Source organism: Apium graveolens, chromosome 1 (assembly GCF_009905375.1).
Source record: "Apium graveolens cultivar Ventura chromosome 1, ASM990537v1, whole genome shotgun sequence".
Lineage (NCBI taxonomy): Eukaryota > Viridiplantae > Streptophyta > Magnoliopsida > Apiales > Apiaceae > Apium > Apium graveolens.
This window is the reverse complement of record NC_133647.1, coordinates 198,352,390-198,413,314: the sequence shown is the minus strand read 5'-3', so window position 1 is coordinate 198,413,314 and position 60,925 is coordinate 198,352,390. Positions and strand designations below refer to the sequence as shown.

Genomic DNA, 60,925 nt, shown 5'->3' with positions numbered 1-60,925 from the left:
TGTTACCTAACCTAGTACCCAATTCTAGCATCACATAATTGCTGAAATTAAAGTACCTATCAGAAACTAGCATATAGAGCATATTAACCGGAGATGAAGTTATTGCATCAAAATTACTTATTTTCCCAGAGAAAACCTTAATAAAGTCATCACCAAGAAAACTCCATTCTTTCCTAAGGCTTTTTCTTCGAATACTACCCAAACTAGCAGAATTAAAGGAATAGCCTATGGAATCTAACATGCTAGATACATCACTATCAGTGTGTGGGGTCATGGCATTGTTCTCAGGTAGTTTGAAACAAGACTGTATATCATCACAGTTAATACAATAATTCTTACCTTTGAGAGAGAAAGTAATGGTCATATCAGTGGGATTGAACTCTGCAGTTGTCCAAATCTCCTCAACTACCTCACAGTAAATGGTTGGGGCTTCCAGCATTGCATAGCTTAGTTTGCAGTTTTTGATAAAGTCCATCATCTTGTGATAGTCTGAGTGGACTTCATTCTTTTCCACCAAAGCTACGAAATTGTTTTTCTCATAGACAAATCCAGACTGGGACATTATCTTTACTACTGGTGCCATTATTGTGGGTAGAAGTTGCAGAGAAAAGTTGAGAGTTTTGGGAGAGAAAGAGAGTAAAAGCTTTTGAAAAATGGCAAGAAAGTGTAAAGTGAAAATAAGAATTCAAAGGGCTTTTATACTTTCTCAAATTAAAACATAAAGAAAATGATTAAACAATGTTTTTACGTAAATTATAGTCGTTTTAAGAAAAACTGTATGTATTCTTAGAATTGCCTTTGATACAAATACATACAACTGTATATATATCTGTATCAACGGTTAAGAAAATAGAATCAACGGCTGTGATCCACTTGAAGTGACTGATGTGACACTTCAATGGATAAGATAAATTGTCATCCGTTGAAGAGTAACACAGATTTACCCGTTGAGGGATAAAATTTCCAGAAATGTATTTGTCTATCGACGGATAATGGACATCCGTTGATAGAATAATTTTGACTTTCAACGGATAGGGAATATCCATTGATAGGATAATCTTTACTTAAAAGTCAATTTTGTTCTTGCAACAAATCTATTTCAGGCTGCATCACAAATTGCAATTTAGACAAGAATTTTAAGAAAAATTAAGCATACCTAGCTCACTTACCAACCTTGTGAATGTTGATTCATCAAGTGGCTTGGTAAAGATGTCTACAATTTGTTGTTCACTTGGAACAAAATATAGTTCCACTGTACCATTCATGACATGCTCCCTTATGCATTGGTACTTGATATCAATGTGCTTGGTCCTTGAGTGCTGCACTGGATTCTCAGTTATGGCTATGGCACTTGTGTTGTCACAAAAGATAGGAATTATATCAACATGAAGTCCATAATCAAGGAGCTGATTCCTCATCCATAACACTTGAGAGCAGCAACTTTTTGCAGCAATATATTCAGCCTCAACTGTAGAAGTAGAGACTGAATTTCGCTTCTTGTTGAACCATTATACAAGCTTGTTTCCTAGAAATTGGCAGGTGCCTGTTGTACTTTTCTTGTCTATCTTACAACCTGCATAGTCTGCATCTGAATAGCCAATTAGATCAAAGCCAGACTCTCTAGGGTACCAAATACCTAAATTTGGTGTACCCTTGAGATATCTGAAAATTCTCTTAATAGCAATAAGGTGGGACTCCCTAGGATCAGCTTGAAATATAGCACAAAGACATGTAGCAAATATTATATCTAGTCTACTTGCAGTTAAATATAAAAGTGAGTCTACCATGCCTCTATAACTTGTAATGTCAACAGACTTTTCAGTCTTATTTAATTCAAGTTTAGTGGTAGTGGCCATGGGAGTTTTTGCAGAAGAACAGTCCATTAAATCAAACTTCTTAAAGTTCCTCAATATATTTAGTTTGACTAATGAAGATTCCACTATTAACTTGTTTGACTTGCAAACCAAGAAAATAGGTTAGTTTTCCCATCATGCTCATTTCATATTTACTTTGCATAAGTTTTGAAATTTTTTTACACAAATTATCATTAGTAGAGCCAAATATGATATCATCTACATATATTTGAACAAGTATACTAGAGCCATTAACATTTCTGAAGAAAAGAGTTTTATCAACAGTACCTCTAGTGAAGTGATTCTCCAAAAGGAATTTTGACAAAGTTTCATACCAGGCTCTAGGTGCTTACTTCAGTCCATAGAGTGCTTTCAATAGATAGTAGACATGATTTGGGAATTTTGGGTCTTCAAATCCAGGAGGTTGACTCACATAGACTTTTTCTCCAATTCTCCATTTAAAAAGGCACTCTTGACATCCATCTAATAGACTTTGAAATTGGCATGGACTGCATAGGCTAGAAAAATTCTAATGGCCTCAAGTCTTGCTACAGGAGCAAAGGTCTCATCAAAATCTATTCCTTCTTGTTGTGAATACCCCTTAGCAACCAATCTAGCTTTATTCCTTATAACAATGCCATTTTCATCCATCTTATTTCTGAATACCCATTTTGTATCAATAGAACTTTTGTTCATTGGTTTGGGCACCAGCTTCCAAACTTTGTTTCTCTCAAATTGGTTTAGCTCTTCCTGCATAGCTAATATCCAATCTGGATTCAATAGAGCTTCTTCCACTCTCTTAGGCTCCTCCTGTGATAGAAAACTGCTGTATAGACATTCATCTAGAGTAGCCCTTCTAGTTTGCACTTTAGATGTTGCATCACCAATGATCAATTCAAAGGGATGACTCTTGGTCCATTTCCTTTGAGGTGGAAGATTAGCTCTAGATGAGGTGGCCTCAGTGTTTTCATGATGTGAGATAGAGTGTTGATTGGTTGAAACTCCCCCTGGGTTGTTGGTCCTTTGCAGGGAACTTGGAATTCTATCAACTGATGATGTAATATGATTATCCGTTGATGAACCCTGATCAACGGATACTCCATTATGTACTTCAACGGATGATGCATTTTGCCTTTCAGCGAATGCTGAGTTATGATTTTCAATTGATCAAGCATTTTGTGCATTATCCAAAGACAAATTCTGAATCCTTTTTGAAGTGTCTTCTCCACCATCCTCATCTTCACTGTCATCACAATATATCTCAATGTTGTCAAATTTAAGTCCTTCATGGTGTCCCTCATCTATTAGTCCAACAATCTTTTTTATCATCAAACACAACATGCAGAGATTCCATAACAATGTTGGTTCTTAGATTATAGACCCTATATGATTTTCCAGTTGAATAACCAACAAATATTCCTTCATCAGCCTTTGCATCAAACTTCCCTTTGTGGTCAGGTTGATTCCTTAGAATAAAGCATTTACATCCAAAGACATGAAGAAAGTTTAGAGTTTGTTTTCTTCTCTTGAACAACTGATAAGGAGTCATGCCTTTAGCTTGATTGACCAAAGAAATATTCTGAGTGTAGCAAGCACAATTAACAGCTTCAGCCCAGAAATATGTTGGTAGCTTTGATTCTTCAAGCATTGTTCTAGCAGCTTCAATTAGTGATCTGTTCTTCCTTTCCACCACACCATGCTGTTGTGGAGTCCTTGGAGCTGAGAACTCATGCATGATCCCATATTCTTCACAGAACAACCTCATGGTGGTATTTCTGAACTCAGTTCCATTGTCACTCCTGATATTCCTTACTTTGAAATCTGGATGATTGTTGACTTGCTTGATATGATTGATAATGATTTCACTAGCTTCATCCTTTGATCCAAGAAAGTAGGTCCATGAGAACTTTGAGAAATCATCTACAATCACTAGGCAATATCTTTTCCTTGAGATTGACAATACATTGACTGGTCCAAAGAGATCCATGTGTAGCAGTTGTAATGGTTCATCAATTGCTGATTCAAGCTTCTTACTGAATGATGCTCTCTTTTGCTTCCCTTTCTGACAAGCATCACACAGTCCATCCCTTGAGAATTCCACTACAGGCATTCCTCTGACTAAGTCCTTTTTGACTAGATCATTCATTGTCTTAAAATTCAAATGGGACAGCTTCTTGTGCCATAGCCAACTTTCATCTGGACTTGCTTTGCTGAAAAGACAAGTAATTGATTCTACATCTATAGAGTTGAAGTCATCCAAGTACACATTTCCTTTTCTAACTCCAGTTAGAACCACTTTGTTGTCCTTCTTGATGGTGACAACACAGGCTTCAGAATTGAAGGAAACAGTATTCCCTCTGTCACATAGTTGACTGATGCTCAATAGATTGTGTTTGAGACCATCAACTAATGCAACTTCATCAATGATGACATTTTCCTTTGAAATTAATCCATATCCCATAGTGAACCCTTTGTTGTCATCTCCAAAGGTTATGCTAGGGCCGGCTCTCTCCTTAAACTCTGTGAGCAGGGTGAAATCTCTTGTCATGTGCCTTGAACAACCACTGTCCAAGTACCATAGATTCCTTCTTTTTTCCCTGGTTGCTTGATGAACTAGTTTCATTTTCATCAGAATTAGCCATCAGGGCTAGGTTGACATACTCCATATCATCATCTTCATTGGCTCCATCAGCTGCCCAGTCATTTTCCTGAGTCAGAAAAGCCCTTTCCTTTTGTTTGAGCAAATCGAAATATTTCTTTTTGTAATCCACTTGCTCGGACTTCTTCTTTTCAGAAGTTGGCTTTCTGCACTCACTTGCAAAGTGTCCACTTATGCCACAGTTATAACATTTGAACTTAGATTTGTCCACCATGTTCTTGTTTGGCTTAGTGAATCTAGTATTTTTCTTGAATTTCATCTTTGCAAACCTTTTGGACAGCAAAGCCAGATGTTCATCAACATCATCAGAGTCATCTTGACTGGAATTGTCTTCAACCTCAGCTACTTGCTCCTTTCCCTTGCTTGATTCTGATTTGCTTGTGCCAATTTTGAGACTTGGCATTGTCTTTTCTTCATTCCTGGCTTCAGTTCTCTCATTGTCAGCTACAAGTGCAACTGATCCACTTTTTCTCTTTCCCTTTTCCAATAGCTCATCTTGCTCCATCTCAAGTTCATAGGTCTTCAAAATTCCATATAATCTTTCAAGTGTGAAGTCCTTATAATCTTGAGAATTCCTTAGTGAAACAGTCATAGGCTTCCATTCCTTTGGTAGAGACCTCAGAAATTTTAAGTTGGAATCCTTCACTTGGTACACTCTTCCATACAGCTTCAATCCATTCAACAATTTATGAAATCTATTGAAGGTATCATTCAATGATTCTCCTTCTTCAGAATGAAAATATTCTTATTGTTGAATGAGAAGCTGCATCTTGTTTTCTCTAACTTGTTCAGTAACTTCACAGATAAGTTGCACAGTATCCCAAATTTCCTTAGCAGTTTGACTGTTGATGACATTATCAAACATATCTTTGTCTACGCCATTAAACAGAATGTTCATAGCCTTTTTGTCCTTGTGAACCTCTTCAATATCTTCATTAGTCCATTCTGCTTTTGGCTTGGGAATTGACTGTCCAACAGCAACTGTGGCAGTGGCATCTGTGGCCACCTTGTGAGGGATGTAAGGACCATTCTCAATGCAGTTGATGTAGCTTTCATCTTGAGAGAGAAGATGTAGATGCATCTTCACTTTCCAGTGATGATAATTATCTCTTTCCAGGATTGGAATCTTCACTCCAATATCCTTCTTACTCATGATGTTAGTAGAATAGATCTTTAAACTCTTTGTATGTTAAGAGCTTGCTCTGATACCAATTGTTATTCCCAAGGGACTAACAATGAGATTTACAGAAGGGGGGTTGAATGTAAATCTCAAAACTTTTTCAAGTTTTGAGCAGTTTCAAATGCTATGTGTTTTGATGACTAAGTGTGTGTGAATTGCTTTGAGCTGGTGCAGACAGATATATATTCAAACACAAATGTAAAGAACACAACAGACTTAAAAACTTTTTAGGTGGATTTGTTGTTCCACCAGAGATGTGTTATTTCATAAAATCTGTGATTCAAAGAATTAATCACAGCTGCGTCCTAGTACAAACTAGATGATTTTCTCTCAATGTTTTTCTAAACAGCTCTGGAAAATTCACACTTAATTACTAGCTACAACTTGGTTTATATATCACCAAGTTTTACAAGTGAGGACAAAGATACAATTATATATAAAAAAATAATCCTTCACATGTTTCTCCTTCATTTCCATATCCAATGCAATCAGAGATAATTTGTCAATCTTTGAATACTTCCTTGTTTGCACCAGAATGGAAATGCTGCTTTTTCTTAATTCCTCCAAGAGACTACCGCATTCCAATCTGTCTCTGTCAACCCATGTGCCTCAGTCAACTTATGAATTGTTACTGTCAACTGCTATGGAATTAAACATTCGTTGAAGCTTTTATCCGTTGAAACTTCAGAGACATCCGTTGATGCTTTAGCAGTTGAAGCTTTATCCGTTGATGCATTCATCCGTTGATGGATGTTATCCGTTGAAGCTTTAGAGACATCCGTTGAAGCTTTGTTCCTCATCCGTTGAAGACCTTTAATTTATCAGTTGATACTACTTCATTTACACAAAATTACAAGGTATGAAATATTTACAATTAGCCCTCCTATTTGCATATCCACTAGTAGTCAACCTGACTTATAATTTCCTACAAATTCTGAGAATTACAACTCAATTACAGAGACTGAAATGTGCTACAATACTAAACTTATTTCTAAGTAAAGTTACTCCATCAACGGATAGCCAAAGTGATCTTATCCGTTGAGGCTACAAACACTAGATTTCCACTTAAGTATTTTGTTTAACTTATCATCAAACTAATGCACATATATTCCTAACAATCTCCCCCTATTTATGTCTATAAGAATTGTAGGCATAAATTCAGGGTTAACTTGACGATAACAAAATACTTAACAATTATATGAGTTGAAACTAAGTAGAAATACAGAAGTGCTGCAAAAATGTATGTACTGAGACAGAATTGAAGATTTACAGTGTTTCCAAGGGTGCTCCTTTAGCCTGAGCAAATCATCTTCTTTTCCTTTGTTCCCTTGTTTTCTTTCCTAGCCTCCTGTCATTTTCCTCAACTTGGAGTTGGAGTTGTCTATAGAATTCAGTTTCATCTTCATCACTGATATCCAACTTAGATTGCATATCCTTGAGAGTTTCATTGCTGGCAATCTTAAGTTGGTCTTCAAGTCTGAAAAATCTCCTGACTCCTTTATTGTCCCTGAACTCCATCAACCAATGAGGTGATTTATGAATTGTGATTCCATGCTCTGGGATGAATAATGTTCTAGGCAAAGAATTTGGCTCCCTCCAAGTCTTCATTATGCTGGCAATCTTGTTGAGAATCTCAGTCTTGGCAGTTCTGGTGAAACCAGTGTCCCTTTTTATAGCTGAGTAGACTCTAATCAAGGTAGAATAACCCTCATTCAGAATTCTATGAAGTGGCCAAGTCCTTTCATTTCCACCTTTATACTTGAACACTAGCCTTTCCGGTAGCTGTCTGTAGGCATCTATTCCCCTCACTTCCTCCAGCTCATCCAGGTAGAGTTCAATATATGTGCATTCTTTTATGTCACAAATGTGAACATAATCATCCTTTGAGGTTTGAGGCTTAGGCTTAGGTTTATGTTTCTGAGTGAATTTCACTGAGGTTGAGGGAGGTGTTGATTTGGATTTTCTTTTCAGTTTCTTTGATGGTGGAAGAGTAGTTAAGAAGGTAGGCAATTTGATGGTGTCCCAATCAATGGGTTTCTCTTTAGGGATGATTGGTTCACCATGGATATTTATGTTGGGGTCAGCAATAACAGGTTCAGGGATAGAAGGTAGTGGTTTAGATTTTGATTGGGTTGCCTCAGTGTTATCTTCACTCCTTCTTTGTTCCTTGACATTTCTTCTGTTTCCCTTCCGCCATTCCCTTCTTTCCTCACTTCTTTCCTCCACACTTTCACACGGCAGATTCCCAATATCCTCATTTACGTTTTCAGTCTTGTCTTCACTCTTGTCTTCAATTTCTTTCTTCTCTCCTTCAAGTTGATTTGACTTTAGCTGTTTTTCAGCCTTTGCATGAGCTCTTTTGTCAGCTGCCTGCTTTTTAGCTTCTTTCTTTAACCTCATGATCTCTTCCTTCTTGGCTATTGAGAATTTGGGATGTTCTTGAATCACACAGATTCTCTTTCCCTCTCTATAGATAACAGCCATATTCATTCTTTCCACTGAATCCTTGGTCTCTTTGTACTTTATGATGTTACCCCCCAAAATTTTGTCTTCATTTGGCTTTGGAAGAGGAAATCCACTTCTTTTAGTTTAGCAAAATTTAAAGGGTTCTTTGTAGAGTCCTTGTTGAATCTAGTGGTTGGATTGAGTACCATGGGTTTTAGGTTCCTTGAAGAAGTTTCTCCAACCTTATTCCTCCTTACTGGCTTTTGCTCCATAATGATTGGCTCAACTTTTGTGCTATGTTTCACAGATAAAGATTTTATAGTTGTAGAGCCAAACACTTGTTGTATCCTTTCATATCATCTGTCAACTGCTGCATATTCAAATCATTAATTTCTAGTTATTAAAATTAAATTCAAACCACTAGAAATCATTCTCTTGTTCTTGTGTAACTATCTAGCGGATCAAAATCCCTAGAATTTAATCTCAAATTACTTCTAGCATTTGATCCTTTTTATTGCAAAAATAGAAAAAGTTCATGTCGAATTTATTCTAAATTTGTGATAATCTATTTGAGATTAATCCCTTGTAATCGATACCGTTGTTGTAACACCTTTCAAGTTTAATAATAGTTTTATTTAACTTGAATTTTGTTTCACTTTTTTATTCCGCATTAAATTCGATTAAACGGTATAGTTTGTATTCAACCCCCTTCTACAAACATATTGGGACCTAACAATTGGTATCCGAACCTTCTGATTAACGAACAAATCAAGATCCTAGACTTTTGTGATTTTTCAACTCCTTGAATTTTTATTTATTCAAAAATTCATAATGACTTCACAAAAAGTTGGAACCGTTAAAATTCCACTATTTGATAAAGAAAATTATATTATGTGGAAGAAGATGCTCTTGTTTTTACAAGTTGCAAATCCCAAATATCTGAACTTGTTAAAGAAGGGTCCAAAAATTCCGATGGTTATTGAACCGGAGGTTATAGAAGATGATGTTGTAATTACCAAAGCTAGAACCTATGCAAAAGAGCCCGGGGATTTTACTCTTGCTGAAAAGGAAGAAGTCTCCTTGGATGTCAGCCTTCAATTAATTTTAGTTGATTCCCTTGATCCCTTGATGAACAGACGTGTGATGAACTGTAAAAATTCCAAACACATATGGGAAACTATTGTGGTGATTAATGAAGGCACAAAGGAAATTAGGGAGAACAAGTTAGAGATCCTAACCTCTAAGTATGAACATTTTAAATCCAATCCAGGTGAAGAAATTACTGAAGTGTTTGAGAGGTACAATGCATTGATCAACAACCTGAACATAAATGGAAAATATTATTCATTCAGGGAGGTCAACAAAAAGTTCCTTTTAACTCTGTCAACTCATCCTGGACATAGAATCACTGCCATAAGAGAAGCGAGAGATCTGAGTGAGATTTCTTTGGAAAGGCTCTATACAAGCTATTTTTGACCTGTCGATAAGTCATTATAGAGTTCTTGAGTGACTTCTCTATACGATTTAATTTGTGACTTGTAGATTTCTTAACTTAGAATATTTTTCTCAAAACAGATTTATTCAACTTTAAGTTTCTTCACACTTTCTCTGAGGAATGATCTTCATGATCGTCTTCCAGAGTTTATTCTTAGGCTTGTGACTATTTATAGAAAAATACTCAAGTCTATTCTATTTACATTTTTACAAAATCAAGTAATACAATACAAAAATGCAAACTTAGATTATCATACAACTTACTTAGCGCTGTCAATTTGACTTAGTCTTGTTATAGTACATGCATGTCTTGTACAACATACTTCAAAAAAATGCATGTTATTAGATATATTTATAGCTTTGTTATCAAAGTATTATGCTTATTCTACCCGCATAAGCTTTTATGCCAAAAGTACTTTTAAGAAAAGCCGCTTTTTAATTTACCGTTTTTGAATTTTATCAAATAATCCAATAACTATTTTTCAACAAAAAAACTTGATATTTATAGCAACAATATCAAATGTACCCTAAGTCCAGATTCTTCAAGCTCTTGTTGTTGTTTAATATTAGTTCTCAATTCTCGGAATTCCTGATTTAATCCAGTTAGATAACATATTTAAAATGGATTATAATTCAAATTTTACATAATCAGAACTCAAATAATCTTAGTCATCTATACTATTTATATTATATTATAATAGACGAAACATTACAAGTTTGGTAGTCGGTCGGTACTTATTGAAATTACTTAATCACCCATACTTAATTATTTTAGTTCTAATTGTTTGATCGGTTAGTTCTAATTCTAATTGATATAAAAGTGAACTTTATCTACTGCTTACCAATTTAAATTATATTTATATCAAACTCTATATCATTATAATTGATATTAAAGTCAATACATTCTACTAAATTAATATTAAACTAAGTATAATTCCTATCCTATTAATCTAAAGTAAAAACCAAATTTTAATGAAAAAATAAGTATTTTCTTTTAAACACACATATAATTATCAATAATATTTTTTAAGGTCGCAACATAATTAAGGCATTATATTTTTACCCTCGATAAAATAATAAACTCGGTATAGTAATAAATTTTTCCTAGTACTGAGACTACTACTTTAAATAAGTTTAAGTGTTCTAAAAAATTATTAACACATACGAATATTAATATAATTATCATGAAGTCATACCATTTAAAATTTAATTCAATTTAAAATAATTTTTAAAAAATTATATAATATTAAAAATATCGGGGTGATCTGTGCATATGAGAGGGTTTGAACTCGTCTATACTATTTTATTAAAGACGAAACAATAAAAGTTTGGTGGGTAGTCGGGCTGTTCACCGTAACTATGGTAATATAATAAAACACTCTCATAAATTGATAAATATTCATAACAGAATTATAATATGTCCAATGGTTTTGTTAAAACAAAATAATATATAAAATTCACCCGGCGGGCTAAACAAAATTATACTATTTATCCAATTTTAATAAATAATTAAAATGACTGCATATAATTAGTTGGATTTGAAAAATCAAACTAAAGTAAAATAATAAATATTATTGGTTAGTTGGATTTGAAGAATCAAACTAAAGTAAAATAGTAAATATTATTGGTTCGGCTAAAAACGTTATATTATTGGACCGAACTACAACAAAATAAAAGTTTGAAGGAAATTTGTGGGGTCGATATAATATCATCAAACTAAAACAAAACAATACATATTATCCATTCGGTCTAATATAAAATAATAATCACCCCATACTAAAATAAAATTAAATAAAATGTTAAGTATAATTAGTTATATTTGGTTCATATAACGGGTTTCAAACTAACATAATTTTGTTGCCATTGACACAGAAAATTGTACCATTGATTTGGGTTTAAATATATTAAACTAACATAAATCTGAATATAGTTAGTTGGATTTTGTCGGTTAACAGACTAATGACAATTCGTATACTATTGATATGAGCTAAAATTTACCTTTTAATTAAATATAACATTCCTTCGTAAACACACCTATAAATATCAATAAAAATATAAATTTCAATCACTATATTATTTTTTTATAACTGTAGTATAACTAACTTATACACCTATGTGTATATTAATAAGTATTATCAAATCATATTATTAAAATTTCAAATAAATAAGTTTCATAGCTTAAAATTTTTACTTTAGATTAAACTAAAAAAAATATGTAATATTAAAAATAATCCGTATATTGCACGAGTTTTAGGCTCGTAATAATTAAATTTCAGAGTTACAAAATTTTAGTTATAATACTACTCCCTCCGTCCCCCTGAATTTTTTGCATACTTTTTCCCTATACTTGACACGCATTTTAAGGTTACTATAAAATATAGTTCTATAATTTATTTTTAATTTTTTTATTTATAAAAGTTTAAACAATATATTTTTATTTTAAAAAATATTTAAAGTTATTTAAGAAAATATATTTCACGGTATTCTTGATATGCGTGCCGATCCGCCGCTGTGCCCAATGTTAAGAATCCGGTAAATAACTCAAATGGGCTTAACAAACCGGATCGATGCAAACTTTGGGCCTTGACCGATCAATCTAAGCCGTCCATCGCAAACAAAAATCTAGGGTTTTTGTTTTGCTTCATATAACCCCCTCACTCTCGCACTTATTTTCACAGCGCCTCCAATCTCATCTTCTTTCGCTACCTATACACACAAACTTTTGTAAGTATATTATCCTATTCATACCTTATAATCATTTTTCTATATTTTGATTTTAATTTTGATTTAAATGCTTATTTTGTTTACAGTTGTGAGAGTAGAAATCTAAAAACCAGGCAAGATGATGAACGATGAGGGACAAAACATGGATCTCTACATCCCCAGAAAATGGTAATTTAAACATTTTAATTTATATTTTTGCTTGTTTTAATTGTTGATTTTTTTGGTTTGTTATGGTTATGTGAATTGTGATTATGATTAAATATTATTATTATTGTTATTTGGATTACAGCTCAGCAACTAACCGTTTGATCACTTCGAAAGACCACGCTTCTGTTCAGATTAATGTGGGTCATTTGGATGAGAGGGGTGTTTATACTGGCGGTTTCACCACTTTCGCTCTTTGCGGTTTCGTCCGTGCTCAGGTTATTTGCTTTTCGTGTTTGCGTAAATTAATATTTGTGTATTTTATGATTGTGTTTAGTAGTAGTTTTTGTAATTGATTGTTAGTAGTTTAATTGCATTTACCTCGTTTCGTAGAATGTTTAAATTTGGGATATTTTGATTGCGTAGTTGATTATTGGAGGTTGAGTTAGTACGTTGAGTTGATTTATGAAAGGTTTTTTAGTTTTCTGTATTGTATTGGTTTGATGTGTGATCTATGTAACGAGTTTTAGTTTACGGAAGGGGGAAAATTGCTGCGGTGATAAAATTGTGTAGCAAGTGTATATATTCGATTTGATTCTTGAAATGCCTTAGCATGGTTGTTATCCTATTGTAGAATAGAGTAGGGTCGTATATTAGTAGTTGTCGTGATTTGTTTACATTGTATTTTCATTGTGTCTGTTGCTTTGTGAAGAGGTCTTGGGTGTTCGGCTTATCTTTTTTTAGGTAGGAGTAAGGTTTAGACACATTTACCTGGTAACCTGGTAACGTATGTTGGTTGAATTTGCAATATTATTTAAATTGGTTTTTGATTGCCTTACTATTGTGTGTATTGAAGTTTGGGTTAGTACATCTGCATTGATTTCTATCGGTCTGATGAGTTTCAATATGCTGGTAGGAAAATAGTTCTAGTAGTGAGATGTGTAGCGACTGAATATTCAGTTTAATTATTGATATGTCTTAGCCTGGATGTTCTCCTGTAATAGAGTAGTGCAATAAAGTTTTTACTTTGCAAGCGGTACCGAGCAAATGGTTGACATGTATCGTGTGCATGATGTTTTAAATCACCCTCTTTTTGGCATTTGCAATTATAGAAGGTTTTGAGGAATGTATATGTTGGTTGTTAAAGTTTGGCTACGGGGTTGGGTGGGATTAAGAGATTAATTGTTTGAAATTTAGGAAGGTTCGTAACATATAGCCTGTTTGCAATATTGAATAAAGGTCACTTGTATGCTTTTCATGAATTGATGCAGCTGAGTAATATATATCTGTGTTATTTTCTGTACAGGGAGATGCTGACAGTGCTGTAGATCGTCTTTGGCAGAAAAAGAAAGCTGAGCTTAAACAATAGAAACAGATTGTTATCGTTGTTATTTGTTAGGTCTGTTTCTCTTTTAAGTGAAAGATGTTGGCATGTTGCTATGCAAAGTACTTCTTTCTTTTAATTTAAATAGTTTGTGAGCTTGAACCTTGGGGTTTTATATGCCCTATAATACTATTTTGACGTGTTCCTGTTTCAGTTAAAAATTGTCTTCAATTTATCAGGATATCACCCATTTTGGCATCAAATTATGTCATATAACTGTATTGGTATGTGTTTGCTCTGTTTTATTTTGGGTTGTATACTTATCGCCAGATCCCACTGTTGACATGATGTCGCATTAGCTAGTATCATAGACATAGTTCAACAAATCCTTGTATTAGAAAATGCTTGCGTAATCACCCCCTCCCTTCTATTACGAAACAGCCTTGTACTTGCATTACAAGGCTACCCAAACCTGTATTACGAGATGGAGGATTGTGTTTATTGTTGACATTTGCTCTTTAAGAAAATAACTCCATCATGTTAAAACATCACTGACTTTGTAACCATGTAACAAGAACCCTCAACACTTCGTCTCTGCTAAACTTGGATTTTGTGATACAGCTATGCTTTGAAAGTCTGTTTACTCGTAATTGATACTCCATATATTCCATTTTAGTCGTCACATTTCCTTTTACAGAAATTAAATTGACCAATTTTTTACCAAAGATTAAACGCTCTTATATTTTTTTCAAAAAACTAAAAGTTATATATTGAAGTAGATTAAATATATTTTTCGGTGATGTAATTTTTTTATTTTGTTCAATCATATAATATTAATAAATTTTGGTCAAATTTTAGTCAATTTGACTGGATCAAAGTCAAACGTGACAAGTAAAATGGGATGGAGGGAGTATGATTAAGTAGTGCTGATGATAAATGGTTGAACAATAGATCAGAATCTGCTGAACTTCAAGTTCTAAGGTACAAGTATAACACTAGAGCTGCATTACCTGTCCGCCTGTTTTAAAACAAAATTGTCCACTCTCTATTATCATAACAGTATTGATTTAAGCCTTTCATGTTTCTGGTTAGTTCCATTTGAGATGTAATCTTACTTTTAAAAGCTGTGTATACTTCCTAAAAGAAAAGGGTTTTAAGGTTTTAATTATTCCAATAACAATGCAAAAGTATGTTAGACAGGGGTAGAATTTTGGAAACCACTAGCTGCTAGCAAATCAATCAGGCTCAACCCTACCATCTGTCTGTAAATCAGAAGAAAGTTTAAAGATCTGTTATTCAATGTTTTCAATCTATAATAACTGCAGGGGGTACAAATTATTATCAGAAGCAACTGAATCAGTAGCAAATGTCAAATCTACCAATAGAAAATGTATATAACTTGTCTGCCAAAACATTTTTAGTTAAAGCATATTCACCGTGCCTAGTAGATTAGTTGATGCCCTCAATAATTACTACTCCTTCAATTCATCAATAGGAGGAGGATTGATTTTTAAAGGACTCACCAACGGGCAGCAATTAGCGGGGCCCATTTCTTTTTCACTTTATTAGCACTATAACAGCTATATATTTGTATACATTCAATCAAGTAACGGCTATATACGAATAATGGTAACTTATTCTAGTTTTAAATATTAATTCTTTTGTGTTCATTTTTACCCAAAAATTTAGCTTCTCAATCTCATCTTTTCTTTCATATATTTATACATATAAAAATATATAATGAGTACTAATTGGCTCCCTTCCGGATAATTACAATTATGTATTTGGACATCTACAACTATTCATTGGCTTCAATTGTCCAATTGTGCTCTACCAAATCATTTTGAAACATTGTATGAACATAAGCTGATTCCAAGTTTTCAATACGATCCCAAAATGCTTGTTGATTTCTTCCGTCTCTTTGTACTGGTACAAAAGGAATTCTAATTACATTACAATCTACTGGCCCATCATAAACCCATCATAAACCCGTGATGTTGATGGATTCATTAGATCTTCTTATACTGACTCCACAAATTCATCTTCAACACTTCATCATCAACTATCATGTTATGCAATATGATGCAAGTCATCATGATACTTCTAAGGGTGGAATGCTTATGCATCTGAGCACCGTGGCAAAGAATTGCCCATCGAGATTGCAAGATACCAAAACACCTCTCTACATCTTTGCGATATGTTTCCTGTTTCTTAGCAAACAATGAGATTTTTACCTCTCGACAACCTTTGTCTATGATGATTGGGAGATTTTCCAGGCCGTGAGCCACGTCCTTGTGGTTCATCTGAAGTGTCGATGAAATCCATCACCATTGCCGCTTCGGTGACCATGGTATTCATGATTTCAGACTCTTCTTGACTGTGTTGTTATATATCTCTGACTCAATAATCTTTTCAATGCATTCATTTTGATAATAAATTGTAATGATTTTGAGATACTATACTCAGAAGATCATGATATTATTATAAACAACTTTTCTATCTGCAAATTTAGATCAAGACACGTGTTATTACGTGATTCAATGAAAATCTTATCAAAAATTTAAATTTATCCACAATTTTATCAAAAATCTAAAATTATATAACAATCTATTATTGAATATTATTTGTGGGACCATTAAATAATAGAGATGAATTTAAATTTATCATATAAAACTAAATTATTTATTTGATAAATAGTAATCGATGAATTGATGGAGTTTTATGGCTGCATAAAAATCAACAAAAATAATTGATTTATCCTGAATAGTAATCAATGAATTGATGAATCGATGGACTTTGTGGGTGCATGTGCAAATAAAGAATTAAAGAATGAGAAGGATGCACCTTCTATCAGATTTTAGATAAATCAAAGCTGAAGCTACTTTTTTATGAATGGAAACCATTTTAGTTGAGGGATTGCAGGCTAACGAAAGCTAAAGAAAGCCCACATAATTCAGCTTTTCATAAAAATATATAATTACGGGAACTGCAGTCTTCAAACACTAGCTAGTTTGATAAAGTTCTTAAATGAAAAGGTTAAAATAAATCTCCTGGACTAACATGCATCAAAATGCTGAATAGATAGTACTCCGAAAGTACCCAAGCGAAATACTTTGGGTAGAAGTCTGACTTCCTTGTCAACTTAATTGATGAGAAACATCTTTGTAGAAAAAGCAGTGAAAGGCTACTTTTTAGTTTCGTTATCGTCATTCGCTGTAGGCAAATCCTGTGCTTTTTCATCGTTGCTTTCAACTTTCAGAACTTCAGCCTCCTTGGCTTCTCCAGGAACATCTTGTAGCTACAAGAGTTCAAAGGAATCAGATTATGAATTCAAAAGACTTCTACATGTAAATGAGTAGGTGTTAATGCAACTTAAGATAGCTTACGTCCAGATTCTTCAAGCTTGCAGTAACATCCTCTTGTTGTTGCTTAAGAGTGGTTCTCAATTCTTGGAATTCCTGGTTTAATCCAGTTAGATAACATTAGTTCCTGCTACAAATGAAAAATCAAAGCCCAATAATGAACACACTGCCCATCTGTCCCTCACCGATCGGAGTTGATCCACTTCAACATTGAGCGACTTCTTAAGTTCAGAAAGCTCCTATAAAACAAAAAAAATTAATCAAAAATTGCCAAGCAATAATGTCAAGTGTGACAATGCATAATTGCACACAACCTAACTTGTAAATTCATGTAATGACCGACATTAGTAATCCTCGATAATTTTGAAGCAGCATGTCTCAATAATGTGCTTGAGTGCAATATGTTGAGTGTTTTGCGGTAGACTTAGTTTCAACATTTTCATTTAAATAACTTTATCAAATTTACAAAATAATAATAAGAATTCCACAATTTACACCAGTATATCAACATGCAATGAAGAAACAAAAGAACTACGAAAAACAAAAAAATCAAAGTCCGAGGCAATAATCGCCAAGACCTCAAACTACAGAACTGTATGAAAAATCGAACTCTGCTACTATGTAAGGGAGTGGGGACGTAGGCTTTGGTCACAGCGCATCACTACTAGTTGTGGTCAGGAATGACAATTCACAGACAGATCCATCACAAAATTATAAGAAAGAAAAGCACTTCATTTTACAAAGCGAGTGGACAGACGGGAAGCCTGCGATTTATACAATTATATTACAATTATCTGGCTAATTAGAGAAGTAAGATGTAATGTATAATGTACTACAGACAGAAATTAACAATTATACATATAGATACCTACATGTACATACTATCACTACATTCTAAGAAAATACAAACATCCATTAAGTTAAAGATATAATGAAACATATTCTGCAGCACCAACATAAATGGTATGTAACTTACAAATATATGTATTCCTGTAATTGTACCCACAAGGATGTGCCTTGTGATGATTTTGTTGGAAAATTGAAGTAGACAAAGATGGTGGATTATAAGCACCCTAAAAATGAAAGTAACGATGAAAGTTAAGGCTGACAACTAGTCAGTGCAGCTGCGAATGTTGTGGTTTTCTTCATTCCAACGACATGTAGAATTTGAACCAACAACGATTTGCAAAAATAAGAATTCTATTTAACACATGGCTACTTTTAGAATTTAGAAGAATGCTAGTCGTAGCCTACTCTAGAAGTCTAGAGGGCCAAAAACTACCCTCCTATACAAATATGTCCTCAAGAAACATCACAAATCTTGTTAAGATCTTGACAAATTTTGTCAGTCTCAGGAAAAAAAATGTTTGATACGGTTGTAATTCTTGACCTTTTAGAGTAATAAGTCAAGACTAACAACATTTTCCCAAACTTTTGTATATAGCCATATGATAGATAATATTTCTTATTTTTACAGAGCATTGTTGGGTCGAATTATGTATGTCCTTTGAATGAAGAAAACCACAACAACATTCGCATCTGCGTTGACGAACATGTTGTCAGCCTTAACTTTTGTCATTGCTTTCATTTTGTGAATTCTTAACTAATTTGTGTACCTTAAATTTTTCCTATAGACACATCACATAGCAAATCCCCATGGATACATAAATAGGAATACACATACAGTTTGAGCTATTCAATTATGTACAGCAAAACATAATTAACTCGGAGACAACTAATGTGTACTATACGATAACTTAGATTCACCAAAAAGCACTTACAGTCTGATAATTCTTAACTTGAGTGTCCATCTTCAACCTCCAACCTTGCAAATCCTAAGAATCAAAACAAACAAATAATAAACGAACAAATTAATATCTGTCATGATCTCATATACGTAACAATCAGAAGCACACACGTGTTGCAAAAAGCCAATCAATTCTTAAAATTATGCAAATTACGAGAATTCACCTGTTTCAAGCCTTGAATCCTACTTAAAAGCTCAGTCCTCGATTCGGTCAATTCCTACGAAAACAAAACCCCACATTCCATACGAACTCCCATAAATTAAATTCTACAAACACAAACACAACTTTTGAACTACAAAATGCCAATTTAAACAACAAAGTTCAAAAATACCGCAATTTTGGAGTTGATGGGCAGGGCATTTTCTTTGTGCTGCAAAGAACCCATATCACAGATTTTCAGATTTGTATATACACACATATATATTGGCTTGAATTTTCAGTAAAAACAAAATTTAAAAATATAGATACATAAGGATATAATGTAGAGGTATAGTACCTCGGAGAGAGGAGAAGTGGGAGGCAAAGAGGGAGATGAATCTGAGGTTGCCATTTCGAAATCAAAGATCCGATTGCACGATCGATTACGCGCGCGCGAGAGAGAGAGAGAGAGAGTTACAAGTACTATGATTGAAGTAGATTAGTTAGGGTTTTGTTGTTCGGTTTGAATTTGAGTTCGAGTTTTTTTTCACAAACAAATAGTATTCATTAATTTGAACATAATACTACCGACACAAATCTCAAGTCGTAATTGAAAAATAAATAACATACTAAAAATAATTGAATTATTTATTTTCTGATCGTTTAATACATAAAATTTTAAAATTCTTCAAATTAAAAACGAAATCAAAGTCATCCGGGACTATCCAAATTGCACAAACATCTCTGAAAACGGTAACATTACAATTGACCATATCACATAAAAATTATTGTTGAGTTCGGAAACACCAATCGCATAAATTGGGATTGAAGAATCGACACTACATCTGTCTATATGTCGGAAACTAGGTATAGACATGCTGAAAACCTCAGGTATCTACATGTAAGACATGTCGAAATTGTAAACTCGTTAAAGATGAACAATTTTTTGTTGTGAAAGATGAGCTTTTGTAATAATCATTACCACCCCAGATTCGATGTCAGTTTTTCAGATCACAAAAAATATCAATAAACTCGTTCTCAACAGATCCAACACCAAATAAACCTCACCAGACAAAAACATAACAAGACACCCCAAAAAGTGAGACAAATCGCACACTCCAGTAGGAGTGACACACAAACACTCAAAATACTAAATTTTATTAAAGGAAAATTAACATGAACAAAAGAAAATGAGAGGTCTGGAGCTTTCCAACGGAGAAAACCAGCGAAAGTCCCGCGATTAACTTAACAAGAACAAACCCTAGGAGACGAAGCAGACGAAGCAGGGAGGCGGCTACTTTTGTTTTTACTGTTAAAAGAGATAGCAACTTAAAACTACAAAAAAGGCCCTTTCTGAGTTCGAGTTTTTAAATGACTGGTCGGGATTATGGTCCAAACCCCAAATCGAAATTAATGGTTTTCCTAAGATCCAATCTGAAACCAAACCGTTACGTGAAAAAAACCAAACCAAACCAATCTGTTTAAAACGGTTCGGTACGGTTTGATTTAGTTTAAAAAAATTCTATTAAACAAAGTTAAAAATAAAATTAAACTTGAACTTGTAAATAAGAATCAAAAATTTGTTTCATATTATAAAATTATATTTTTTATTATAATCATATTAAAAAAAGAATGAGTAAATCGCACTTTGCATCCCTTATAAATATTCACTTTCGCACTTTGATCCCAAACTATTAATTTAAGCAGAATGCATCCCTCAGTTATTAATTTTAATTCAATTTGCACCACTTTGGCTAATTATCGTTAACTGTTAACAGTCAACGTTAGCCATGGGTAATAATGAACTAAAATTTTTAAACAACTATAAAGTCTGTGATATATACAGGGGTATTATATAAACACTTATATAAATCCTCTTCTTCTTCCTCCTTCCATTTTTTCTTTCTTCCACCTCTTCATTTTAATGGCTGCCAAGTGTTATTGTGGTGCCTGGTCTGTGCAACAAACCGCATGAACAACAACAAATGTCGGTCGCCGATTTATGGCTTGCGCATAAAAAAATGCAGTTTTCTCAAATGGATTGACCCTCTAATGTGCGATAGAGCTCGTGTAATTATCCCGGGCCTAATACGGAGGATTAATCGGCTTGAAGCGGAGCTTAAAATGTTAGAAAATGGAAAGTTTAAGGCATGTTGTAAACATGTTCTTGATGTAATTTCCTAAAACTAATTGTTGGAGGTTATTCCGTGTAATGAGGACTTAAACTTTCATGTGTGGATCTAAGTCATTTTCTTAGTGTAATCCATATAGAAATTGAGTTGAAATTAGTAGCTTGAAATGGGTTTGTGGGTTATGTCCCACATTGATTAAGTAAAGAGGAATTTTACTTAATGTTTAATTAAAATATTTACTGACTTATTATATGGTTTGATATGAATATTGAATCTGTATAACAGGAATGATTAGTTATGCATTATCTGTTGATGCATTGAACTGAGTATCCGTTGAACAGTGTGCATGATCCGTTGATGTATTGGACTGCTCATCTGTTGATGGATTTATCCGTTGATACACAATGTGGATTATCCGTTGATGGGATGTTGTATCAGGATATAACAAATCCTCATACTAACAGTTACGTATCTGGAAATATTCATTAAATGCAATATAAGTCTGAATATTTATTTTAATTAATGTATTATATTCAGTTACATTTTGGGTTATATATATATATTGAACAAAACGTATGGGTCATACAGACTGTTAACACAGACTTGTGAAAACCCTAGCTACGTTCTCTCTCTTTCTCTCCGGTCATACAGAATGTTAACACAGACTTGTGAAAACCCTAGCTACGTTCACTCTCTTTCTCTCCAACAAACATACAGAATACATCATAGGTATTATGGGTGAACTGAGGCCAGGTCGTTGTTGAGTGCTACGTATCTGTGGATGAAGTACTCTGAACTGTTGTATCCTGAAAGTGATATTGCTGCAACCCAACACAGCGTAAGTGAGGCAATAATCTCTTCAAGAATAGAGCCTAGAGGCCTCAGCTGTTATTGTCTCTTTCATATTTCATAAAGCTTTTGTTAGAGATAAGTGTTCAATTTGATCTTTGTCTATTCAGTTACTAATTTATCTTATTATTTTACCTTCATGATTTTGTTTCGTTATTTGGTATATTGCATGTTCTTGTTAATTGGGATATATATAATTATCCCACTGTTGCGCGTAGTGTAGAATAATACCCGACAAAAAATGTCCAGCAAACAGAAATGATTAGTACTAAAGTTCTTCATGAAAGTGCCCCGATGGATAAATGCAGTGCAATGGATGAAAGAGTTGTTTGGGGGGAGGAGGCAAAAACAAAAAGAGGGACTTTTAGTAAAGCGTTGTTATTGTTGTTGTTCACTTGGTTTTTTATTTTGTTAAGTTACGTATTGTTTGATTGATGTACTGGTAATCTAGTAATTGCATTTGTATGAGTTTTATGAGTTTGAATAAAATTGTAGCAGTATTGAATATAATTGTTGTTGGTTGTGATTTGAATATTGTGGTAGTTGGTGGTTGGAGCGAATCAATTCGTGTGTAAGCAAAAATATGAAAGTAGATAACAAACTGAGGATTACCCATATCTGTCATTTCATTAAATTCTGGAAACTGGAACTTCTGTTCATCACAGCTATATATGACCATTCTTTCATTAGAACTATTGTAGCTGCCCTCTGAACTAGAATATGAGCATCTAGACATAATATTTTTGTATTCAAACTTGGAATCATCGGCTACCTATACCTCATGAACCGGATCACCTAGAATTGGATCACCTTGCTCATCTTCTTCAAGTGGATCATCTTGCTCACCTTGTCTAACTTTTTTATCTTTTTTTTGTATCAGATGTACTTCCAACCTCAGAATTCCGCGTAACTCTCTTCTTTGCCTTAGATTTCTTAGCCTTCACTTGCCTATTTCCTTTATCAGGTATCACTTCTTATTGAGTAGGCTGGCTAGCATCTGGACAACTGTCTTCCTAAATTACTGGGGTATCTTCAGTATTTTTGAATAATCCCTAATAAATGATAAACAGAAAAAAGGCCAAGACATTTACAAGAACAATCTTATCAGAAAATGTTATATTTTAAAAGGTTTATACTAAATTTACCTTCAACAATAAATATCTTCCTCTTCTTCTAGTCCTGTAAAGAGAATTTGGAGGAACTATTTTCTTCTTCTTTGGTAGTATATCTACCTCACTATCACTGGAATCAACATTTGAACTATCCTCTTCAAAACTAAGCTTATCAACATCTTTGGTTTCCTCTCCATTTTCACAGTCCTCAACCATATCCTTCTCTTCATATTCATATTCCTCCATAATATCCTTAATTCTCTCAATTCTGTCATCCTCTTCCAATTTAGTGAATGAGAAATCATACAAATCTCCCCAAAATCAATAACCGAATCAGTGGTGTACAAATCCAAACATCTATCACAGCAAATAAAATCACTTAATGCTTCCACATCTACAGGTGTAACAACTGGAAGCAACACTTTCAGTAATTCACTATTTGGCAAGCAAAACCACACACAAAATTCACCTATGACTAGGCCTAACTCTGTCATCATGGACTCCAGGTCATATAAATTAAAATTCTATTATGAACACATGTCAAAATAACTCATTTCACCACCAATGTAAGTATTTGGACCCTCGTCAAATTCCCCACCATGGTACACTTTAATTGAAAAATACTTCGGAAAAGCTATAAAATTTACATGTACAAACCCCTCAATACACTTACACATCAAACAATTTTAAAATACGACAAACGGAGTACCAAATATTTATTTATTGATTAAAATATCAGTATATTATTAATGGAGACACAAATGGGACCACAAAGCACTTCAACACATTGTATATACATCACATAGGCAACTGCACATAAACAAATACTAACTCATGCATGCAAAATCAAGACAAACTATACTTTAACTATAATCCAGGTCATAGAAGTATACCCTCAGAAGAATAATCAGGTATGTCAGACTTATTCGCCCGTTTTGGTTCTTCGATCACCGAAACTTCTTGACATTTCTTGAACACTTTCACCCAATATTCAGCAGGAACTTCCGCCCAAGTCGTATTATCTCCATCAATTATCCTTAATCGTCCTCGCATGATGTGTCAATTTCATGATCTAGTTTTTAGGGTTACAAATCGTCGCCGGCTTAAAGTTTTAGAAAAAAATGGGGGAAATGAAAAAAATGAAGAAGTGAGGGGACAATTTTTAGAGTCGTATATTTACTTGATTTTATTTTTCTTTTATTTTAATTATATATTAGGTTAAATTACCGATTTAACCCTCTATCTAACTGCTGACTGTTAAATATTAACGACAATTAGTCAAAAGGGTGCACATTGAAATAAAATTAATAGGTGAGGGATGCATTCGACTTAAATTAATAATTTCGGACTAAAGTGCAAAAGTTAATATTTGTAAGGGGTACAAAGTGTGATTTACTCAAAAAAAAATATAAAAAAATATGAATTTGAGAAATTAAAAAGATAAGAAAACGAGAAAGATGTGATCAATTCTCATGATTTTATTGAATAATAATAATAATGAAAATATAACACATGCATAAATATTTATATTTTAGAATAAAATATAATAAGATTAGTTTTTTTATATGTTTTAGTTTACCCATATGTTATAAATTATAATTTTATTATTAATTGCACATTATCAACATATGTATATTAATGTTTCATTCTAAATATCCACTTCAGTTCGGTTATTTCGGTATATTTGGAGGTAAAAACCGAGATCAAACCGAAAAAATCAGTTTTTAAAGTGTCAATCTGTAACCGAACCTAACAATTAGTAAACCGTAAAATTCGGTTTGGTCGGTTGGATTGAGTAGTTTCGGTCGGTTTGGCTAATTTATGCTCATCCCTAGTCGGGATGGTTCAACTAACTATTCATTTAATATTGAAATAACCATACACCCGTAAATTTGACATTTATAATTTCATTTTTCATGGTTTAAATTGAACTCAAAATTAATTTTAGAAAACATGCTCATATATTTTCGCAGGAACGTTTAAAAAAACTCGATTACAAATTTAAATAATCTAAGGATATAATCAACTTAAGCTATAAGAAATGAATCTCAAGGAAATTGTGGGCCCGCAAGAGTTGGCTCAGTTGGTTAAAGAGAGGATAACTATCATCTTGGTCACAGGTTCGAATCCCACACGAGGAGAAATTATGATTATGCCTCCTGAATCAGAGTCTGTCGCTTAAATGCGGTTTACCTTGGTTCACGTGGTTTGCAGGCTATTGCGTGAGCCCGTAGGGTTTACCCAATGCGCACCCAAAGGGTAGCGGCTGCGGGTTACCTACAATAAAAAAAAAGAATCTCAAGGAAATTGTGTATGTGTTTTGGTTTGAAGGAATTTGCCAAATATATTCAATTTTTTCGATCATTTTTACGAAAGTACAAAAAAAGTTGTCTGTAAAGTTACACGTGAGATTGGTGTATCCGTTATAGTTTTGGGAAATTTATCAAAAATAAAAAATATCCAAATTTTCAATAATATTTTACAAAAATATTGACAAAGTTGTATATAAAATTACTCGTTAGATTTAAAGTAGTAGCATTTAAGATTGCAAAATTGCATTTCATGTTATATATGTTGAACCCGAACATGATTATACCCATTAACATTATTCAATCGTATAATAATTTTTGCTATAACTAACAATATCAAATATAACGAATATCAATACTTATACTAGTAACAAATATTTCCTTACGATTGATTACAACAAATATAATCAATACCATACTTATACCAATAACAAAAATTGAAATGAAATAAATGGGAGTCCTAAATTGAGCTCTAGTTTTTTTTTTCAAATTTAAAGCAGATTTTATTAATAACTTGAAAGAGAGTCGATCGGGACAAATCCGTATCTGATTATACAACCAGGTTGAAAACAAATAAAGTTAAATAATAAACCGTTTTGTTTCCGGATTGTTTAATAAACATAATACAAATATTTTGAAAATAAAAAATGAAGGTAATGATTTTCCGGGCAATGGAGTATGAATTTTCCAAGAAAACAGTAATTTCATAATTGACCCTCACATTAATTCTATTGGTAGTGCACTGTTCAATTCTATTGGTAGTCCTGTTTAAAGATTAAGCTCTAGTTTAAATAAACAGTTGCTCTAAAATTTTAAGGTGTTAAAAAAAAGTCGAATAAAATTTTATATTCTTTAATAAAATAAAACGTTACACCATTTTTTAGAAAAAAAAATGTAAATTAATTGATTGGTTGCAATTGAATAAAACAGAAATTATTAAAAAATCCTACACGATATACAAACTATTTAAGTAATACAAATTTGAAAAAAGAAACGAAAACAAAGGCAAAAATAAACAAACCAGCATCTATGCAAAAGAGATGCATAACCAAATTTTACGAAATGAAATGCACAAAACATTCTTATTTTTAGGAGTGAAAGCTAATAAATATCGAAAATGTTAGAGATCACAAATATTTTCTCCAAAAATTTCCCTAAATGCTAATATGTCAAATTTCGAACTTGTAACTTTCCTAATAATAATATGGATCACGCGTGCATACATACGCGTCCCCGAATTAAAAATCACCATGTGTATGCCACATTATTTGATATAAAATTTGAGAAATAAATTTGGGGTATATAACACTACTCAATAAATATACTAATTCTAAAATTATTGTTTTTAGACAAACAATTCAATTTCGTAAAAATATAATATACTTATGGAATTGTAAAGAAGAAACGAAACAGAATCAAACATCTTTTTAAAACACACGTCAAAGTTTACTCCTGACCAGCCCTAATTCAACCGAACTTGATAAAAGAGTATATGAATTATGAAAATACAAACAAATAGCATGAGAAGTAATTTAGCAAAAAAAAAATTGCATGAGAAGTAGCTAAATCATAAATGGCCTGTTGAGATACAAAGAGTTGTAGATAGACAGATGTTAGAGTTAGTTGCTTAAACATAAACCATTAATTCGGTACATGAAACCAAAATGTGAGGGATTATATTTCATTCCCGTTAATTAAGTTGTAATCCGGTGATTCAAACAATACTTCAGTTTGACTTGCTCATATTGTATTATATAATTTTATCTAGGTGATATAACCGCGCTTCGCGCGGTTTGAGAAACTCATTTGTATTCTGATTAAGTAATATTTTGTATTGATAATAAATTTAAAATAATTATAAAATAATAATTTTTTACTTAAAATAAATTTATTTGTCTTCCCAGAATTCCATAAAAATTATTCGCTTAACTCCAAAATCTATCAATTGACTTTGGATTTTTCTTTGTTGAGAAGACAACGGAAGCATTAGATTATCTATAGGTACAAAAGATAAAATTTTAAAATGTTTTAATCTTGACACCAAATATCACAAAAGTTTACCATTGAACAATTTATTGTAATTAGAGACATTTTTTAGTTTTCATGTATCATACACACAATGTAAAAATGTGTGAATAATTTATGCTACATGAAGTACATCAAAAGCAATGGCCACGAACTTTACTATTTTAAGGCCCCAACCTACCTAAATTCAAAATTACCATCTGTGAGCAAATACTCAAAAGTTTATAGTGTGCCGATGCTAAAGTCCAAAGGTACCAGGAGAAATTCACTGATCTTACAGACCAGTTTCTCAAAGAATTGGTGCATAGATAAGAAATAAAATAGGGTGGTAAGCAAATTATAACGGTGTATTCAACATCCTTCTCGGCTAATGGCAAGGGATACAAAGATATATAAAGATAGGAACTGATATTCTCGTATTAACTATTATATGCATGGAAAACAATAATTAATAGATTTAATAACACTTGTTGAACATTCAGGAAATGAGATAAATTAATTTCCTTTACCAACAAACACATTCCTAACACATTAGACCAAAGCATGGATCTGTATAGATTTTGGGTTTCATGCTCCAGCATCCAGGTTTTTTTTGCTATGCAGAGTGCAGCTAGATTTGAAGCAACTTAGAACTTTTCCACAACCTTCAAACATAATTCTCAAGTCGCATATCTCATTTGCTAGACAAAATTGGACATATCGGAAACAACTCTTACTAACTGAGGCAAAAAATAAATATAAACATAAATTAAAAAAATCAGCACAAAACAACTTTTACAAACCGAGGCAAAAAAATACATATAAACATAAAACTAAAAAACTCTACACAAAACAACTCTTACAAATTGAGGCAAAAGATACATATAAACATAATTTAAGTAAACAAACAAAAAATAGCTCTTTCTAACCAAGACAAAATTATATATAAATAAAAATAAAAAAAATCAACACAAAACTACTCTTACTTACAGAGACAAAAATACCAAAAACATAAAAATAAAAATAAAATACAAAGCTCGTAGTCTCATAGTTTATTACAAAGATATAAATCTTACCATTTAATTCGGAAGAACTAAAGTCTTCGAAATTTTTTTGATGATCACTATTTACTTTTCGTTCAAATTTAAGCAACATCTTGATAATGCCTTTGCATAAGTAGAACTGAGCTTATATTCTTATTATTATTCATATATCCTAAGTGATTCAGACTACAGAGATGGCTCTGGTAGGAATGAAAACAATTGTTAATAAGGGTTCACAACTTCACATGAAAGCAAAATTAATTAACATGTGACCTTACTCAGTTCAAAATCATGGCAAAGAAGGCTCGGAAAATATGACATGGCAGCTTAGACCTGACTGAAGTTTTTTAATAGCGTGTGACAGAACATTGTGACTTTTTTTGAAAATTAGGATAGTGCCCTCTGCCAGAAGTTTTTTAGAGAAGGAACCAATCATTTATCCGAACAAAGAGTCCATCAATAATGCGTAGTTAACAATATAAAGTAGAGCATGCCTGCTACTTTGATGAAAGATATAACGATGCTAATCCACAGAGGGGAGAAAAACATAATGAATGTTAAAGATTCATCCCTCGATACATATAAAGATGAGATAACGCCAAAAAATTGAGTGCCTCTTTTAGTAACATGATTGGCTTTGTTTCCGATAACTCAATCCTAGAGAGAACTGCTCCATTATACAGCCGAGTGTCTTCCAACAATTTCTCGTATTGCGATGCAATGTCATCATTTAAAAGGCTTGCCCATCATCTGCCGGTCCTTTAGTTAGTAAACTCTGTAACTGCCTTAACCCTATCATATTTCCTAACCAAACTAAAAGCAAGGGAGGCAAAAAGTTCATACCACAGCCGACTTTTCCCATTACGGTCCAACTAATATATTTTCAAGTTAAAAAAATGAAATTTAGAATAGGACCCTTAGGAGACAAACACTTGGTAAATAGACGACTGTGAAAGACTGGTAGTGCAAATTTATATTTAAAAAATATTTCATGCTATATCAGTCATCCAATTGGTAGCACTCTATGTAAAAGGAAATAAATAAAGATGCATACAATATGAAAACATTGTTGGAAAATCGCAATTAAGATCATGCCAGGTTAAGTTAATTTGTAGCTGGCCTGTCCAAGATAGCTTTCACATTCCCTAATCTGGTTGGGCCCAATTCTCATCTGCTAGCCAAATTCTAAGCGAGCCATTGCATAAAATTGTGTACCTTTAAAATAGAGGAATTTTAAGCAACTCTGAGAACTCATATTTTTTGTTATCTCAATGTATCAAAATAGATTATAAGATCAAACATCAATAATTAACTAAAATGGGCAAACAAATTAAGTGACACTTACCAGCATTGAAAAAAGTGATAATAAAAGATTTCATAAATGTTTTTATTATTCAAAATACTTTTTAGAATCCATATTCTCTTCTTATCTTCTTATGGGACTCCACCAAATACTGTTTAGAATAGAAATCCAATTGCCTAGCTTTACAAAGGGAACTCGTTTTCAAGAACTCCTTTTCACTGTGAACCTTCATCAAACATAAGAGTTGCACTTGAGACAGTGATGAACTAAATTAGACAAAAGGAATATGAACTTACCAGCAACACGAATATGAAGACAACTGAGATGAACTTTTGACGGTAATTGAGAACCATTGATGCACCTTACTCCCTAGAATCATGTGATGTATAATTTGGAATACCCAGAATAGGAGTCCTGGAGGAGTTTAAAAAAAAGGATCAGACACGAGCAAATATGTAACTATATATAAATATAGATATAGATGCATTCTACCAGCTGAAAGCGCAAAATTTGATGTAATTAGACGAAGAAAATAATGTAAAGATTATGAATATGTAAATATGTATATATAATGATTGCTTAACAATCAACATGTGATGGGTCGGGCTAAAGAAGATTGAAGGCTAAACTAAATATAAATAAATGATTGGCTTTTGATATCTCCGGTAATGGACATGCAGCCAAACCGACAGGAAAAGAAACGTACGTGAAATATTGATCAATAAAATGGTGAAGGCTTCAAAAATAAGAAAATAGAATAGACACCCTGATATTGCCACGTAGGACACCCGAGATCCTGCTTTATATAAATATATAGATTATCATTTACCAGGGATGAATTTCTGAATTAAATTTCCATGGGGCATTGACTATAATTTATAAAAATATACTCACGTTTCTCAATCACCGGGGACACTTTCGTGTATTTTTAAAAAATTTAACAATTTAATAATATAAAAATATAAAATTTTATTTTAGAGATACATGTGTCCCTGTGCCCCTTACCACATCCTCTCGGGTTGACTAGCTAAATGTTTTACTTTCATAATTATTTCCTGAAGACCAAAAAGATTTTGTTTTGTTTTTGCTAGTAAACCATTAATGATCTGTCAAAAAATTTGCAATCAGAATCAATTTAATTTAGATGAGCATTAATGTAGCACCGTAGTCCCATATCTATAAGATATGGTATACATTTGAGAAATCTTAAAATAAGTAATTTATAATTTAAAATGAATAAGTGAATTATAAGTGATAAGTAGAAGAATACTTATAAGTTAAATAAATATTTGGATAATTTTACTTATAAATCAGATTTTTTTTCTTAAATGTACTAAAATAAATAATTATTAAATATAATTATCTTAATTCTTTAATTTAAAGTTAGATTAATATTTAAAAATATATATTTTAAAAATGAGATTAATAAATAAGTTAAAAATCAAAATAAGTTGAAAAAAATACGTCGTTACTAACATTCAACTTATCAGCTTATAAGTTAAAAATTCAACTTATAAGTTTGGTCGACAAACACTCGTAGATAAGCTGTTACATACTATAATTCATAAGTGGCTTATAAGTTGGCTGCCAAACAGGCCCATGATATTTTTGTCCAGTTTATAAGTCACAGTACTACTGTAATGTATCAATAAATTATGATTTTTTGGGTGCATGTGATGACGCGATAGGCGAGTCCTTATCCAAGTTGGTTGCACTCGGGACTATGGGATTCGACATATTTTAGATTCGGAATCGGGACTTGACCCGATTTTGAAAAAGGCTCGAGATTTGACCTGGATTGTCACATAAGAGCCGCCTTTCAAAAATTTGATGCGTCAAGTTAACAGAGATGGGGACTTGAAGACCGGTGGTATTATCCCGCAATACACAGAAATTTTATCCCGCAATACACAGAAATTCGGAGGCGGGGACACAAAGCCAACCAACATAATCCCACAATGGCTATAGAGGTATGAGCTTGATCCTATGGGATATCCATTGTGACTTGATGTCAGGAATTTAAGTGACAGAGTTTATAACACTCCGTCCCATATTGATAAGATATGAGAGTTTTGTTCGTTTTATAAGACAGAGTATTACTACTGTATACATTAATAAATTTTATGATTTTTTAGGTATCTACGGTGTACTAGTCGCTACTCAAATTAGTTGCACTCGAGGTAATGAGTTTCAGTTTATTTGAGACTCAGAATTGAGAAAAGCAAACGGTCCAAAACATGTAAATACAACCAGGTAAACAAAAGGCCACAAAACACGCCTCCAAAAGTTGATTTTATTATGTCTCCCGTCCCTCTCAGTCCCTGTAGATAGCAATCATCATCTACATTTCATACTCTTCCTTTCTCTCCACTTTCGCAGCCGCCGTCAACGTCAAATTTAACAAGCCAAAAGTATTTTAATTCCCCACCTTCTCGAAACTTCGTATTTACCATTTTTCAACCTATTCGTATTTCCGTTTTTACATTTACCACCTTCACGCGGTTGCTCTCAACATATTATTTCCCTCCCGCTTTTACATTTCACACGACCTTCCCAATGTATTAAAAATGTCAAATAGCACTTAAATTATTTAACTACTAGTTACTTCCTCCGTCGCAGAATATTTTTTTTTTTTACTTTTATACATATTTTAAGTTAAATAATAAAATACTCCCTTCATCCCTAAAAACGTTTTCTATTTGTGTTGGACACGTTTGTCAATGCATAATTTTGATTGTTAATTTCATATTAGTATTAAATATAAAAATTTCATTGTATTAAGGTACTCATAAATACGAATCCAATAAAATTACTCATGATTATATTTGGTCTTATAGATTAGACGTAAATTAGTAGTCAATCGCTTAACATGAACAGTACGAAAAGTCAAAATGGGAAGTATATTATGGGACGGAGGGAGTAGTTTTATAAAATATTTTTTATTTTTTTAATAAAAATTTACATATTAAATTTTAATTAAAAAAAGAAATTTTAGAAAAAAGAATGTGAAACTATGACTTTTATACACCTTAAAGTACATGTAAAAGTTAAAGTGACTTGTATTTTGGTACTGAGAAAGTATAATCTTGCAAACATATTTTATCTATTTTCTCTATTTTAAGACCCTAGTTTAGTAAAATTAAAATAAAATTAAATATTTTGGATAATCCACAAATCCGTTGATACGAACGAGTATTCAGAAATCGGAGATCAACCAATTCAGATTTAAATGATTCAACGTCCGAGTATTCGAATGCCAAAGGTGGGTAACTGAAAATTCGAACGCCGAAGACGATTAATCGAAAAAACGGCCGATTAATTATATTTTGAAATTTAAAGATACAATCGAATAGAATTGATTTTCGAACATTATAACCTTGTCAAAAACAAGATTTATTTTTTATCATTCCATATTTTAAATCTAACATTTACTCGAAAGTGTATTTAAAATGTATAATACTTATTAAATTAAAAATTAGTATTAAGAAATGACTTGAAGAATGGATCTATTCAAATATAGACACACAAGCCCCATACAAATTAGGCAAGAAAATCTAAGTCCCAAATATATTTTCAACATTACCAAAAACAAAATCCAAGTATATTATTTACTTAACTACAAAGCAACAAAACACACAAAACATAAATACAAAACATAAACTCCAAACACACAAAACCACCTTAGCCCATAAATTTAGAAACCTCAACTCTGTTCTTTTTTCTCTCCTGTCTTTACAACTCGGAAGCAACCAACTCAGTGAGTTAAGATGGGCCAAGAATCGTTCATTTACAGCTTTGTAGCACGAGGTACCATGATTCTAGCTGAGTTCACCGAGTTCACTGGCAACTTTCCAGCAATTGCAACTCAGTGTCTTCAGAAATTGCCTTCTACAAATAATAAATTTACTTACAATTGTGATCATCATACTTTTAACTTCCTTGTTGAAGATGGTTATGGTAATTTTCTTACTTTTCTTTATTTATGTTTGTTTTCTTGATAATTATGGTAAATTTTGAAAGGATCTTGGATTTTGGGGGGTAAAGTTTGAATCTTTATTTGAATTTCGTGATTTGTGGTGATAAATTTTTAATCTTTATTTGAATTTAGTGATTTGTGGTGATAGAGTTTGAATCTTTTATTTGAGTTTTGTGATTTGTGGTGATAAAGTTTGAATCTTTATTTGAGTTTAGTGATTTTTGGTGGTAAAGTTTGAATCTTTATGCGAATTTAGTGATTTTTGGTGGTAAAGTTTGATTTTTTTTTTGAATTTAGTGTTTGTTGTAATAAAGTTTGGATCTTTATGCAATTTTTTGGGAAAGATTGGATTTTGAACTGTGGGTTGATGATGTGGTTGGTTTTAAGATTTTTATGCAAGATGGTGTTGGGGTTTTGTTTAATTTTGTTTGATGGTTTGTTGTGGAGAAAAAACTCAGTTTGGGTAGTTGGCTGAATTGAGTTTTGTTAGGGTGTTTTTTTTCGTGATTTGGATTGTTTCGTAAACGTGTTGATTTTAGTTGGTTTTCAAACCTACTAGAATTTGATACAATGTATGAAATTTTAATAAACATGTTATTTTGGATCATATCCGGTTAAGAGTTGTGTTGCGTCATTTTCGGGTTTATTCTCTGTAAAATTGAGCAGGGTTCTGCTCATGTCAGACATTATTACCTCTAATTTTGTGTGAATTCGAAGATTTAAGTTTGGTTTATATTGCAGTATTTGCTAAAACTAGCAGTCTGAGGAAGCAATATGAGATTTTAGCAACTTATTCTATTTTGTTGTCTTGTTGGTAAATGACCTTTTTTTTGGCGTTGGCCTACTTAAGATAAGATTAGGTGGCCCATTGAGAGAAAGTTGGTTTTTTCAATCTACCTATATTAGGTTGGTTGTGATTGGGATATAGACGGCCATCTAGTTTGTGATTTTTTTTCAACCTGTGCTATTGGCAGATTAGAAAATACTATTTATTAGCTAGAAACTATGATAAGGATTCCGAGTTCAAGGTCATGTTTGATGCGATGATTAAGTGTCTACTCGTTATCTAGTAGGTCAAACGTCATGAAGAAAACTGTAGGTATTTATAAAGGTGAGACTATGTACATCTGGATTTCACACACTATGCAGACGTGGGAGCCTTGTGCATTGGCCATTGAATAAGGCCGCATAAGGTTTTCCAGTGCTGATCAGAGCAGTTGATTAAGTCTGTTATTTTCCAATAAATGGCTATAGGAATCCGAAAAATAAGAATTAATGCGACTGTGGAGTAGGTCAATTTGAGCGAACACGTGAACTTTCTTGTCTTGTATGATTGATTGTCTTGATTTTTATTATTTTTAATGTTTCTTAGATTGATCCTTCAGTGTTTGTTCCTAAACAAATGCCTTTAGGATTCTTTTTTTGTTCTTGAGACTTTGAAATGATGAGCTGCTGCCTATTGTTTTTAAATAAAAATATGCGCCCTTCCGAAATACATGTGTTATTAGCGGTTTAGTACTATTTTAGAGTAGTCATGAAGACATCAATTTGGGGAGCATGCATGTTGCTTTGGCCCGTATTGCAAAGTTTCATATCGACCATGGATATCTTTAATATTTTTTGACAGTATGATGCACAACACCAGAGTTGTTAAAGAATTGAAGAATAAAACAGAACTATGTGCTGGAGGTGATATTATGCATGTAAATTAGTTTAAACCTCAAAAAGGTCTGCATATCAAAACAATGCAATTTATACCTTGGTTCCCTTCAGCCGCTTATTTATCTGTCAAAGAAAAAGGAGTTAATAGTTCTAAGTTTGTCAAATATTATTTCAATCCTTTAATATGATGCTTCTTGCAAGTTACAGCTTACTGTGTTGTTGCCAAAGACACAATTGGGAAACAGATTTCTATTGCATTTTTAGAACGAGTGGCAGCAGATTTTAAAAAAAGATATGGTGGTGGAAAAGCAGGAACTGCTGTTGCCAAAAGTCTCAATAAAGAGTTCGGGTATGACATCCACGAAGTTCTAATTTATATATTATTCATTTAATTGGATTTACTCTGCACAGTTATTTTAATAATAATACGTGTGGTGTGTTTTAATATACAGACCGCTCATGAAACAACACATGCAGTATATAATTGATCATGCAGACGAGATTGACAAGCTGATAAAAGTGAAGGCTCAAGTTTCTGAAGTTAAAAGTATTATGTTGGAAAATATTGACAAGGTATGGTTACACTGGTACGGGGTCAGCTTTATTTGGATATCTTCAAATCTTATATAATTTTATCCCATATTCGCTGATTGTGTATCCTATCTCTCTTTTTCCTTACCATCTACACTATGTAACATTTTCTTGCTAACCAAACAGTACTCTAAGTCTAAGATTGAGTAACCTTTAGAATTCCCATTCTGCATTTAAACTCTGTAATAGTTATTGCTCAAGCCTTAGGTATCCGCCTATTTCGTAAAGTGTGGTGTTACGTGTCCTCAGAATGATGCAATCACACTTGTTTTTCACACAACTGACTTTTCAACTATGTTGTGGCCCCTGTGCGTAACAATTGAAGTGTCGTAAGAGAGACTGCAACAGTGCAAGCCCCTCCTTTACATGGCTGTTAGGATTCCTACTAGGCCTATGTGCAACAACTACAACAATGGTCAATGGTTGCATCAGACCTTGAAGTTGCAATAAGTTGGTTGTTCATTTCTCCATTGTACAGTATTGTCCTAGAATAACAACAACCATGTACCGATATCCTAAATCATAAGTGTATGGAGTTCTGTTCTGGCCAGTTTGTTCCTATTTGTCGATTTTATCAAACTGGAAATATCCTTTTCGTACGAGTTCCAGCCACAGAGAACGTAGCTCCTTATTTGTGATTGAATATACCATCACGTATATGTAATTATTATTGTTTTAATACATAGGAATGTATTATGTCCTAAATAGATGACTATGAATTCCTAATTGCTAATTTCTGGTTAGGAATTACCGTAGCCCGTACTTGCTAATTTCTGGTTACTGAAACTCCATGCTGTACTCACTTAGTGCTCTAATTGCAGACCATTGAAAGAGGAGAAAACCTGACCATCCTTAATGACAAGGCAGAAACCTTACGTGATTCGGTACGTTGTTTCATATCCACCTTGTAGTATTCATTTGCATCCTGAAATTCAGAGCCATAAGACATGCTCTTAATGTAACAGGCGCAAGAATTCAAGACAAGAGGGACCCAGATCCGAAGGAAGATGTGGTATCAAAATATGAAGATAAAGTTGGTTGTTTTTGGTATACTACTGCTTCTGGTTTTGATAATCTGGCTTTCTGTTTGCCATGGTTTTAATTGCTCGGACTAGCATATCATATTTATCAGTCAGCATGGGTGCATTCTACGTGTTAATTATAAATGAGGACCATTTTTTCCTTCGTTTTTCTTGCTTTTTTTTTGTAGCTAAAAGTTGTCGGTGTTGTGACTAGTAAAACTTGTATGAACATTCTTTTAAGTCTTGTATAAACATTTTGTCATTCATAAAGTTATATAGTGTAGAAAAGCTCCCTATAGAGTTGTGGTGGATCAAATTATCAGCTGGTTTTCTGATCAATTATTTTATGGTGCTCCCAAGATGACATATTTGCGTAAAGTAAGGGTTCATATTTTTTTTTTGCGAGGGGTTCATATCTTATTCTATCGTAAATTATGAACTTTCTCTATATTTATCAAAAAAGAAAATTTTAAATTTTATTACTTTTGTTTAAATAGAGTCTAGTATTAAGAAATTTCATTGATGGGGAAGTAGCTCAATGGTAGAGCGATTCTAATGCTGAGAAGATGCTCGAGGTTCGATTCCTTGCTTCTCCATGAGTTTTTGTTTTTTCGTATTTTTATTATAAAAGAAGTTTTCTCTTCTGGTTTCCTGATCTTTTTTTATGGTACTCCCAAATGGACACTATTAGTAAAAAAATGTTCATATCTTAATTTATCGTAAATCATAATTTTTCTATACTTTATTACTTATATGTGTTAAGTCGAGTAAAGTATTAATAATTTTCATCAACGGGGAAGTAGCTCAATGGTAGAGTGATTCTAATGCTGAGAAGATGTTCGAGGTTCGATTCCTTGCTTCTCCATGAGTTTTTGTTTTTTCATATTTTTATTATTAAAGAAGTTTTCTCTTCTAGTTTCCTGATCTTTTTTATGGTACTCCCAAATGGACAGTATTAGTAAAAAAGTGTTCATATCTTAATTTATCGTAAATCATAATTTTTCTATATTTTATTACTTATATGTGTTAACTCGAGTCAAGTGTTCATATCTTAATCTATCGTATATTATAAGCTTTCTCTTTATTTATTAAAAAGAAAATGTTAAATCTTATTACTTGTATGTTTAAATCGAGTCTAGTATTAATAAATTGCATTGAGGGGGAAGTAACTCAATCGTAGAGTGATTCTAATGCTGAGAAGATGTTCGAGGTTCGATTCCTTGCTTCTCCATAAGTTTTTGTTTTTTCGTATTTTTATTATTAAAGAAGTTTTCTCTTCTGGTTTCCTGATCTTTTTTTTATGGTACTCCCAAATGGACAGTTAGTAAAAAAGTGTTCATATCTTAATTTATTGTAAATCATAATTTTTGTATATTTTAGTACTTATATGTGTTAAATCGAGTCAAGTATTAATAATTTTCATCAATGGGGAAGTAGCGCAATGGTAGAGCGATTCTAATTCTGAGAAGATGTTCGAGGTTTGATTCCTTGCTTCTCCGCATATTTCTTTTAGTATTTTCATTATTAAAGAAGTTTTCTCTTCGGGGGCATATAAAAAGAAACTTTCTCTTTTTCACTTTTTCACTGTAAGTGTAAGTCAGTTTTAACAAGTTTGTATTTCATTACATTACTCTAGCAACCCTACCAGCAACAGAATAAATGATTTTAGAATACAGATAAAACATAGTTTTATGGCAGAGGAGTTTGGACAAGACCTGTTGAAATGGATTGCTAACATAGGTGTTTGTGTGTGTATGCCATTACTCTAAGAAGGAATGGTAAAATCCGACACGATTTCAAGTTCCATGCAAAATCGGTTAGAAAAAATAGAAAAGAAATTCTTAGCAGAGAAATGCTAGACTCCCAAAAACCGTCACCGAAACGGTTCCCGCATGATGAGTTGTCATCATATTATTGATGTTCACTTATAATAAAATGGGCTCCTCGTGTATAAATATGAATCTCACGAATAAGTGCCATTTTGAGAACATTTTTACTAAATATTTTGGGTACGTAGCACTGCTCTTATTAGCCATCTGAAATACACTTTACAAAATCTATCACAAATCCAAATCAAAATCTATCATATACTACCAATCCAGAACATATAATCGAATTTCAAATATGTGAATCAAGTATGAAACGAAATGAATCAATACACACACAAATATACTTAACTCAGAGGATTGTTCATTCATGTCTCAGATTCAAGCCAGAGCACAATAACAGGACTTCTTACATTGTCAATGATAACTCTCAGTGGCGGGGCCGCTCCTTCGACATCGTGTCTGGATCCTTCACCGCTGTGGAGGTGTAGCTGTGGTGGGGCTCCTACAAAACAACATCGGAAGGGGGGTTCGAGTCTCGCGGCACCTCCGGCGTGAGAGTAAGAACTCGCTTTTGGGGAAGTTGAAGATATATATGGATGTAAGGTGGTTGTGTGTGTATATGAGTGTGGGAGAGTGATTAACCCCAAAACCTCACCTTAAATAGCCCAATGGTAGGGTTTTGGGGTTGGTACCTTTAGATCATAGTCATTGGTTATGGGAGCGGAGGACACCTGTCTGGAGTGGATGCTTTACACGTGTCAGTGTGGGACTGGCTGAGGAATGTTCTGAGGATCCTTTGACACGTGTCCTGATTATTCCCATGATTGATGTGTGACAGTTGTCCCCGTCATGTGCTTGGGCCAGTGTCTCACGTGATGGGATTTACCAAGGTGGGGCTTGCGGGACCGAGCTGGTCAGGACTGGTAGTGTGCGGGACTAGTCCTTCCAGGAGCTGCGTGGAGTTAGGAGTCTAGGAGTAGTCCTTCCAGGAGCTATATGGAGTTAGGTGCCTAGGAGTAGTCCTTCCAGGAACTATATAAAGTTAAAAGTCTAGGAGTAGTCCTTCCAGGAGCTATATGTACTATCATGTGCCCCCCACTCCCTTATGCAGATTTTCTGGATGGGGGAGTAAATTTGGGTTTGTTTGTAGAATATGAGTTTTTGATTGTTTTGTTTAGAAGGAGTTGAGTTTTTCTTGCCCCCCAGTTCGGATTGCGCTGAGTTCGGCGAATCCGGACTAAGGTGGTTGTCATTGGAAGGAGTTGAGATTTTCTTGCCCCCCAGTCCGGAGTGCGCTGAGTTCGGCGAATCAGGACTAAGGTGGTTGTCTTTGGAAGGAGTTAAGTTTTTCCTGCCCCCCCGGTCCGAATTACGCTGTGTTCGGCAAATCCGGACTAAGGTGGTTGTCTTTGGAAGGAGTTGAGCTTTTTTTGCCCCCCAGTCCGGAGTGCTGAGTGCGAAGGAGTCCGGACTTGGAAGTTGAAACGGTTTTGGGGATTTCCCCCCCAATTATTTGAATTATTACAGCTGTAAGAATGTGGTGAGACGTGCCTCATCATTACTTGTATTAGTTACAGTTTTGATGGACGATCTAGATTCTGCCACGTGGCGGAAGTTCGACCCCTCCTTCTAGCGCCAAATGATAACTCCTGGTGGCGGGGCCGCTCCTTCGACGCCGTGCCTGGATCTTTCACCGCTGTGAAGGTGTAGCTGTGGTGGGAGCTCCTACAAAACAACACCGGAAGGGGGGTTCGATAACCGCGGCGCCTCCGGCGTGAGAGTAAGAACTCGCTTTTGGAGAAGATGAAGATATGTATGGATGTAAGGTGGCTGTGTGTGTATATGAGTGTAAGAGAGTGATTAACCCCAAAATCTCACCTTCTTGGGCTATTTATTGCCCAAGGGTAGGGTTTTGGGGTTGGTACCTTTAGATCATAGCCATTGATTCTGGGAGCAGAGGACACCTGACTGGAGTGGATGTTTTACACGTGTCAGTGTGGGACTGGCTGAGAAATGTTCTGAGGATCCTCTGACACGTGCCCTGATTATTCCCATGATTGATGTGTGACAGTTGTCCCCGTCATGTGCTTGGGCCAGTGTCTCACGTGGTGGGATTTACCAAGGTTGGGCTTGCGGGACCGAGCTAGTCATGACTGGTAGTGTGCGGACTAGTCCTTCGAGGAGCTGCGTGGAATTAGGAGTCTAGGAGGAGTGTTTCCAGGAGATATATGGAGTTAGGTGTCTAGGAGTAATCTTTTCAAGAGCTATATAGAGTTAAAAGACCAGGAGTAGTCCCAGAGCTATATGTACTATCAGTCAACATATAAAAACAGCAACAATTCATAAAGAAACTCGTTATTTTTTAAAAATCAAGATCACCACCAGCATCTTCATATCCTTCTTCATAGCCAGCACTATAGTCCCCAGCATCCGAAATCATGTCCCCTATCATCATCCCACCCAATGCACCTCCCAGCAATCCCATACCCAATCCCATACCACCGAGCTTATTCTTCTTATGAGCTTATTCCTAAATAGATGACTATGAATCTCCTATGCTGCTGAGCACTGCACTCATATTAAAATGCCATAGCCAGTACTTGCTAATTTCTATTTACACAAACTTCATCTTGTACTCACTTAGTGCTCTAATTGCAGACCATTGAAAGAGGAGAAAACCTGACCATCCTTAATGACAAGGCAGAAACCTTACGTGATTCGGTACGTTGTTTCATATCCACCTTGTAGTATTCATTTGCATCCTGAAATTCAGAGCCATAAGACATGCTCTTAATGTAACAGGCGCAAGAATTCAAGACAAGAGGGACCCAGATCCGAAGGAAGATGTGGTATCAAAATATGAAGATAAAGTTGGTTGTTTTTGGTATACTACTGCTTCTGGTTTTGATAATCTGGCTTTCTGTTTGCCATGGTTTTAATTGCTCGGACTAGCATATCATATTTATCAGTCAGCATGGGTGCATTCTACGTGTTAATTATAAATGAGGACCATTTTTTCCTTCGTTTTTCTTGCTTTTTTTTTGGTAGCTAAAAGTTGTCGGTGTTGTGACTAGTAAAACTTGTATGAACATTCTTTTAAGTCTTGTATAAAATTATCAGCTGGTTTTCTGATCAATTATTTTATGGTGCTCCCAAGATGACATATTTGCGTAAAGTAAGGGTTCATTTTTTTTTTGCGTCGGGTTCATATCTTATTCTATCGTAAATTATGAACTTTCTCTATATTTATCAAAAAGAAAATTTTAAATTTTATTACTTTTGTTTAAATAGAGTCTAGTATTAAGAAGTTTCATTGATGGGGAAGTAGCTCAATGGTAGAGCGATTCTAATGCTGAGAAGATGTTTGAAGTTCGATTCCTTACTTCTCTATGAGTTTTTGTTTTTTCGTATTTTTATTATAAAAGAACTTTTCTCTTCTGGTTTCCTGATCTTTTTTTATGGTACTCCCAAATGGACAGTATTAGTAAAAAAGTGTTCATATCTTAATTTATCGTAAATCATAATTTTTCTATATTTTATTACTTATATGTGTTAAGTCGAGTAAAGTATTAATAATTTTCATCAACGGGGAAGTAGCTCAATGGTAGAGCGATTCTAATGCTGAGAAGATGTTTGAGGTTCGATTCCTTGCTTCTCCATGAGTTTTTGTTTTTTCATATTTTCATTATTAAAGAAGTTTTATCTTCTAGTTTCCTGATCTTTTTTATGGTACTCCCAAATGGACAGTATTAGTAAAAAAGTGTTCATATCTTAATTTATCGTAAAACATAATTTTTCTATATTTTATTACTTATATGTGTTAACTCGAGTCAAGTGTTCATATCTTAATCTATCGTAAATTATAAGCTTTCTCTTTATTTATTAAAAAGAAAATGTTAAATCTTATTACTTGTGTGTTTAAATCGAGTCTAGTATTAATAAATTGCATTGATGGGGAAGTAGCTCAATGGTAGAGTGATTTTAATGCTGAGAAGATGTTCGAGGTTCGATTCCTAGCTTCTGCATAAGTTTTTGTTTTTTCGTATTTTTATTATTAAAGAGGTTTTCTCTTCTGGTTTCCTGATCTTTTTTTTATGGTACTCCCAAATGGTCAGTTAGTAAAAAAGTGTTTATATCTTAATTTATTGTAAATCATAATTTTTCTATATTTTAGTACTTATATGTGTTAAATCGAGTCAAGTATTAATAATTTTCATCAATGGGGAAGTAGCGCAATGGTAGAGCGATTCTAATGCTGAGAAGATGTTCGAGGTTCGATTACTTGCTTCTCCGCATATTTCTTTTAGTATTTTCATTATTAAAGAAGTTTTCTCTTCGGAGGCATATAAAAAGAAACTCTCTTTTTCACTTTTTCACTTTTTCACTTTTTCACTATAACTGTAAGTCAGTTTTAACAAGTTTGTATTTCATTACATTACTCTAGCAACTCTACCGGCAACAGAATAAATGATTTTCGGAAATAGAATACAGATAAAACAGAGTTTTATGGCAGAGGAGTTTGGACAAGACCTGTTGAAATGGATTGCTAACATAGGTGTTTGTGTGTGTATGCCGTTACCCGAGAAGGAATGGTAAAATCCGACACGATTTCGAGTTCCATGCAAAATCGGTTAGAAAAAATAGAAAAGAAATTCTTAGCGGAGAAACGTTAGACTCTCAAAAACCATTACCGAAACGGTTCCCGAATGATGAGTTGTCATCATATTATTGATGTTCACTTATAATAAGATGGGCTCCTCGTGTATAAATATGAATCTCACGAATAAGAAGATGATTGCCATAACATTTTTATTAAATATTTTGGGTACGTAGCATTGCTCTTATTATCCATCTGAAATACACTTTACAAAATCTATCACAAATCCAAATCCAAATCTATCATATACTACCAATCCAGAACATATAATCGAATTTCAAATATGTGAATCAAGTATGAAACGAAATGAATCAATACACACACAAATATACTTAACTCAAAGGATTGTTCATTCATGTCTCATATTCAAGCCAGAGCACAATAACAAGACTTCTTACATTGTCGATGATAACTCCTAGTGGCGGGGCCGCTCCTTCGACGCCGTGCCTGGATCCTTCACCGCTGTGGAGGTGTAACTGTGGTGGGACTCCTACAAAATAACACCGGAAGGGGGGTTCGAGTCCCGCGGCGCCTCCGGCGTGAGAGTAAGAACTCGCTTTTGGGGAAGTTGAAGATATGTATGGATGTAAGGTGGCTGTGTGTGTATATGAGTGTGAGAGAGTGATTAACCCCAAAACCTCACCTTCTTGGGTTATTTATAGCCCAAGGGTAGGGTTTTGGGGTTGGTACCTTTAGATCATAGCCATTGGTTCTGGGAGCGGAGGACACCTGGCTGGAGTGGATGCTTTACACGTGTCAGTATGGAACTGGCTGAGGAATGTTCTGAGGATCCTCTGACACGTGCCCTGATTATTCCCATGATTGATGTGTGACAGTTGTCCCCGTCATGTGCTTGGGTCAGTGTCTCACATGATGGGATTTACCAAGGTGGGGCTTGCGGGACCGAGCTGGTCAGGACTGGTAGTGTGCGGGACTAGTCCTTCCAGGAGTTGCGTGGAGTTAGGAGTCTATGAGTAGTCCTTCCAGGAGCTATATGGAGTTAGGTGCCTAGGAGTAGTCCTTCCAGGAGCTATATAGAGTTAAAAGCCTAGGAGTAGTTCTTCCAGGAGTTATAAGTACTATCATGTGCCCCCCACTCCCTTATGCAGATTTTCTGGATGGGGGAGTAAATTTGGGTTTGTTTGTAGAACATGAGCTTTTGATTGTTTTGTTTAGAAGGAGGTGAGTTTTTCTTGCCCCCCAGTTCGGATTGCGCTGAGTTCGGCGAATCCGGACTAAGGTGGTTGTCTTTGGAAGGAGTTGAGCTTTTCTTGCCCCCCCAGTCCGGAGTGCGCTGAGTTCCGCGAATCAGGACTAAGGTGGTTGTCTTTGGAAGGAGTTGAGCTTTTCTTGCCCCCCAGTCCGGATTGCACTGAGTTCGGTGAATCCGGACCAAGGTGGTTGGCTTTGGAAGGAGTTGAGCTTTTCTTGCCCCCCAGTCCGGAGTGCGCTGAGTTCGACGAATCAGAACTAAGGTGGTTGTCTTTGGAAGGAGTTAAGCTTTTCTTGCCCCTCAGTCCGGAGTGCGCTGAGTTCGGCGGATCAGGACTAAGGTGGTTGTCTTTGGAAGGAGTTGAGTTTTTCTTGCCCCCCATTCCGGAGTGCGCTGAGTTCGACGAATCAGGACTAAGGTGGTTGTCTTTGGAAGGAGTTGAGTTTTTGCTGCCCCTAGTCCGGATTGCGCTGTGTTCGGCAAATCCGGACTAAGGTGGTTGTCTTTGGAAGGAGTTGAACTTTTTTTGCCCCCCAGTCCGGAGTGTTGAGTGCGAAGGAGTCCGGACTTGGAAGTTGAAACGGTTTTGGGGATTTCCCCCCCAATTATTTGAATTATTACAGCTGTAAGAATGTGGTGAGACGTGCCTCATCATTACTTGTATTAGTTACAGTTTTGATGGACGATCTAGATTCTGCCACGTGGCGGAGGTTCGACCCCTCCTTCTAGCGCCAAATGATAACTCCTGGTGGCGGGGCCGCTCCTTCGACGCCGTGCCTGGATCCTTCGCCGCTGTGAATGTGTAGCTGTGGTGGGGGCTCCTACAAAACAACACCGGAAGGAGGGTTCGAGTCCCGCGGCGCCTCCGGCGTGAGAGTAAGAACTCGCTTTTGGGGAAGATGAAGATATGTATGGATGTAAGGTGGCTGTGTGTGTATATGAGTGTGAGAGAGTGATTAACCCCAAAACCTCACCACCTTCTTGGGCTATTTATAGCCCAAGGGTAGGGTTTTGGGGTCGGTACCTTTAGATCATAGCCATTGGTTCTGGGAGCAGAGTACACCTGACTGGAGTGGATATTTTACATGTGTCAGTGTGGCACTGTCTGAGGAATGTTCCGAGGATACTCTGACACGTGCTCTGATTATTCCCATGATTGATGTGTGACAGTTGTCCCCGTCATGTGCTTGGGCCAGTGTCTCACGTGCTGGAATTTACCAAGGTTGGGCTTGCGGGACCGAGCTGGTCATGACTGGTAGTGTGCGGACTAGTCCTTCCAGGAGCTGCGTGGAGTTAGGAGTCTAGGATTAGTATTTCCAGGAGATATATGGATTTAGGTGTCTAGGAGTAATCCTTCCAAGAGCGATATAGAGTTAAAAGCCTAGGAGTAGTCCCGGAGCTATATGTACTACCAGTCAACATATAAAAACAGCAACAATCCATAAAGAAACTCGTTATTTTTTAAAAATCAAGATCACCACCAGCATCTTCATATCCTTCTTCATAGCCAGCATTATAGTCCCCAGCATCCGAAATCATGTCCCCTATCATCATCCCACCCAATGCACCTCCCAGCAATCCCATACCCAATCCCATACCACCGAGCTTATTCTTCTTATGAGCTTATTCCTAAATAGATGACTATGAATCTCCTATGCTGCTGAGCACTGCACTCATATTAAAATGCCATAGCCAGTACTTGCTAATTTCTATTTACACAAACTTCATCTTGTACTCACTTAGTGCTCTAATTGCAGACCATTGAAAGAGGAGAAAACCTGACCATCCTTAATGACAAGGCAGAAACCTTACGTGATTCGGTACGTTGTTTCATATCGACCTTGTAGTCAAAATCTTTTGCATTCTGAAATTCAAAGCCATAAAACATGCTCTTAATATAACAGGCGCAAGAATTCAAGACAAGAGGGACCCAGATCCGAAGGAAGACGTGGTATCAAAATTATTTAACGAATTTAACGAGCTCGGTTCATATCCACGTAGTGCTTTAGTTAACGAGCTCGAGCTCGAACACGATTTTTGTTCGATAAGAAAGCTCGGTTCGGTTCGGTTCGTCAGAAAAAAAATTAAAGCTTGGCTCTATTCGATCAAAACTTGGCTCGGTTCGTGAACAGCCCTATCAAAATATGAAGATAAAGTTGGTTGTTTTTGGTATACTACTGCTTCTGGTTTTGATAATCTGGCTTTCTGTTTGCCATGGTTTTAATTGCTCGGACTAGCATATCATATTTATCAGTCAGCATGGGTGCATTCTACGTGTTAATTATAAATGAGGACCATTTTTTTCTTCGTTTTTCTTGCTTTTTTTTTTGTAGCTAAAAGTTGTCGGTGTTGTGACTAGTAAAACTTGTATGAACATTCTTTTAAGTCTTGTATAAAATTATCAGCTGGTTTTCTGATCAATTATTTTATGGTGCTCCCAAGATGACATATTTGCGTAAAGTAAGGGTTCATTTTTTTTGCGAGGGGTTCATATCGTATTCTATCGTAAATTATAAACTTTCTCTATATTTATCAAAAAGAAATTTTTAAATTTTATTACTTATGTGTTTAAATAGAGTCTAGTATTAACAAATTTCATCAATGGGGAAGTATCTCAATGGTAGAGCGATTCTAATACTGAGAAGATGTTCAAGGTTCGATTCCTTGCTTCTCCATGAGTTTTTGTTTTTTCGTATTTTTATTATAAAAGAAGTTTTCTCTTCTGGTTTCCTGATCTTTTTTTATGGTACTCCCAAATGGACAGTATTAGTAAAAAAATGTTCATATCTTAATTTATCGTAAATCATAATTTTTCTATATTTTATTACTTATATGTGTTAAGTCGAGTCAAGTATTAATAATTTTCATCAACGGGGAAGTAGCTCAATGGTAGAGCGATTCTAATGCTGAGAAGTTGTTCGAGGTTCGATTCCTTGCTTCTCCATATATTTCTTTTAGTATTTTCATTATTAAAGAAGTTCTCTCTTCGGGGCATATAGAAAAAAATCACTTTTTCAATTAAACTGAGTCAGTTTTAGCAAGTTTGTATTTCATTACACTACTCTAGCAACTCTAGCAGCAACAGAATAAATGATTTTCGGAAATAGAATACAGATAAAACAGAGTGTATGCCGTTACTCTCAAAACTATATGGAATGGTAATATACGACATGATTTCGAATTCCATGCAAAATTGGTTAGAAAAAATAAAAAAAAAATTCTTAGTCGAGAAATGCTAGAATCCCAAAAATCATTCCCGAAACGGTTCCCGAATGATGAGTTGTCATTCACTTGTAATAAGATGAGACCCTAGTGTATTAATATAAATTTCATGATTAAAAAGATGACACGCTTAATTGTGGAAACATCTATAAGAAATATTTTGGATATGTAGCATTGCTCTTCTGAGCATTCTTAGCCTTCTGAAATACTCTTTACAAAATCTATCACAAATCCAAATGAAAATCTATCATATACTACCAATCCAGAACATATAATCGAATTTCAAATATGTGAATCATGTATGAAATGAAAAGAATCAATACACACACAAATATACTTAACTCAAAGGATTGTTCATTCATGTCTCAGATTCAAGCCAGAGCACAATAACAATACTTCTTACATTGTGAATATATAAAAACAGCAACAATTCATAAAGAAACTCATTATTTTTTAAAAATCAAGATCACCACCAGCATCTTCATATCCTTCTTCATAGCCAGCACTATAGTCTCCAGCATCCGAAATCATGTCCCCTATCATCATCCCACCTAATGCACCTCCCAGCAATCCCATACCCAATCCCATACCACCGAGCTTATTCTTCTTATGAGGTTTCTGCACAGGCGCAAACCCGTACCCTTGTTGGGGTGGATAACCACCATATCCCTGCTGCGGTGGATATCCACCATAAGGGTGTGGGGGATATCCATACCCTGCTACAGGTGGTGCACCTTGTTGCGGATACCCTGCAGGAGGATAAGCACCTTGTGGCGGATACCCTGCAGGAGGATAACCGCCTTGTTGTTGATACCCTGCAGGAGGATAACCACCTTGTGGCGGCTGGTATCCAGAACTTGGCCCGGATTCTGCATATTTTGCGGGATAAGCAGTAATGGGCTCCTCCGAAGATTTTGATTTAGTCTGTTCTCCTACAATTTTGTCGCTAAATTTATACGACAAACTCAGCTCCCCTTTTTGTCTTCCATCAGGTCTTCTGACCTGATATTTTAGCAACTGTTCTTCCTTGTCATCTCCCACATTTTGTCCAATGATTTCTTTGATAGGAATACGGACATCTCCTATGTCTTTATCTCCAAGATCCCTCTGGCAACGGAGCCTGATGATTAATGTCAAGCGGTTCTGCTGAGCTGCAGCATCGTCGAGGGTAAACTTCATATGAAAGTTCCACTTAGGGTCAGTGCCAGCTTCTTTGTGGGTAGGGGTTCTTATGACGGCGCCAGGATCACCACCGTCAATCCAAACGATAGCATAAACATCCATCTTAGATATGAGATTGACATTTTTAATGTCTTTGGCGGAGATTAGTGTAATGTCTAGATTTCTGTATTCCATATATTGATCAGAAGAACACTATATGGAAAAACAAGAAAAGGATCGTTTAGGATCACGGTTGGCTTGCATGGATGTTTGTAATATATATGAGCTATAATAAGGGATCGATCTAGAAAGGTGGAATAACAGGCAATAGATGCGAAATCACAGAGTGGACCTGATCTTACAGGCAATGACATCTAATACAGGGAGGGATTGACATGTAAAATGACAAAATCCATCCTTGTTACCTCTTCCTGAATAAAAATAGCAAATAGAACTGGAACTAAATGTCTAAATATAGGGGCACGATATGTAAAACTTATGATGGCACAAATTAGACATCAACAAGTCATCTGATGTAAAAATAAGGAAGGAGCAAAGGTATCCAATTTTATTTTAAGCTGTAAAGAGGTTACGATAAATAGTCAGATATTAAACAGAAGAGGAGCTGAGTATCAGAATATTTAATGACTCAAATAGGCAAATTTTGATCTAAGAATTCGCACCTTAAAGACGATGTTACTAATTATGCAGCATGCCTTGACTGTCAATTCCATGAGAGCATTCCTAAATGAAAATTTATATGATTGAATTTAACTGATAAACATGTAAACAAGAATCCAATCAGTAGCTGTGACGTACCCCGAAGCAGGCTTCGACTTGAGGGTCATTACACTTGAAATGCACAATTATTGATTACAAACACAAGTCTCCTGGTTTCAACAGACTCTTTGATACAACTAGTGCAATCTATCTCTCATGTGTCAAAACTTCAAGTTAGTAAAGTAAAGACTTGTGATCTATTGTCATTGTTGATTCTTTTTCTGTTTACTGTCATCTTCTGCAGGAAGTGATATGAACTGAAGAATCTTCTCTACTTGTGCAGCATCAATGCGAAACCTCTCAGCAATTTGTTGAATATTCATAGGCCCGTTGTGATCAGAAGCCTTGCCTTGATGTAGCTGGACAATCTGGCGTATTTGAGATATGTTCAAGGTTCCTGAAGGAGCGGGCCTTTCCTCATATCGGTCAGTCCCACCTGTTTTAGTACTCCTGAGTTTTGGTGTGGGTCTACTATACCTCTCCACTACAAATGCCTGAATTAACATCCTCAGAATCAGAAAATGAGATGACTTAATATGCATTGTAACACAATGATGTTCAATTATTATATCAAAAATAAAATTCAAAGATTGAAGAGATCACTGCAAGAACTCCAGGGCAACAGATGAACTAGTTTCAGTTCTAAAAAGTATAAAATTTACCAGTAGAAGTGCATTCTCAAATGATTAGTAACTGAGATTGCACCTCATCAATCAACAGGTATACAATTCTCTTTGACAGCTCAATCACATGATATATCAATGTAGTCGATCCAATTTGATTTTTGAATAAAGAACCATTACATTAACTCAAAAGTCAGGCAGTAGATCTGTTCTTTATTAGAACTTTCAACTTTCAAGTAACCAGTGCTTTGAACCTAATTTGAAAGATCAATAACGTGCTCGCCAGAAAAAAACTAAAAATATATTATCAGTTTTTGAATATCGAAGTGGATCAAGTGTTTTAAAATGAAAAGAGAGCAATTGAATTCTGGATAACACATGTTTAGTTGCTGGCACTAACTGGTGATCTAGCACAGCCTGAGCAAACAATATGGAAGAATGTACAGTAGAGAACAATTAAATTGTCACCAAGGCAACCAACACGTACTTGGGAATAAAACGTTACATTAAGAAACAGAAACCAAGTTTCTTAGATATTTTTTTAATTTGCAAATGATTGTTAGGTATAAAGAATCAAGTAAAATCAGATCCGTCAGATGTCTAAATACATGATAAAGCAGTTCTAGCAATACCAAATAATAAATTAAAACTTAGCATCATTACCAATACTGCAAATAGAATAGTTTATATAGTCGAGCTATTATGCTTATGCTGCAATGGCAGGTCTCACCCTCTTATATTGGTACTGGTAGGAAGAATACCATGTACGGAGGGATGAGGTGCACAGGGGGGAGACCGCAACCCCAACTTCTAACCGGGATTATTCACAAAATTTTGATTAAAGATTTTTGTTTTACCCTTTTAATACACATAGATGTATGTTCTAAATTTTGTCCCCAAAGAAGTTTTAAATTTGTAATTCATATATAATTATCTCAGTGAACCCTAACTTTGTTGCTAGAGAGCAATAACCCCGATAACAGATGTTACATATACTTAACAACTTGAATGAACTCACCTCACCCATCTCAGATTTCCCTCCAGACTTAGATTGGATTCTACCCACCATTTGACTGAGCATTGCATCATACTGTGGATCTTTCTCTTCGAGCATGTTATCAGCATTAATTTTCAATGCACCATCTTGAACTGGAGATATTAAACCACCAATTCAAGTTACATTACATATATATCCTCTGTATAAACCATCATTTACAGCCCATAAAAAATTCTTGGTGAAACTTGAAAATCAGTCGTCTTGAATAAGGAACACATATTAGAGAGGTGATTATGCTACAGCCCAAGCAAACAAACAAAACAACATACAAATTACCCTATAAGAGAAACTTATTAACACCGAAACTTCTAGTGTACTCAACATATAAATATCTAATATAAAAATATCTAAAATTTGAAATATAAATAAGTCTTGCAACCTACTAAATTATCCACAACATTCTAACGTACCACGAGGGTGTAAAGCAGGAGGTTGTGGATGGAATTTTTATAAAGAAACTCGAGTCAGGTGAATCAAAGGTAGATCTGTAACGAAGGGTAAACTCTGAAGAACGGAATGAATATTGTAGATATTGTACCACAAAACAGTGCAAATCTTATTCCATTACTTTTTGAAAATCTAAGCATATATGTTCTCATATACAACAAGACCTCATATTTCTTGTTATCTACTAGGACTAAAAAGAAACATTAGCAATTCTTGTTAAAAACACAGGAAACCATTAGGACGAGCGTAGAAATGATCAAGCCGCATCATTACTATTCACTTGTGTACTATATTTCACCCTACATTTTAGTTCCAAAACTAATCGTGTAATCCTCAATATAACACATTCACGTAAAGAGGTATAACAGATCATCCATCCGTGCAGATATTTCTCGAGCTTCACTTACGTTGTGTTCCAGAAACTTTTTTTGGAGAGAAAAGAAAAGAAATGTAAAAAATATATTTCTTCAGCTTGTTCCCGAACAACTTTTATGAAAGAAATGAAAAGAAAGCTACAAATTTGGTAAGAAGTTTTCTTTATTTTTGTCTCCAAAATCTTCTTCCCACTTTTGGAAAGATTAGGAGAGAAAGGGAAATTGGTTATTTTCTATTCTTTTCTTTTCTACCCTAGATTCGGGAACACAGCCTTAAATACTTATAGCAGCTACGAGTAGCACAAAACTCGACACAACTTGTACAACATCCGGAACAACTTAAAAACTCGCTAATCAGCTCATCTTTCGGGCTCAAATTCAAAAACAAACCTATTCCTAAATTCTCCATTTAATACATATTTCTCAAGCTTCACTTAAATACTCATAGCTACGATTAGTACAAATGCTGAATTTACCGGACTCGATACAACTTAAACAGAAGCCTGAACAACTTAAAAACTCGCTAATCAGCTCATCTTTCGGGTTCAAAGTCGAAAACAAACCTACTCCTAATTTCTCCAATTAATACACATCCCTTAAAAAAACAAATTACATAGCTTAGTTAGTAACTGATTTCTAACAAACATAACAAACTTTCCACTTATTTCTAACAACCATAACTAACTTTCCAAACTATACATATACATACAAATTGTGTGTTTATATGCTTACCAGAATTAGGAACGGCGGAGTCACCGGAAAACTTTTCGAACGGAACCACCGGTGGAGTGGGGTCCACGGTAGTCTTGATCGGAGGCGCCGGAGATTTGTCGGTGGCGGAGTTTCGGAGCCTACCAGATGCTCGACGTAATGCCTGGCCCATTTTTCTTTGTAAATGTGTGTGTTTGTACAGGGTAATTATAGTTTTAGGCGCTTTCTAATTTTTATTATTTATTTTTAAAGAATTTTAGTTATTTACAAGAGCTAGAAATTAGAATAAGCTTTCCTCATTTTTTAATATTATTTTGATTTGTAAGCTTGGTAGAAGCCGACAGTGTGATGTTAAGCTCATTGTCATGTAAGCGTCCACGTAGCACGTATCTAATAAGATTTTTAAAAAGCATACAGTGACATCTACTTTTACGATACGATATATAAGTTTCATCATCAAATATACAAGATATTATTTGAATTACTAAAATCATACAGTAATAAATATTAAACGGATAATTCAATATAGGTGCTCTAAAATTAAAAATTATTTTTATGAAATTTTATACATTTTTCTTGAAATCATATTACAATTAAATGAAAATATATGAATTTTAGTATTTTTGATAATATAGTGAGATTTTTAAAAACCGATCTACTATTTTTTTTAATTTTTTAGTTATATTTTTTTATTTAAATAAAAATAATTAGTAGATACATTTTTAAAAATCTCATTATATCATCTAAAATAATAGGATTTCATAACTTTCATTTGGTTATAATGAGATTTAAGAAAAATGTATAAAATTTCATAAAAATATTTTTTAATTCTCGAGCATTTATTTTAAGGTATGTCTTTGATATTTATTTTGACTTTAGTGATTCAAATGATACTCCATTATGTTTGATGATAAAACTAATATATGATATTGAGATGAGTTACCACTTTCATATTTAACCCATAGAAGATCAGGGATTTGAATCTTGGTGTATACACAAGTTTTTCTTAATTTTATATTAAATTAGATATGAGTGTCATTTGTATAATTTTTTTAAATAAAAGGGTAAACTCATAACTTTACGATCATTAAAATAGTTTAATTTCCCTTAATTGTCATTTAATATATAGAAGGTGATTGATTGCCTCCTCCGCCTCCTTCAATCTCGTAATCATGTCCTCTCCAACCCAACTCTAAATGTGTATTTTTATATCATTTTGGTGTAAAACTCACCTCCGACCCAATTCTAAAAATTACCGGTGTCACACCAAAAATTACATCAAATTTGATGTCACACTAAAATTTTATTTTTTTTGTATATTTTCATGTTGCACTTGAACTCCTTTACTAAAAACAAATTTGTTCCGGTTATATTCGATCACTTTATTATTTTTAACTTTAATTTTGTACTTTAGTAATAAAATAATTTATATTGTACATTGACGGTGTAAAATTTAGTATTATAGATTGGAGTAGTTATTGAAAATAATGTAGTTCTTTTATACTATTTTGATATAAAAATTACACCAAAATAATATAATAGATTGAATATACTCTTATAAAACTCCATCAAAAAGATTTTAAATCGAAATTGGGTCAAAAATTGTTAAATCGGACTCAAATTGGTTGGGTTAAGAGCATTCACAATGCACGCCCATTTGGTGCAAAGGGACTCGGAAAATGTCCTGGGTCTCTGAGTGAGCAAATATTTGCGATGTCTGAAATTATAATAAAACGGCGAGTCCCATTTTCTTGGGTCGTCCCTCTCTTAATTTACTTTTTATTTTTTTATTGTAATTTTGTAGGGGAGATACAGAAAAGAAGTGCATACATATAATATAATAGATAGTTTGTGTCTCATATTTGTGGCAATCAGGACTTGACGTTGTATGCATCTGTGACTGTCCAGTTCTTCATCTTTCCCATTTTTATATTATGTGACATCATATGGATCATTATTTTATGAGCATGGTTGGATAACTTAAGTGGTTAAGAGCTTATCTTCTGTCGTCACAGGTTCGATCCTTACCGTATATTTTATTTACTTTTTTTACTAAACCAGTCTTAATTATTGTTTTATCTAAACTAAAAATATATTACATAACAATTATGATTTCTTAATAAATGAGTGAATTGATTTTCAGTTTAAGCTCAATTATGTATAATGAAAATAGACCTGCTTAACAAGAACCATAGTATTGCGCCAAATAAGCTCGATTATGAACTTAACTTGTCATCAAAAAAATTGTGAAAATAATTACATGATCTTATTTCACGCATATTATCTAGTAGCTTATTTTAACACAAATCAGCTAAAATTGAAATAAATTCTAACTGACCCAAATGACCCAAATGATTTTAAAACTGGATTTTAATTGAGTTAAAATTACTGAAATCAAATAAAATGGGGTTGAATTATTTCTATGTAACTCACACAACCTGACTCGCATGCACCCCCTACTTCCATCCATAAAACCCTAACAACTATTCATCGGTCATTTGATTGATGATAAGCCCTATTTTTATTATATTTTACTTATTCAATATTGATTTTCGTAATAGTGAGTCATTGATGATTTGTATAGAATAACAATTATAGTTGATTTAGCGGATACATTTTAATAAATCACATCTATTTTTTAAGACAATATTGGATCGTTATAATGGGTTAAATATATAATTTATATATGGGGTCGAGCCGAATATCATCAATGGATCATATTTGAAAATTCGCGTAGGACCATTTTGTAGAAAATAATATGAGATCTAATTTGAGCTGGGTATACGAATGCTTATATAATCGTTTACAAAACGGATATAAAACATGAATCATATTTTCAGTCGGATATAAATCCAAGATAACTAATAGTCCGGTTCAATCTAGATCCCTTACATTTAAATACCACTACATTCATAACTTTACTTCAGTGATAAAAGACTTTGATTCCAAAATTTGGAAGAATATTTGGAGCCAAAAGTTAACATCTTTGTCTCATATAGTATTCATCCACGCAGACGCAAAACAAATACAAAACCATGCAGACATCACAATGCAACCCAAGGTTTCCATAGTTTAAATGTTTTATACAAAGGAATTTATTTGAAGAGTACAAGCCTGGAAGGCTGGGTAGCTAACTGTGCTCTTATTACTTCCAGGCAAACTGATCAAAAAGCAAAATACGGATCGAGTCTGGATCGAGTATCAAACGGGGCAGATTGCCACCTCCAAAAAAGAAAAAAAAAAGTTTAGCTCAATTTATAGAAGAAAATTGGACCTTTTTCTTGCTGACCATTCAAATCACACCAGTTCCACTTTCCTCCAGCTACGCTTGCTTCTTCCGCCTTGTCTTTGCTGTCAAATCTCCGTTTACGAGGGCTTCAAGTGCTCTTGCAGTTGGTGGTCTGGTTCTAGTACCCTTTCTCCTAGAGTTCATCTCAGTTGGCTGCTCAGGAACACTAATATCTGCAGAGGTTTTCAGTGCACAAAAATCATCCTGTTGGGTACTCCTGATAACATCTTGCATGTTTGTCGAATCTCTAAGGAGAGAACCACCTGGGAAATCTACTGGCTGTTGAGGAAACTTCAAGTCAATAAACATGTGTAATTCAGAATTTTCTTGATCGTGACCATTATCAGACTGAGAACCTCTGGTACTCCACGAAGAGCTTCCTTTTGGGGAACTGGTGACTGGCAACCTATTTTTGGATGAGCCCTCTTGAGAAAAAGCTATGCTGTTTGGATCATTAACATCTGAGTGACTGCTTCCGGAGCCAAGGACAAGATCCCCGGAACCTATCTCCTCAACTGTAGTCCTATGCCTTTTCGGAGCAGAAAGTAAAGTATCAAAATTATTTCGCTTCAGCTTTTGGCTCAACTGAATATCTGCTGGTTTCCTTTCCTGCTTGTCGTCAGATATATTATTTTGCTTCTCAGTTTTTTCTACTGGTTTCATGGAATCTGGATTATCAATCCAAACAAGTTGGTCAGAACTACCTTCATAAAGCTTTCCATTTTTCGGGAGAATCTTTGCATGAGTGGTGGAATTTGTATCCTGGTCCACCAACATGTTATGAGAACCATCTGATTTCACAGTGGAGAGATCAGAAGTATCCACATCACTGTCTGTAGAAACAATTTCTTTACTTGACATATCCATTGGCAAAGTTACTTCTTTGAAAAATTTTCCTTTACCGAGGCTTGTATCAACAACAGTAAATTTCATGGCATCCACATCACAAATTCGAGTCTGAGGCTGCAAATGACAGCGAAGTTTCTTAGGAAAATTTTGCTGCTCCATAGTCTCCAGATTCAACGCCTTATCTTCCTTCTCCCTTTCATCATAATCTGTGTCAAGCTCAAGAAGCTCTGGTTCAGATGCAACTTTACTCAAGACATCCTTAACAGAGACGAAATAATGGTCCCCTTTCACTAATCTTCTCGAAAACTTCTCAACACCAGGAGTAAGAAACACCAGGCAATCCATTTTACTTGAAAAATAAGCTCGGTTCTTTGGCAGTTCTGACTGCCATCCTCTTGCCAACAAACGTGGCCAGACAGCTATCCAGAATAAATCGCTAGACTGATCGTTGCTTAAACTATAACCTCCAGTTAGATAATCCACAATCTCAGCATGTGTAAGATAAGAACATGCTTCACCGACTGGAATTCGCACAGGCCTAATGACCATGCTTGTGAGATCTTCCTTGCCTTTCCCAATGGCAACTGCATCAACAAAAGTTTTTAACCCAACCGTAGACTTTAAAAAGAATACATATTTGGTTAGTGACATATCCTTCTTTGCATATGTTTTAGTCACCTGCCAATAGAGCAACGAGAAAAATCATTTTTTTATCACAAAAAATTAAAAGAAAAGTTCAGCAATAAATGTCAGGCAGTGACAATCATCAACTCGGACATGATCCTAAGTCCTAACTCACATAAAGATCCACCAACTACTATGTAGATTTACCAAAACGCTGAAACTGAAATATCTTTTAATGTAATTAAGCAGTGGTCCAGTTTCACTCTCTAGAGATACATAAAGAACAGGACAATGACCAATGTTCTTGACTCGAGTTTATAAAGTACCGATGCTAAAGTTGATCTTTGGGAGAGAGAGATCTTGTTACTTGTATAACTACTTTGTCAACAAAAAATTTGTCCCATATATCTGCAGTTTGTGCAAAAGCTCGAGTTCATATTACAATTCACTCGAGCAATAACAGTTTTTACAATGATATTGTTACCAGATATATAAGGTGTCCACCAGTTTTGACTTGGCAAATAAAAGATCTTACATGCTGCAGAATATTGCATAGACCATAATGTCAGCATACTAATTCCTACATGACAATTTTTACTACGAAAAAAGAGATAATGTAGTTAATAAATTACCTCCTGCAGCATTTCCTGGCACTCCTCTGATACCTGAGGCAGCAGACGAGATAATAGTTCCTTTTGCGTCGAACCACTTAATAACCATTCTCCATATTCAAACTTATCTTTTCTCGCTCTGGTGCATGTTGACCATCTACTGAATTTGGTGGACATATAAAACTTTGTGTAGTAGAAAAACAATATGTCTCCCATCTTTTTACTTCCAATAAATTGCTTCAACGGAACAAAGTTCTTCTTCAGGAGGTACAAACCTAAGAGAAAGCTCGCCTCTTCTAAATCATTCCATAAATCACAACAAACCCCAGGAACCAAAGCATAACATGGATCACTTGTCTTTTTCACACTTCCAAGCATCAAAGGCGCATCAGTTGATTGAGTAGCGAAGTCTATCTTTTCATCTTTCTTATTCTCGTTCACCTTGTTGGTAATTCTGGTCCATGTGACTGGTACCGGTAATCCCAGCCCAAAATCATAGGGAACATGATTATTGTTTTCAGCATCAACTGGCCTCTTCAAATAGCTATCATACTCAGGTCCTGTTATAAAATCTGGAATTTCAGCCTGGTATCCATCACCAACACGAGGACGCAGCTCTGATGCCCTATTCTGATCCAATCCAGCCGGTACCATCTGAAAAGAAAATCACTGAAAATTAAGTACAAAATCAATGATGATACAGGATGATGAATTCAATATTTGGTAATGCCTTTATCCTATGCAAGAGTAACATTTATCAGGATAAAGATACACACAATGAATCCAAATTTAGCTACCAATGCATTTTTAAAAAAGCATGACATCTCTTTTATAAACAATAATTTGGAATAGAAACACTCCTCTAGTATAGCACTGAGACAAGCATGAAAGGCAATGAAGCAATTAAAAACAGAACGTTCCAGTATATCTGACTCAAGAATCAATTTTAAACATATCACACAGAATAACAGTGTGTGTGAAACAAATAAGATGGACAAATCTGCAGTTAAGGGAATAATAAACCAAAAACAGCACTGGCCAGTTTTTTCGAGTTTTGGCACATGAGATAACCATCTCTGTAGTTATAAGAATAAGCGAATTCAAGCAGACATGTGTGCGTGAGTAATTAAATAGTTTCCATTGTACATTTTCGGAAATCAATTACCAACTACATCAAAGATAAGCATACATGTATAATGTATTAGCATTAACTTAATAACAAATAACAACAAAGAACTGAGTCAAACTCTATGGAAAACCAATTTAGTACTAACAATCTTTAGTTTTTTTACAAGCACAACATAAATCATAGTACAGAACATATTGGATCCACAAATTCTTTTACAGCGATGCATAAGAATAAAAAACCATACATTAAAAAAGTGCAGTAGTAATAATTGAGGTCCCAAAATATTTACGGAACGGGGGATGACGAGGTTCGGTAAATCATTTGGTAAATATTTCGAGAAAAAATAGTGAAATTTATCGTATCAAAAACCAGATCCACACGTAAACAAGAAACTCAAAAGACCATAATCTTTGTATTCATTCCCAAAACCTCACATTTATCAATTATCATAATCCAAGAACACAAAAAAAAAACTTGACTAAAATTATGCGATTTTTCGTCAAATTTAACACCTTAAAGCGCACGAGCATAAATCATGTTATACAAGCAAACCAGTGTATGTATACAACATGTATATATAACCAAGAAATAATTTAATTTTATCAACTTTCGGGAGAATAAACAAAAAAAAACATAAGCGCACATGAACAACTTTTAGATACATACATGTATAGATACGAGAAGAGATAGAAGTGAGAGATGTACCTTGTTGTAATAAGATGGTGTGGATTCGAGAGAAATGAAAAATCGAAGAGTCTTGCACGAGTCGCAGTTGGTTTGAGTTTGACGGAGAGATTATAACAACATATGTAGACACTGATGCTTTATATGTACCATGTCTAGGACTAGCCTACACCTACTCATAGACTACTATATTTTTTTATTTTTATTTTACTATTTTTGCATTGCACAATATATATATATATATAAAGAATTTATCAAAAGTACCCATATTTTCAAATTTATTCTAACACTCCGTTTGGTATTGTCGTTGCAGACATGTGTAACAGTTTTTTGCTGAAAATTTGTTAAAAAAGTGTTTGATAAATTCTAAAAGTTACGGTCTAAAAAAACGTTTTTTATCTAAAAACTGTTGTTAATAAAAGCATGTACCACATGCTTTTGGAACAAAACTGTTTTCAACTTTTAATTTTACATAAAATAACTATCAGTTTCACTATCAAATATTTTCAAAAATATTATTTTTATATATTA

At 34.3% G+C, this 60,925-nt stretch overlaps 6 protein-coding genes and 2 long non-coding RNA genes across 8 annotated transcripts; 3 read left to right on the top strand and 5 right to left on the bottom strand.

Annotated features, from left to right (window-relative positions):
• The first annotated feature begins 12,209 nt into the window (after window positions 1-12,209).
• Window positions 12,210-14,086, top strand: LOC141677813 (small ribosomal subunit protein eS21y-like). The gene is made up of 4 exons (XM_074483886.1): window positions 12,210-12,355; window positions 12,442-12,523; window positions 12,645-12,777; window positions 13,806-14,086. Exons 2-4 carry the CDS (start codon window positions 12,474-12,476, stop codon window positions 13,866-13,868), a joined length of 246 nt encoding a protein of 81 aa, XP_074339987.1. The 5' UTR covers window positions 12,210-12,355; window positions 12,442-12,473; the 3' UTR covers window positions 13,869-14,086.
• A 2,666-nt stretch (window positions 14,087-16,752) lies between these two features.
• LOC141677804 (uncharacterized) lies at window positions 16,753-19,676 on the bottom strand. The gene is made up of 7 exons (XM_074483875.1): window positions 19,490-19,676; window positions 19,325-19,363; window positions 19,157-19,210; window positions 18,967-19,020; window positions 17,371-17,424; window positions 17,210-17,281; window positions 16,753-17,121 (listed from the first exon to the last, which is right to left on the bottom strand). Exons 1-7 carry the CDS (start codon window positions 19,541-19,543, stop codon window positions 17,008-17,010), a joined length of 441 nt encoding a protein of 146 aa, XP_074339976.1. The 5' UTR covers window positions 19,544-19,676; the 3' UTR covers window positions 16,753-17,007.
• Window positions 19,677-29,099: 9,423 nt separating this feature from the next.
• LOC141724116 (uncharacterized) lies at window positions 29,100-30,504 on the bottom strand. Its single transcript, XR_012576503.1, has 3 exons — window positions 30,376-30,504; window positions 30,180-30,297; window positions 29,100-29,795 (listed from the first exon to the last, which is right to left on the bottom strand). It is a non-coding gene; the product is annotated as an uncharacterized LOC141724116 (long non-coding RNA).
• A 3,016-nt stretch (window positions 30,505-33,520) lies between these two features.
• On the top strand, window positions 33,521-37,450 carry LOC141677789 (vesicle-associated membrane protein 724). The gene is made up of 5 exons (XM_074483859.1): window positions 33,521-33,840; window positions 35,729-35,870; window positions 35,974-36,094; window positions 36,934-36,996; window positions 37,078-37,450. The coding sequence occupies exons 1-5, from the start codon at window positions 33,651-33,653 to the stop codon at window positions 37,225-37,227; spliced, it is 666 nt and encodes a 221-aa protein (XP_074339960.1). The 5' UTR covers window positions 33,521-33,650; the 3' UTR covers window positions 37,228-37,450.
• A 2,973-nt stretch (window positions 37,451-40,423) lies between these two features.
• On the top strand, window positions 40,424-41,907 carry LOC141677797 (uncharacterized). The gene is made up of 2 exons (XR_012557533.1): window positions 40,424-41,684; window positions 41,766-41,907. It is a non-coding gene; the product is annotated as an uncharacterized LOC141677797 (long non-coding RNA).
• A 6,480-nt stretch (window positions 41,908-48,387) lies between these two features.
• Window positions 48,388-50,164, bottom strand: LOC141677771 (protein SRC2 homolog). Its single transcript, XM_074483839.1, has 3 exons — window positions 50,036-50,164; window positions 49,900-49,960; window positions 48,388-49,429 (listed from the first exon to the last, which is right to left on the bottom strand). Exons 1-3 carry the CDS (start codon window positions 50,062-50,064, stop codon window positions 48,509-48,511), a joined length of 1,011 nt encoding a protein of 336 aa, XP_074339940.1. The 5' UTR covers window positions 50,065-50,164; the 3' UTR covers window positions 48,388-48,508.
• Window positions 49,962-53,489, bottom strand: LOC141677780 (uncharacterized). The gene is made up of 3 exons (XM_074483849.1): window positions 53,230-53,489; window positions 51,638-51,768; window positions 49,962-50,490 (listed from the first exon to the last, which is right to left on the bottom strand). Exons 1-3 carry the CDS (start codon window positions 53,378-53,380, stop codon window positions 50,200-50,202), a joined length of 573 nt encoding a protein of 190 aa, XP_074339950.1. The 5' UTR covers window positions 53,381-53,489; the 3' UTR covers window positions 49,962-50,199.
• A 2,698-nt stretch (window positions 53,490-56,187) lies between these two features.
• On the bottom strand, window positions 56,188-60,529 carry LOC141724109 (uncharacterized). The gene is made up of 3 exons (XM_074526105.1): window positions 60,416-60,529; window positions 58,603-59,235; window positions 56,188-58,024 (listed from the first exon to the last, which is right to left on the bottom strand). Exons 2-3 carry the CDS (start codon window positions 59,233-59,235, stop codon window positions 56,531-56,533), a joined length of 2,127 nt encoding a protein of 708 aa, XP_074382206.1. The 5' UTR covers window positions 60,416-60,529; the 3' UTR covers window positions 56,188-56,530.
• Window positions 60,530-60,925: the final 396 nt, after the last annotated feature.

Coding starts and splice junctions, on each gene's coding strand:
- LOC141677804 (XM_074483875.1), bottom strand. CDS start 19,543: ATGGCAACCTCAGATTCATCTCCCTCTTTGCCTCCCACTTCTCCTCTC. Junction 19,364..19,489: donor CCACTTCTCCTCTCTCCGAG/GTACTATACCTC, acceptor GGTTCTTTGCAG/CACAAAGAAAATGCCCTGCC. Junction 19,021..19,156: donor GGATTCAAGGCTTGAAACAG/GTGAATTCTCGT, acceptor TTTGATTCTTAG/GATTTGCAAGGTTGGAGGTT.
- LOC141677780 (XM_074483849.1), bottom strand. CDS start 53,380: ATGGGCCAGGCATTACGTCGAGCATCTGGTAGGCTCCGAAACTCCGCC. Junction 51,769..53,229: donor CTCCGCCGTTCCTAATTCTG/GTAAGCATATAA, acceptor TAATATCTCCAG/TTCAAGATGGTGCATTGAAA. Junction 50,491..51,637: donor GGAAATCTGAGATGGGTGAG/GTGAGTTCATTC, acceptor ATGTTAATTCAG/GCATTTGTAGTGGAGAGGTA.
- LOC141677771 (XM_074483839.1), bottom strand. CDS start 50,064: ATGACCCTCAAGTCGAAGCCTGCTTCGGG. Junction 49,961..50,035: donor AAGTCGAAGCCTGCTTCGGG/GTACGTCACAGC, acceptor ATTTTCATTTAG/GAATGCTCTCATGGAATTGA. Junction 49,430..49,899: donor TTAGTAACATCGTCTTTAAG/GTGCGAATTCTT, acceptor TTTTCCATATAG/TGTTCTTCTGATCAATATAT.
- LOC141677813 (XM_074483886.1), top strand. CDS start 12,474: ATGATGAACGATGAGGGACAAAACATGGATCTCTACATCCCCAGAAAA. Junction 12,524..12,644: donor CTCTACATCCCCAGAAAATG/GTAATTTAAACA, acceptor TTTGGATTACAG/CTCAGCAACTAACCGTTTGA. Junction 12,778..13,805: donor GCGGTTTCGTCCGTGCTCAG/GTTATTTGCTTT, acceptor TTTTCTGTACAG/GGAGATGCTGACAGTGCTGT.
- LOC141724109 (XM_074526105.1), bottom strand. CDS start 59,235: ATGGTACCGGCTGGATTGGATCAGAATAGGGCATCAGAGCTGCGTCCT. Junction 58,025..58,602: donor GCCAGGAAATGCTGCAGGAG/GTAATTTATTAA, acceptor CTCTATTGGCAG/GTGACTAAAACATATGCAAA.
- LOC141677789 (XM_074483859.1), top strand. CDS start 33,651: ATGGGCCAAGAATCGTTCATTTACAGCTTTGTAGCACGAGGTACCATG. Junction 36,095..36,933: donor TGTTGGAAAATATTGACAAG/GTATGGTTACAC, acceptor CTCTAATTGCAG/ACCATTGAAAGAGGAGAAAA. Junction 36,997..37,077: donor CAGAAACCTTACGTGATTCG/GTACGTTGTTTC, acceptor TTAATGTAACAG/GCGCAAGAATTCAAGACAAG.